Raw genomic sequence first — 60,948 nt, 5'->3', positions numbered from 1 at the left:
TATAAAGTAACACAGATAAACAAAATGAAAAAGATCAAAAAAGGTGCTTTGTTTGCAGAAAAAAACATAATTTACCACTTTATTTACAAAATATTAATCTACAACGCAACAACGTCTGCTCTCACACGCATGCGTCGTGGTGCTCTTGTGAACGCGCGTCTGTTTACGTCTCGTCTCTGTTTACGTATCTCTCTCTCTCTCTCTCTCCCGTCACAAATAGAAAGTGGAAGTAAGTTCTCCTGTCGCCATATTGAGCAGGCAAAATACGAATACGATACGGAAAAAACAGAGCATAAGTGTTTATCAACGTTTAAGAAAGAATTTCCGTGTATCTTTATGATGTTAAAGCTGGAGGATTTGAGATCCTGTATCTTGTAAAAGTTTGATCAAGGTGAGTGTTCATGGTGACTTCCTCATATTTAATATGAATCTCTGAATGGACATTTTAAGTGATTGTTTGAAAAAAAGAAAAAGAAAACTCGAGATATTAAGTCGTTATTTCTACATAATATCTAATTATTTCGACATAATAAGTCGTTATTTCGGTATTAAGTTGTTATTTCGACATAATAAGGGGACATTCTAATCTGCATTAAGCCACATTTAGCGTTCTTATAATGGTTTTCTATAGGAGGAAATTGCTTAACGTGAAATTAAGCACTTGAAGCGTTGCGTTCATATTCTGGACTCAAATGATTTTTTTGTAGAATACTTTATTATGATTTTAGTATTGTAATGATTATTAAATGCACGCACAATTATCCGTGAAATTATGTTTTAGGGCACTATCCACAAACAAATTGCTTTCAACTTATGTTTGCCAAATTCAGAATACAACGAATGTGCAACAATTTGTACAAATAGACATTTTTGTGAATAAAATGTTTGATTTTGTATTAGTGATCCTAATTTGCACATGCAACAAAGAAGATGTAGCCTACAGGTGACACGCATGCATTTATTGACATCTTTTCTGAGTCGATCTTATTTCAGTGTATTCGGCAATGCTTAACGTGTAATTAAATCGCCTAGATAGCCTAGTTTGCTTCCTGTGTTATTAATAATATTAATTTAACTATTATTGTTGTTGTTGCTGCTGTATGGTCCATTCCAAGTGTAGACTATTATGATTTAAGAGGTTTCATAATAGTCTACTCTTAGCATGGACCATAAAGCAGCAACAACAACAATAATTGTTAAATTAATATTATTATTATTATTAATAATAATAATAATAATAATAGCCGTAGTAGTGGTAAGGCAGTGTAAGCCAAATCAAGTAAAACAGAGTTTCTGATCTGGCCAATAATGGCCAAGCACATTGTAATAGATGTGCTAAGTGACGGGTACGTTAAGCCACGCCCAATGTTTTGTACGTGAGTGGTCCGTTTGCTGTACTCAGGAAAGTAAGTGAACTTGCAAAAGCGAGTGTCTGTCGTTCTTCTTCCCGAGTCAGCCTCCTATCAAAATATATTACAGTGGCGACGAGGATTAAAAAGTTTGTTAGAGACTGTTAGTTGTAGAGAAACACTGTTGCACTTGTCGTAAAAGAAACTAAAGAAAAGGAACAAGCCACGAGTGAAACGCTGCTAACAGATAGATCTAACATGGCAGCAATGCAGTTTGGCCGTGTGGATGAATACAAGGAATCGAAGGAGGATTTTGAATCGTACATGGAGCGTTTTGAACAGTGGCTGCTGGTGAATGACATTGCAAATGATAAAAAGGTTAGTGTGTTTCTCTCCGTGATCGGGGCAGAGACATATGGACTGTTAAAGAATCTAGTCACACCGATGAAGCCAAGTGAAATATCCTATAACAAGCTGAAAGCAGCGCTGTTGGGGCATTACAGGCCGCAACCATTAGTGATAGCGGAGCGTTTTAGGTTTCAGAAACGCAACCAAAAGGAGGATGAATCCGTGGCGGATAACGTTGTGGCTTTGAGACAGCTGTCAGTGAACTGTGAATTCGGACAGTATTTGAATGACGCGCTCTGAGATCGATTTGTGAGTGGGCTAAATTCAGAGTCAATGCAATGCAAATTGCTGAATCAGAAGGATCTGACGTTTTATCAGGCTTGCAAAATTTGTCGCATTGGTGGAGTTGGCCTCGAGAAACACGCTGGAAATTGTGGGTAAGACAAAGGATTTACAGTCAGTGAATGCTGTGAAGGAAACAAAACTCTTCCATTGGAGGGGAAAGGGGAAGTTTAAGGGGAGAGAAGATTCTGAAAAAGGAAAATACCAGAAAAGAGACCAGAGACAAGAAGATATCAATAAATGTTACAGATGTGCTGGAAAACATTCAGCTAGAGACTGCAGGTTCAAGAATGAGAAGTGTCATGCGTGTAACAAAATTGGACACATTGCAAGAGCCTGTAGAAATAAGAGAACAGTGGGACAGACACAGTATGTGGAAGCAGAGTGTTCTAATGAAAGAAAAGAGGATGAATCAGAGTTATTTGGTGTGTATACAGTATATACAACCTCAAATAGAAAGAAAGGAATTGTAGTGAATGTGAAATTGGATGGAAAGTGTGTGGACATGCAGTTGGACATGGGGGCAGCGGTGTCGCTAATGTCAGAACTGTCATACAAGGAGTTCCTGTCTCACATACCGTTAAGCAAAACAAGCATGCAGCTAACTACATATTCAGGTGAGCAAATTCCATTGCTGGGATCCATAGATGTGCCAGTGCAGTATAAAAAGCATAAAGTGACACTGCCATTGGTCATCGTCAAAGGGGACAAACCATCCCTGCTGGGCCGAAACTGGCTGAAGAAAATTCAGTTAGATTGGCCAAACATTTTCATTGTTTAGAAAGCTGAAGTGGCCTTTGACCCAGCAGTAAAAACAGTTTTGAGACGACACTCAGAGGTATTTTCTGACAAACCCAGTGCAATTAAAGATTTTAAAGCTACTATCCGAGTCCGTCCTGATGCAACTCCGATCTTTCAGAAAGCGAGACCCGTTCCTTATGCTTTACGAGAAGCGGTGGAAAAGGAACTGGAAAGACTGGAAAAAAAACAGGCATAATATCTAAGATTGAAAGAAGTGAATGGGCAGCGCCAATTGTAGTCATGCCAAAGAGCGATAAGTCCATCTGCATCTGTGGTGACTATAAAGTCACTATAAACCAGAATTTAGATGAAAAAACATATCTGCTGCCCAACACAGACGATTTGTTAGCTAAGTTGGCTGGCAGAACATTGTTTAGAAAACTGGACTTGGAGCATGCATATCAGCAATTAAAATTAGGCCAGCAGTCAGAGAAATACCTCACTATCAATACTCACCGTGGCCTGTACAAGTACCATCGTCTCAGTTATGGAGTGGCCAGTGCTCCTTCTATTTTCCAGGCAATCATGGATCTAATCTTGCAAGGGCTAGATCACGTCACCTGTTTCCTTGATGACATTCTTGTCACTGCTAGCTAAAAAGAGGAGCACATCAGGAGACTGGACGAAGTGCTTTCCAGATTGGAGAGGTATGGACTTTCCAAGTGTCAGTTCATGCAAGGCAGCATTGAGTATTTGGGGCACCGCATCGATAAAGAAGGTCTTCACCCAACTGAGAAAAAGGTTGCAGCGATTGTAAACGCCCCAAAACCAGATAATGTCACTGAGCTACGGCCTTTTTTGGGCCTCCTGAATTATTATGGTCGGTTTTTGCAAAATCTGTCCAGCCGTATTCAGCCTTTACACAATTTGTTAAAACAGAAGCAACCGTGGAGCTGGACTGCTGCTTGTGAGACGGCTTTTGAGGAGGCTAAACAGCTGTTGCTTGGTAGCACAGTGCTGGTGCATTATGATGGTAACAGAGCCCTGAAATTAGCATGCGATGCCTCACCTTATGGGCAGGGCGCTGTAATCTCGCACATTATGGACAATGGAGAAGGGCGCCCCATAGCATTCTAGCATTCTGAACACTGACTGAGACAGAAAAAATGTATGCTCAAATTGAAGCATTGTCCATCATCTATGGGGTTAAAAAGTTCCATAAATATATTTATGGACGGAAGTTCACACTCATAACTGACCACAAGCCTCTGCTGACAATCCTCGGACCAAAGGCAGCGATACCAACCTTGGCAGCTCTTCGAATGCAGCGTTAGGCATTAGTGCAGATGTCTTACATTTATGATATTGAGTACTGCAAATCAGCTGATCACATGAATGCCGATGCAATGTCCAGACTGCCAACCATGGGTAAAGACTGTATTGGGGAAGATGGAAGCGTGTTCGACTTTTCCCAGGTGGATGAGCTTCCTGTGTCTGCAAGGGACATGGCTCACGCAACATGAAAAGATCCGACATTATGCAAAGTTTGGAATTATACACTGAATGGCTGGCCCAACTATGTGTCGGAGGAGGGTCTGAAACCATATTTCACTCGCAGACATGAGCTGTCGGAGGACCAAGGCTGTGTGTTGTGGGGAATGCGTGTCATAATTCCCCCCAAATACAGATTAAGATTACTGGACGAGTTACACCTTGAGCATCCAGGAATCTGCCTGATGAAGTCCCTGGCTCGTAGCTACCTGTGGTGGCCAGGTTTGGATGGCTGCATTGAAGAGAGAGTGCGGACCTGTAGTGCTGTCTGGCAGTTCAAAAGTTGCCAGCTGTGGCACCCCTTCATCCGTGGAGATGGCCTAAGTGGCCATGGCAGAGGATCCACATTGATTTCGCAGAAAAAGATAAGCAGTTTTTCCTAGTAGTGATTGACAGCCATTCGAAATGGTTAGAGGTTGTGCCGATGTCATCAATCACCTCCTCGCTCAAAAGATTCCTAAGAGCCTTTATGGAGGATGAACCGGTAAGAGTTCAAAATTTCAGAGGAGGACAGGAGAAATGGTTGAGCGCATCTGTGATCGAACGAAAGGTTACCTCGTGCAGGAGGGTCAGAGAAGGCGCACTGTGCATGTGGACCATATGTTACAGAGAAATGCTGCAGAAGGATCTCCTTTGCATGGTGTGCTAGATTTCTCCAATCCAGCTGTCACTGATGATTGAAGTGGACCATTGAGCTTTCCTTGGGTCAGAGAAAGTTCTATGCCAATCATTGAGCCTGAGATCACTGGAAACACAGATAACTTCACTGCACAAGATCCAGTGAGTACAACACCCTCAGTGAAAGCTGTTCGCAGATATCCACAGAGAGTTCGTACTGCTCCAAAAAGGCTGGATTTATAAGCATTTACTATTATGGGTTTGGTGCTATTATTTTGATGTTAAAGGAACAGGTTGTTGTAATGTTGTTTTCAAAATCACGGTCACTGTCAATGTCATCATCACCATCACTGTCATCGTCACTGTCATCTGTTAGTCTCCGTCTGCACTACAGATCCCAGCATCCTCCTTGGCCCACACCTGCTCCTCCTCTACCATTACCCGCACCTGCCAGCGATCATCATTATCATCACAGCTGTCTGTCATTGTCTAGTCATCATCTGTGTATTTAAGTTCCTGTTTGTTCTGTCATTCCTTGTCTGGTCTTGAATGTGTTAGGTTGTTTTATGTATCCTAACGGTTTAATAAATTATCTTTTCTTATTTACCTTCATCGTTGTCTTCGCGCCTCCCTCAACATAGCAACCGTTACAGTTGTGAAATATTGTTACCTGAAAATTGGTAACTGTTGTGTTTTTCTCTGTTACACAGATGTGTGAAAAAACTACAATGCGTTCTTTAATTCCCTGTCTTATTCTGCCCTCTAGTGGCATATCGAAATTAATACAAACCTTAACATAAAGAGGCGGAGGGTTGTATTTTAACTATCTGAAACGCAAGTATCAAACGCGAAACGCAAGTAACTTTGAGGGCGGATCTCTTCGGAAAAGGACTCTTGCGCCCAACGCAAATCTAAAATGGGTTGGTCTGAAGTAGCTACAATAGTCATAGGTGTGGTTTGGGCGTAATGTGAAATAAACCAATCAGAGCGTCATCTCACGCCTGATTCACACTGGACGCCGAAGCGGCGCGGAACGGAGGCCGCTTCCTTTCGGCGCCCATGTTAACCTATGGTGTCGTTCACACCAGACGCGGAGCGCCGCGGCAAGCCGCGGCCGGTCCGCGCCGTGAAGCGCCAGTTTCAGCGTCTGGTCTATTTTTTGCGCGACCTCGAGTGATCCGCGTCCATTCCGGCAGGAAGTCACACCAAGAAACACGAGACATCCGGTCAATTGTCAAAATATAAGCAATTTTCAAATTAAAATACAGCGAGTGACAAATGCGATCATTTGTGTATCTAAACAGACTAGAAAGAGGAAAACAAACAAAGAAAAAACACAACAAAATAGATTTAATAAATTTGAAGAGAGGATGTATATTTCAACGGTATATCTACACTAACTGTCTACCATATTCTCTCTCTGGCTGCGTGTGTGTCTCGACAACGGATTAATAAAAGAAGTGTACAAACTTATTGGTTACAGAAACATGGTGTATTCATTTTATGAGGTTATTTACTTACCCATGATGTAAAAAATAGCTCTGAATAAACAACAACTGAGCAGAAGCGCTTGTCGACCGCCGCGGAGAATACGCGTCTGGTGTGAACAGGCAGGCGCCGGACCGAGCGTGATTTTCCGTTCCGCGTCGCTTCGGCGTCCGGTGTGAACCAGGCGTCACATTCCCTTTAAAAGCAGGTGCGCTTGTTCCATGGTGGATTGCTAATATAACGGCAGATTTGCCAGGTGCACACCAGGAGTGGTTCAAAGCCAAGGAGACTGACGTTCTCGTCAGGGCCGTAAAAGACAGAGAAGTGACATTGCCTAATTTACTGATGTGCGTCTGTGGAGGGAAAAGTCTGCTGTGCGTCGGGTGCAAAATAGAAATGATACATGCATCGGTATACAAAGTCAATTGCACTGGGTGCAAGATAGGGCCCGGACAGTGTTATTAACACACCAAACACAGTAAAAATCATACGAATAAAGTATACTATGTACAAATAAATCTGATGAGCCCAGATTATAAACTCACTCAACGCGTTTAATTACACGTTAAGCATTGCCGAATACACTCAAATTGAGATTGAAAGATGTCAATAAATGCACGCGTGTCACCTGTACACCTTCTTTGTTGCATGCGCAAATTAGGATTACTAATACAAAATCAAACATTTTATTCTACAAAAATGTCTCTATTTGTACAAATTGCTGCACATTCGTTGAATTCTGAATTTTGCACACATAGGTTAAAAGCAATTTGTAGTAGCCTAAAACAGATCTGCAACATTTATCAAGTTCACGGATAATTGTGCATGCATTTATTAATCATTACGATACTAAAATCATAATAAAGTATACTACAAAAATCAGATAAGTCCAGAAAATGAACGCAACGCGTTTAATTTCACATTAAGCATTTTCCTCCCATAGAAAATCATTATAAGAAAGCTAAATGTGGCTTAATGCATATAAGAATGTCCCCTTATTATGTCGAAATAACAAGTTATTATGTCGAAATAACAAGATATTATGTTGAAATAACGACTTATGTCAAAATAACGAGATATTATGTTGAAATAACGACTTATGTCGAAATAACGAGATAGTATGTCAAAATAATGAGATAAGTTTTCTTTTTTCTTTTCTTTTTACCTTGCGGTTCTGGGCTTCCGTATTTTTAGGTGTCAGTTATTTTTCATAAAATTCTAAATCCAACAGCCGACTTGTTTGTGTGAGAAAAGGCCCTATGAGCTTGAGTTAAAGCAGTCACATGATCCTTTTTCTCACACACTCAAGATATGTTCAGCTAAATTATGAATGTTGTTTAATTTAATCATTTAATTTAGTGTCTGAATGTTTCTTCATTCAGAGTCAGTGGAGGAGATCAAACTCATCAGATTCTCCTGCAGCTTCATCATGGCTGATTCACAAGGATCCAGAGATGGAGATTTTTCTCCAGGATGCAGGTACTTTCAACAAACACTGTTAAATATTGTGTAACATCACAGAAAAAGATCTCACAGAAACAGTTTACATATTTATTTATTTTTGCCTATTGTTGTTTTTGTTTTAAAACTAACATGAAATATTAAATAAAAAGATCATAAAGTTTCCTCAAAGTGCTTTGTGATGGAAGATGAATGTTTATACTAATATGGTTCCTCTCATAAAGAATGAACACAGTAATCTAAAGGATTAAAGGAACATGTCGACTTTTTGGGACTTTAGCTTATTCACCGTATCCCCCAGAGTTAGATAAGTCCATACATACCCTTTTCATCTCCGTGCGTACCGTAACTCTGTCTGACGCACCCACCGCTAGCCTAGCATGGCACAAATACTAGAGGTAAATGGCTCCAGCTAGCATACTGCTCCCAATAAGTGACAAAATAACGCCAACATTTTCCAATTTAAATGTTGTGATTTGTATAGTCATGGCGTGTACAAATAACAAGGTCACATGAAACACAGCCATCTTCTAACCGTATACATACTGGGAACTATATTCTCAGAAGGCGAAGCACTGCTACTTTTGTGGAATGATTTACTTCAACTCTGAGCGAACTCTCTGCTCCTCGCCACAGGGCTTCTCAGCTGCTGCGAGTGTAACAGTTTTACTCTGGTTGTGTTTGTTCTCTATACAGTGAAGACGACGCTGATGAAAGAGGTCTCAGGATCTTTATTCTGCAGAAAGACAGAGCACAATTAATTGGGATACACGTCTCTCCCCTTCAGTCTGCTCATACAGCACAGAGAAAGCAGCACGCTCGTCAGATAAGCGAGAGAGAGCACACCCGACCCCGTCAGCGGCAAATGTGCTTCTCTAGATCTTAATTTAATCAATTAATACTTACAAAACATAGGGCAAGTAATAAAATAAATTAAATCACAAAATATAGTAAGCCACAAAACACAGTTCACCCTTATGGCATACAAAATAATATACAAGGAAAAAATATAATTTCTTCACCATTTACTTGTATCAGTAAATACATTAGATGGGGGAAAAATGTCAAAAGTTACAAGTTAATTACACAAATAAACTGTCACTTTAAATATGACATCACTTTTGCATACAGACCTCATTCTTTTTTGTATGTATTAAACTCATATAAACTTGATATTAAACATTTCAAACATTTCTCAACATATAACAAACAATTGAACATACCTGCAGAAATACAGAGCACAATTAATTGGGATACACGTCTCTCCCCTTCAGTCTGCTCATACAGCACAGAGAAAGCTAGTAAGCAAAACCAGTCTCAGTAAAACACTCAAAAAGCAATTAAATGCATTCAATTTCATGACATTACAGCTTTTTATTTCACTTAACCATCGTTTATCTCATGAAATAAATCGATTACATTGTTTAATACACATCAAAATGTCCTTACCAGCACGCTCGTCAGATGAGCGAGAGAGAGCACACCCGTCCCCGTCAGCGGCAAATGTGCTTCTAAAGATGGCGCTGTTCGCACATCGCACGAGGTATCATTTGCGTCACCAATATGTGCCCCATATACAACAATATTCTGCATGAATGGTTTCCACTAGAATTATGTACATTGTACTGGATTACAACTCAGAACAACACAAAAAAAAAATAATTAAGTAATTAAGTTCACTAACAACCTTCAATTACATTTTACAATTTTTTTAAACCAGCTACATGAGCAAATCACTCTGCCCAAGTAGCAGTGCTTCGCCTTCTGAGAATATAGTTTCCAGTATACGGTTAGAAGATGGCTGTGTCTCATGTGACCTTGTTATTTGTACACGCTGTGACTATACAATTCACAACATGTAAATAGGAAAATGTTGGCGTTATTTTGTCACTTATTGGGAGCAGTATGCTAGCTGGAGCCATTTACCTCCAGTATTTGTGCTAAGCTAGGCTGGGTGCGTCAGACATGGTGGGTGCGTCAGACAGAGTTACGGCACGCACAGAGATGAAAAGTACTTGTACTTATCTAACTCTGGGGGATATGGTGAATTAGCTAAAGTCCCAAAAAGTTGCCATGTTCCTTTCAACTGAATCTGTTCTCTGTTCCAGTTCAGTCCAGCAGAAGAGCTCAAACCCAGAGTCCAGCTGTGTGTCTATGAAGAGTAACTGGTCTATGCATGAGCCAGAACCTAATCTCAGGTATATTATTGCTATAAAAGTTATGCTTATAGTATTGTTGAATTAGAAGCATAATTTATCAAAGTCAGTCATTTAGTCAGTCTAATACTATCAATGACATCAAGTAAATGTGACCCCTAGGGGGCGCTCCAACACGCACAATTTGAATATCTAACTCTGGGGGATACGGTGAATAAGCTAAAGTCACAAAAAGTTGGCGTGTTCCTTTCAACTGAATCTGTATTCTGTTCCAGTTCAGTCCAGCAGAAGAGCTCAAACCCAGAGTCCAGCTGTGTGTCTATGAAGAGTAACTGGTCTATGCATGAGCCAGAACCTAATCTCAGGTATATTATTGCTATAAAAGTTATGCTTATAGTATTGTTGAATTAGAAGCATAATTTATCAAAGTCAGTCATTTAGTCAGTCTAATACTATCAATGACATCAAGTAAATGTGACCCCTAGGGGGCGCTCCAACGCACACAATTTGAATATCTAAACTAGAAAACCCAAACAGCGCTCCCCTTTAAACTATTTAGGCAGGTTGTATCCAATGAAGGAACAGAAATGGGACTGATGTACTCAAATATAATTTTAATAAACACTAGACGTAATAATATACTAATTGGCAATCGGAGCAGACAAATGTTCCCCGTAGGTAACAGTGAACAATTTTACAATAAATAAATCACAGTGAATAAAAGTCTCATTGTCATGAATTATGTGACTGTTGTTCCTTTTTTTGGCCATGAGAGGTCCTCAGTGTTTTTTATTTATTTATTTTTTTATGCCTGTCACATGTTCTCATTATTGATTTGTTAGTATCACCTGAACCTTGTTAAGCTGCCTATTCAAAACCCTTGTTGTCTTGAGGTCTTTGCTCAGTCTTGAGTTGACACTGGTGCAGTCCTGTTGACTAAACCTGTCTGTGAGTTATTCTCAGAGTTGTTCCCCTGTGTTTGTTGCTTGTTACCGACCTGTACCAGCCTGTTTCTTGGATTACGAGTTTGCCTTCTGCTTCTGGATTATTCACTCATTCTGACTGTTATTGTGGACTTTGCCTGGATTATTACTTTTGATATTGCCTGTTCCTTGTTGGATACTTTTGCCCCACTTTTCAAGTAAAGCCTTGAACTGAGTTATTGTCTCTGTCCCGGGTTCGATTCCCAGTCGGACATAACAGCAAGACTGAGCCATGGAAGAAGACTCAGCAGAGACGCAGCAGACGCAGCAGACACCTTCCTCCAGTTCTTCAACATTGGACCAGATATATGCAGCAGTGGTCAGTCATGATACTACAGTTCTTAGCCATGAGCAGCGACTGCAGACTCATGAGAGTGCCTTTAGCCGCCATGAACAACTTCTCCATGAGATCCACCAGACTCTGACCACCTTAGTTAATCGTCCTTCTACTCCAGCTCCAGCTCCTACTCCACCTCCAGCCCAGCCTGCCTGCGAGCCTCGTCTGCCCACTCCCGAGAGATTTGATGGAGACCCAAGATATTGCAGAGGTTTCTTGACCCAGTGCTCGCTTACCTTCGAGCTCCAGTCCTCCACCTTTCCTACTGATCGTGCTAGGATTGCTTACATCATCACCCTCCTGACAGGAAAGGCCCGAGCTTGGGCCACCGCCATTTGGGAGCAGCAAGGTCCTTCCTGTAACAGCTACCAGAACTTTACTGATGAGATGCGGCGAGTGTTTGACCATCCAGTCGGAGAAAGGGAGGCAGCCAACAGGTTATTCCAGCTGCGTCTGGGCAACTCCAGTGTGGCTGAATACGCTGTGCACTTTTGCACCTTGGCAGCAGAGAGCAGGTGGAATATGGAAGCACTCATTGCCGCTTTCCATCATGGCCTGTCTAATTGCATTAGAGACGAACTGGCGACAAAGGACCCGGCCACAGATCTTGAGTCCCTGATCGACCAGACTATTCGGCTTGACAACCGTACGCGAGAGAGGCGACGAGAACGACAACCGGAGCTTCAATCCACCCACGGAGCCAGTGCCCCAGCCTCGAGTCCACTGCAGTGGTCACAAGAGATCCAGAACTTGTCCCCCTGTCCTGAGGAACCTATGCAGCTAGGAGGCACCCGACTTTCTCAAACAGAACGAAACCGCAGGATGAGGGAGAGATGCTGTCTCTACTGTGGGAAGCCAGGTCACTCGCTCTTCTTGTCCTGAGCTTTTGGGAAAAGTGCAGTCCCGTCCAGGAGGGGGAGTACTGTGACTGGAGCGACTCTTACTCCCACAACTTCTACCAGGTGCCTGCAGATTCCAGTTATGATTTCCTGGGGACATCAACATCACCACACGCTGCAAGCCCTTGTAGACTCTGGTGCTGCTGGGAACTTCATGGATTCCTCCCTAGCTAGTGAACTTCATTTCCCTGTAACCAACCTGGACCACCCTCTCACTGTGACTGCCCTTGATGGTGACTGCCCTGCCCTCAATGTACCATTGACCGTATTACTACTCCTCTTCTTTTGTCTGTGTGTGAAAGGCATCATGAGAATGTCCAGTTCAACCTCATTCAGTCTCCCGAGTTTCCAGTAGTGCTTGGTTTTCCCTGGTTGTCTCACCATAGTCCCCACATCAATTGGTCTTCAGGGACGGTGGTTGAGTGGGGCCCTACTTGCCAAGCTACCTGTCTTCTCTCCAGAGTCTTATCCTCTGCTCCTAAGTCTCTTAGTCCTCTCGAGCTGTCCCGAGTCCCTTCCGAATACCATGACCTGAGTGAGGTTTTCAGTAAGAAGAGAGCCACATCACTGCCTCCTCACAGATCCTACGATTGTGTGATTGACCTCCTTCCAGGTGCTTTTCCCCCACATGGTAGAATCTTCTCCCTGAGTGAGGTTTTCAGTAAGAAGTGTATGTACTTATCTAACTCTGGGGGATATGGTGAATTAGCTAAAGTCCCAAAAAGTTGGCGTGTTCCTTTCAACTGAATCTGTTCTCTGTTCCAGTTCAGTCCAGCAGAAGAGCTCAAACCCAGAGTCCAGCTGTGTGTCTATGAAGAGTAACTGGTCTATGCATGAGCCAGAACCTAATCTAAGGTATATTATTTCTATAAAAGTTATGCTTATAGTATTGTTGAATTAGAAGCATAATTGATCAAAGTCAGTCATTTAGTCAGTCTAATACTATCAATGACATCAAGTAAATGTGACCCCTAGGGGGCGCTCCAACGCTCACAATTTGAATATCTAACTCTGGGGGATACGGTGAATAAGCTAAAGTCCCATAAAGTTGGCGTATTCCATTCAACTGAATCTGTTCTCTGTTCCAGTTCAGTCCAGCAGAAGAGCTCAAACCCAGAGTCCAGCTGTGTGTCTATGAAGAGTAACTGGTCTATGCATGAGCCAGAACCTAATCTCAGGTATATTATTGCTATAAAAGTTATGCTTATAGTATTGTTGAATTAGAAGCATAATTTATCAAAGTCAGTCATTTAGTCAGTCTAATACTATCAATGACATCAAGTAAATGTGACCCCTAGGGGGCGCTCCAACGCACACAATTTGAATATCTAAACTAGAAAACCCAAACAGCGCTCCCCTTTAAACTATTTAGGCAGGTTGTATCCAATGAAGGAACAGAAATGGGACTGATGTACTCAAATATAATTTTAATAAACACTAGACACAATAATATACTAATTGGCAATCAGAGCAGACAAATGTTCCCCGTAGGTAACTGTGAACAATTCTACAATAAATAAATCACAGTGAATAAAAGTCTCATTGTCATGAATTATGTGACTGTTGTTCCTTTTTTTGGCCATGAGAGGTCCTCAGTGTTGTTGTTTTTTTATTTATTTTTTTATTTTATTTTTTTATGCCTGTCACGTTCTCATTATTGATTTGTTAGTATCACCTGAACCTTGTTAAGCTGCCTATTCAAAACCCTTGTTGTCTTGAGGTCTTTGCTCAGTCTTGAGTTGACACTGGTGCAGTCCTGTTGACTAAACCTGTCTGTGAGTTATTCTCAGAGTTTTTCCCCTGTGTTTGTTGCTTGTTACCGACCTGTACCAGCCTGTTTCTTGGATTACGAGTTTGCCTTCTGCTTCTGGATTATTCACTCATTCTGACTGTTATTGTGGACTTTGACCTTTGCCTGGATTATTACTTTTGATATTGCCTGTTCCTTGTTGGATACTTTTGCCCCACTTTTCAAGTAAAGCCTTGAACTGAGTTATTGTCTCTGTCCCGGGTTCGATTCCCAGTCGTACATAACACTCATAGTAAATGAGTTACAGGATATAAAGTCTAACAATACCTAGACTACAGTGAATAAAGCCAAATACATAGATACTGTTCACATACACACACTCCAACACTGCAAGAGACACTTCAAACAAAATCGGCCATGCATACTGTACATACATTAACACAGCATTTCACACTTCACACGAATGAACATTGCAAAATAGACACTGTCCCCAAAGGACAATGCCCATAGACCGAATATTGGAGTAATTGCCAAACAGACAAAAAAAACAAAAAAAAAAACATTTAAATTAACAAGCTACCAACAGGACTCCATCCTAGGCCCACCTAGGTCCAGGTCATCACAGAACGGTGGTAGCAGATCCCCAAGACACACACACAAACACACACACATCCAAAGAAATAAAAAGTAAAACAGAATGATTAAACCCAGGAAAAACAGTGGCTAGTGACAGACGAAGGCAATCCTCCTGTAATCACAAGCATAAGTGGTTTATGATGCGATGTTTGATAGCATTGTGACAATTTAAAACAATATTAAATCTCTGATTGGAAGATTAGGACAAAAAAAGGATCATATAAACTTATGTTTTTCTTTGGACACCAGCCTAGATGAATTAGAGCCATATGCCCCGTAACAATAAAGTTAAATGGTGTGGATAGAAGTGTTGCTTCTATTCATAGGCAATATCAAAAAAAGAAAACGATCAGCGCTAAACATTACACGTTACGCCGAAAAGAAAAAGGGTTAGTAAACTTACGTTGCTGCAAACCCGTGTAGAATCACTACTCGCTATTATGTGAGCAAGTTTCTGTAGACTCATAACTGCTGGTACCATTTACTGGTCACCATACACGCAGACGCCAGACCGAGCTACAAACAAACAGAGCCGTGTTAGGCGCTTCTCAATGAGTTTAGTGTTAAAGACAGATAGGCATGACCTTCCAAAAAGACTCACGTTCTCCCGTTTACACAGCCGATACACCAAGAGGCTCACTCTTCAACTCACACCGCATTAATGTTTTCCTGTCCATGTCTCATGACACATTTAAAGGGACTTACGCCACCTGATCCAAATAATCAGTGCCAGTGAGCAGGCCTTACTGTGCGTTCACACCGCCACCGGCAGTAGCGTGGTGGCCGGAAGTCATTCATTTTCAATGAGAGCCGGCGGCGAGCTCCGGCGAGGGCGGCGTGGCGCGGCGCGTCTTGGGCGGTGAGAGCGGCGAAGAGAGTTGAAGTCAGGTCAACTTTATGGTAATAAGCTATGAGGCGGTTCGGCGGCAACCAATCAGAATGTAGAAGTCCTCCGCCTGAGAGGATTCCAGAGAACGCAATCCTGTAAACATTGGTCTACTTTGATCTACGTCAGAGCATCAGAGCGTCCCCAATTCTTTCTCTGAAGTGTACGTTCACACCGCCGCCGGCGAGAGCGGCAAAATTCGCTCTCGCCGACGGCGGTGTGAACGTACACTTCATAGTTAAAGGTACACTTCCCATCTCAACCACCCTACCCGCTACATAAATGTAAGCTGAAATTTTTTTTACCTTTATATAATGGAGTAGGTGTAAAATGAGCAGATTTTTCTAACCGCTGGTTCAGATTTGTTAAAAGCTTCACAGTGTCTGGTCAGAACAGTGCTGCTTCACAGCAAGAGTACAGTTACAAGAGTACAGTAAGGTGGTTTATCTTTAAAGGTCAGCAAAACATTGGTCTCTTTAGTCGGTTGAGCCTTCGTCCTCCAATGTGCCTTTGAAAAGAGTCATGTGATTGTGGTTGATGTTCATCTAAGTTGAATCATTCTATAATTCTATAGTTGTTTTCAATTTGTTTGTTTTGAATTCATAATTCCTAATAATACCGTTTTATTCAGTCGCTTTGTTAAATTTTTTGAATCATGCTTAACATTTGCAAACCAGTAAGTTAATTGCTCAAAATAATTATAATCAAAGTTTGAAAGACAACAACACTCCTTGGTCTTTCCTAAGACAGAAGATTCCTGTAAAAGTGCACAACATTTATAAGTCTGTCTGCTTTTTATTTGACTTAGTTTGAAAACCAGTTCAGTCCAGCAGAAGAGCTCAAACCCAGAGTCCAGCTGTGTGTCTATGAAGAGTAACCATTCTACATACACTATGGAGAAGCCAGAACCTAATCTCAGGTATATTATTTCTATAAAAGTTATGCTTATAGAATTTGAACCAAACAATTCTAAGTTCAAATCCTGTAAGTTTCAGTCTATTAAGGTCAAATCTTCTGTCCAGACCAGTTAAAAACACAACTGTGTACAAGCCTGCAATTCACATCACACATCACTCAAACACATGATTAATGATTGAAAACATTTTAGAAACCTAATGATGTTCTGTGTCCCATAATACAGCAAACAAATGTTTTGTATCTTATGGCTATTTACTTCTCTGACTTGCGTAATAATGTGGTATTTTAATCTTACAGCCATGACACTAAACCTCCTGAAGTCCTCAACACATTGAGATCAAATCTGAGAAAGAAGTTTGAGTGTTTGTATGAGGGAATATCAAAGCAGGGAAACCCAACACTCCTGAATGAGATCTACACAGAGCTCTACATCACAGAGAGTGAAAGTGGAGTGATCAATAATGAGCATGAGGTGAGACAGATTGAGACACAGTCCAGGAGAGCAGAAACAGAGGACACACCGATCAAATGCAGTGACATCTTTAGACCTTTACCTGGACAAGACAAACCCATCAGAACTGTGCTGACAAAGGGAGTCGCCGGCATTGGAAAAACAGTCTCTGTGCAGAAGTTCATCCTGGACTGGGCTGAAGGGAAAGAGAATCAGGACGTCCAGCTCATATTTCCACTTGCTTTCAGAGAGCTCAACTTGATGAAGGACAAAACACTCAGTCTTTCAGATCTTCTTCATCTCTTTTTCCCTGAAACAAAAGAAATGGAAATATCCAGTGATAAGTATAAAGTTTCATTCATCTTTGATGGTCTGGATGAGTGTCGTCTGTCTCTGGATTTTCAGAGCGATGTGAGGTTGTGTGATGTGACTGAATCAGCCTCAGTGGGCGAGCTGCTGACGAACCTCATTGGGGGGAATCTGCTTCCCTCTGCTCTCATCTGGATCACCTCCAGACCAGCAGCAGCGGATCTCGTCCCCTCTGAGTGTGTCCATCGAGTGACAGAGGTACGAGGCTTCAGTGACACACAGAAGGAGGAATACTTCAGGAAGAGAATCAGTGATCAGAGTCTGGCCGACAGGATCATCTCACACCTGAAGTCATCAAGGAGCCTCTTTATTATGTGCCACATCCCAGTGTTCTGCTGGATCTCAGCCACTGTTCTAGAGAAGATGTTGAGTGAAGCAGAGAGAGGAGAGATTCCCAAGACTCTCACTCAAATGTACACACACTTCCTGATCATTCAGACCAACATCAAACATGAGAAGGACTATGAGAAGAAAGTGAAAGATGAAGACATGATTGTCAAACTGGGGAAACTGGCTTATCAGCAGCTTGTGAAAGGCAACCTGATCTTCTATGAGGAAGACCTGAGAGAGTGTGGCATTGATGTGGCAGAAGCATCAGTTTACTCAGGATTGTGCACTCAGATCTTCAGAGAAGAGTTGGGCTTCTGTCAGGGGAAAGTCTTCTGCTTTGTTCATCTGAGCATTCAGGAACATCTTGCAGCTCTATATGTGCATCTCTCCTTTATCAACAATAACATCAATGTGTTTGACCAGATTACCAAACCAACTAATGGAGACAAAGTTTCCCTATCTGATCTCCATCAGAGAGCTGTGGATGAAGCTTTAGACAGTAAAAATGGGCATCTGGACCTTTTCCTTCGTTTCCTTCTGGGTCTGTCAGTGAAGTCTAATCAGAGTCTCTTACAAGAACTAAAGACACAGACAGCAAACAGCTCTCACAACAATGAGAAAACAGTTGACTATATTAAAGAAAAGATCAGTGAGAATCCCTCTCCAGATAAATACATCAATCTGTTTCACTGTCTGAATGAACTGGGTGATCTTTCACTAGTGAACGAAGCTGAACCTCATATGAGGTCTAGAGGATTACGTGATGTGAAACTCTCCTCATCTCAGTGGTCAGCTTTAGTGTTTGTGTTGTTGTCCTCAGAGGAGGCAATGAAAATGTTTAACCTAAAGAGCTTAATTGGAGCCAGAAATGATCGGTAAGTAACACTGAGTGCAATCATTACAGTTTAAAAAATTATGAACAAAGAGAAACTAAGAGATCAGAGGTGTTTAAATCACGGGGCACAGATTGATTTCTGGGATATTGTACATAATTTGCGGGTGTTTCTCAAACCGTGGCTGTGTCCTAGTAAGGCTGCATATCTTGACTGCCACGTCATCAAGCGCCTCTGAAGGCATTCTCAGACTTCATTTTGTGTTTTTAATTCAGCTCATTTTGAAGGATGCATCAAGTGTATCCTTCGTGTTCTTATCTTTTGTTTTTTTTTTGTTAACACTAAACTGACAATAATGTAAGCCACTGGGAGACATATACGGCTGTCATTCACTGTATTGCATTAAAAAAACTGATGCGCTGCGAGGATAAAAGATTAGATTAGCTTACTTCTCATTTCAAAGACAACTTGTTGTTTAACACAAAATAGTTCTTGATTCATGAAAATATGAATTTTTTTCACTATGGGCCACAAGAGAAGTATTAAGAAAATTAATTTGATTAATGTCTCATCATAATTTTTCTTTATCACCAGTTGCTCGCAAAATGATGGACAATGATTCACATTTCGTTCGCGTCATTTCCTGTGTAAATAAAACTAAGTTATTTAATAAACAAGTAGTTAGATAAACAAGTAACAAGCAAACAAAATTTCAACGAATAATTTGCTGATGCAGGTACAAAAATACTCTTTTCTTGACCCCCCCCCCCCAACTCGGGAGTTAAATGTCTCCATAGTAATAGCCATAGCAACGGACAGGACAAAAAAATCTGATATGTCAAAATAGTGTTGTAGTGTAAATGCAGACTAATAGACCTGCCACAGCAACATTGACAAGAAAAGGAAAAAACAAATCTGTGTTGGCTGAATACGAGGCTTCTAAAGTTAGACACTAAAAAAACTTTTGTTGTCCTTTATCCAAAATGTTCTTTATAAAGCAGTGTTTAATTAACAAATATTTGAGGGTATTTAGGAAGGTATAATGTTTTATTTACTTGTGATATTAATTATTATTATTATTATTATTATTCATAATATTATTAGCATTAATAATGAACTTATTTTTTCATTTTCAATTAGTGTCACACAAAACAATGGAGATGAAGTTCTCCAGAAGCTGCTGCCTGTGGTTACAGCAACTAGATCAGCTGAGTAAGTAACACTGAGAACAAGCATCACTATTAAAACATTATAACATTTCTTACTTAAACATTATAAATTAATGGTCTACAGTCTACTTCGAGAGTATTAAAACAAGCCAATGCACATTGGTATGCGGTAATTGCATCAGCTGCTCTGCTTGCAGCGCGAGCATATAACGAGCAGCAGGTGTGTCGAATATTTGTCTTTCGCTTCAGAGCTGAAGGGGTTCTACCAAGATTGGTTTGCAGTGATCGACCTGAAGGACACATACTTCATGTCTCGATTCTTCCTCGACATAGTGCGTTTCTTCACTTTGCGTTCGAGGGGCGGGCATGTCAGTACAAATGGTTCGCGGAGGCGGCCATTGCTCCCATGTGCAAGCATGGTGTTCGCATCCTCAACTACCTCGACGACTGGCTCATTCTGGCGCAGTCGAGTGAGGAGTTGTGCGAATACAGGGACATGGTGCTCAGTGACCTCAGCCACCTAGGGCTTCGGGTCAACTGGGAAAAGAGCAAACTCACCCCGGGCAGAGGATCTCTTTTCTCGGTATGGAGCTGGACTTGATCAACATGGCAGCGCACCTCACAGATGGCAGATGCACCGGCACACAGCTGGCCCCCGGGGGCTACGCAAATATGCATTTTCCCCAGTGACCCTTCTTGCACAGACTCTGTGCGAAGTCAGGAAGGACGAGGAGCAGGTCTTGCTCATTGCGCCGTATTGGCCCAACCGGATCTGGTTCCCCGAACTAGTGCTCCTCGTGACAGGCCCTCCCTGGCCCATTCCTCTGAGATCTGCTCTCTCAGAGATGGGGCACCGTATGGCACCCGCATCCAGACCTCTGGAAACTCTATGTCTGGTCCCTGGACGGGACTCGGAGGTTCTAGGTGACCTACCCCAGGCAGTAGTTGACACCATCACTTCCGCTAGAGCCCCCTCTATGAGGCACCTCTATGCGTTGAAGTGGAACCTGTTCATTGAGTGGTGTTCTTCTCACCAGGAGAACCCCCGAAATTGCTTGATCAGGGCAGTGCTTTCCTTCCTGCAAGCTGGGTTGAAGCGAAGACTGTCTCCCTCCACCCTTAAAGTGTATGTTGCCGCCATCGACGCACATCATGATGCAGTTGAGGTAAGTCGCTGGGAAAGCACAACCTGATCATCAGGTTACTGAGGGGGGCAAGGAGACTAAATCCGCCTCGCCCGCTCTCGATACCCTCTTGGGCTTGTCTCTGGTCCTTCAGCACTTCAGAGACCACCCTTCGAGCCCTTGCAATCAGCAGAGTTAAAAATTCTGTTCTGTAAGACAGTACTCCTGGTTGCATTGGCTTCCAGCAAGAGGGTAGGGAACCTGCATGCATTTTCGGCCGACGAATTGTGCCTGGAATTCGTGCCTCTAACTCTCATGTGATCTTGAGACCCCAGCCCAGATACATGCCCAAGGTTCCTATCACTGCCTTCCGGGACCAGGTGGTGAACCTGCAAGCGCTGCCTTCGTAGGAGGCAGACCCAGCCCTGGCTTTTCTATCGTTCGCGCTCTGCGCCTATACGTTGACAGAACGCAAAGCCTCATGACCTCAGATCAGCTCTTCGTCTGTTACAGAGGCCAGCAGAAGGGAAAGGCTGTCTCCAAGTAGAGGATGGCCAACTGGAAAGTGGATGCCATCGCCTTGGCTTACGAAGCCCAAGGCATGCCTTGCCCGCTCGGGTTGAGAGCCCACTCCACTAGGAGTGTCGCTTCTTCCTGGGCGCTGGCACACAGCGCCTGGCTGACAGATATCTGTAGAGCTGCGGGCTGGGCGACACCTAACACGTTCGCTAGGTTTTATAGACTACGTGTTGAGCCGGTTCTTCCTGTGTGCTCGCTTCAACCAGCCAGTAACACAGAAGTTCCCGCTCTAGTGTCGGCTTGCTGCGCCACCCCCATCCACATGGAGCGGATACGTGCACTTTTTGCAGAGAGTCCGACGCCAGGCTTAGTGCTCGTATGCTTGTATAACTTGTGCTAGGCTGGTTTCCATATGCTGTGATCCCTGCGGAGATCCCATATGCGTATTCTTCCACGATCAGCTCCCTGCGGTGAGCCCGTGTCTTTCCCTTGGCAGAGTCCGCTCTGCCGTCACTATCCGGTGTAGTCTCCCCCTTCTCAGGCTGGAGCCACCCCAGTAACATTCCATATGTCGTACTGCCCCTAACTGGCCAGTCCATATGTGTATTCTCCACATGTTACCTCCCTTCGGGCAGGATGTGGCTTCCACAGCATCCCTCTCCCCTGGAGCGACTGAAAGGGAAACAAAGATTTCTGTTTTGATCTGAGAGAGTGAAGAGTGTGTCATTGTTCTCTACAGGTTGTATGATTGTGGTGTCACAGATGAAGGTTGTGCTGCTCTGGCTTCAGCTCTGAGATCAAACCCCTCACACCTGAGAGAACTGGAACTGTCATATAATGAACTAGGAGACTCAGCAGTGAAGCTGTTCTCTGCTGTACTGGAGAATCCTCACTGTAAAATGGAGAAACTGTGGTAAGATCATATGTGACTCTCACATGAAACTGTCACTGTGAATTCATAAAGTATAATCAAAATGGAATAATATGCAGAGAAATAACTATTAATACATTAATTTCAAGCAAAGCTACTGAAACAACATAATCAAATTCATCAAATTAATTTCATGTCTGTTCATATGATGTAAGAGGATTAATATTTTTCTGTTTGAAGCGTTTGCTCTATTTCTTTAGTTCATGTGTTTGATCTGTAAATGATTGAACACATGAACTGCTCCTCATTAACCCTCTGGGGTCGACAAACTCGCCCGCGCGTTTTGCTGGATTTTTTTCACATAGCAGCAAGATAAACTTAAATTACTCCGTCATTTATGGTCATACAGAAAAAAGAAATATGAAAAAAAACTTTTTTTTCTTGATCACGTCTATAAACTGAAACAAAACTCAGCGAATACTTGTCACACATTTATGAGCCATATACCTTTATAAACATTTAAGTGTGAACTTTTAAATGATCGGATTCAAACTGAAAACAAATATTCTCTGTTTAAGTAATCTGTATAAAACCAACAAGATGTCCAGTATCTCAAACCCTTGCTCATTAGTTTTAACTTGACCACGCGCGCAAAAGAGATTCACATGCAAATCTCCACATGGAACGCGAACGCGCTCATTACCTCAACAACAAAGCATGAAAAAACTTCACAAGTCTCTGCTTTTCGTCGAGTTTGGAAGACGCGCCTGAGCTTACATTGGATTTACCTCAGAAGAAGAAGAACGCGATTTGAAGACAAGAAAGATGTAAGGTAAGAAATTCTTAATTATTAGTTAGTTATTGTTGCATAAACTTCACATTGCAGTTGAACTGTTGCTAGATATATGGTGAATATTCTAATATTAAGACCCGTGTTTACTGTTACTGTGTTTGTGGATATCTGCTCAAACGTAGATATGGTAACCATAATGTTTCATATTGGAGCGCGATCACGTTTGAAAAGCAAAACGCACCAAACGGCTTCATGTTTTTACTATTATCTCATTTCATATCATCATAACGAATGGAAACATTTGAAGTAACATATGATAATCAATATATTTTTCTCTAGCTTAGTTGCTACTTAAATCTTTTGGAAGATTTATAGGCTGCTATAGGTTATTGTTATTATTATTTTATGCAGCACTGCGCATAGCCTATGCCTACAAGGCACAACAAACCTGGTGTTCATTATATTATATATTGTTGGAAACATTTGTGTGTATGTGTGTGTGTATTCTGTGAATTTTAAAAAGCAATTTTAACCAGAAAAATCTAAAATTTATTCCCAAAATCGTGCAGGCCTTTCTCTTGATATCAGTATGTTCACTTTTTTTTTTTTTCAGGGCCCAGATGCCACTGAGTCCTGCTGACTTCAACATTCACATGAGTCTCTGTACATGAACATGGTAAAGTGAAAATCAAACACCTTGGAAATGAAAGGTATGTACAATGTTTTTAGGAATGGCACAAAGGTCTCTGTCTTTGGATCAGTGTGTTCAATAAGTGCTTTTTTGTCATTTGTTGTGTATCTTTGGATTATGTTGTGTTGTAAATAAATCCAAACAATCAAAAAGCCATTCTTTTTTAAATCTCCTCATTCTTTGTGCAAGGTTGCTCAGAATGACAGGGCCTGATAGCTCCTAATAGGGCCATTAGGGAGGGTCTTTGTCATTCTCAGGTGTGAAAAGGCTTACATATTAATGAGGTGATCACACCTCCCGCATAAAGCTTTCTCACACAAAACACCTCTTAGAAATTTTAAATCAATATATTGTCTTATCTGAATGAGCAGTCAGGGCGATTTTCACATAGTTTTGGAGCAAATATTCTAGGCTACGTGATACAATTTTCAAAAGTCTTGTGAAGAAATAATCAGTATGGGTTTCATGGCCTTATTTCAGTGAGAATTTTTTTTTGTATTTTCACAAACCACACATAAATGTCATTATCTCAAAACTACAAACTTTTACATACATGCTGCTGATATATTATTGTAGCAGAGTTTGTGCTGAATACAGTGTAATCAGACTTTAGCCATGAAAATGTCACAAGTAACAGAAATGAGCACAAATGTCAGAGCATGTCAGAACACCTCCAGGGCCCAGAAAACCCCTCAGACCCCAGAGGGTTAAGGTGATACTGCAGTACTGATGACATCATGATATACATTTAACACCCTTTACTTTAACACATGCACATGCAACAGCGACCATTAATCAAATTCGTACTTCGATCAAACATACTCTTATAACATTTATAACCCAGATTGTTGATCTCTCAGTACAGAAAAGACAACAAATAAACTCATTACATACAGAAAATCCCTATACAACACACAATAAAGCACATTTACACACTTCTCTGAGGAGCATATAAAAACGTACCTCTCGCCACGACATCCAGGGAAAGAGAGAGCGCGCACGCAAATTGCATCAGCATTACCCTCCCGCATGACGGAGCTTACGTAATAGTGCTTCCTTAATTTAGAGCAGAAATATTTATCAAGAGTGAAACCAAAAACAATACAAAAAAAAGAAAAGAAATATACATGTATGAAGAATTGAAAACAACGCAAATTATTAAGTTTATGATCACATGACCATTGACAACTGTGCAACTTCCAAAACAAATGTTTTCAAAATAAAAGTCCCATAAAATAATACTGTTATTGATTAAATTATGTAACAACATACACTTGTCACATCAGCACAGTCAGGATTAACACAGTCCATTCATTTTACTTGTAGGAGAAAACTGGATACTGTAGATATTTTTTTCCAGGTTTAAAATCTACATCATGTCACTGTCACAGATTATGACATGGAGAAACAATATAGTACATCGATGACACGTCAGTGTCTGTATTATTAATGAGACTGCATGTTCTTATCCTATGAGAAGACATTTCTCTTATTCATGACAGCACATGGTGTTTTTCTATGACAGACGTAAAATTCAAACTGTAAAGTCACATAGTAGTTTAGAGAGGCGTTCATGGGTCGCAAGTGTTTGTGTCCATGGTGCAAGAGTTGAGGGTGTTGCAGGCTTCCCCCGTGATGCTGTCAGGGCGAGACTCGCTGCGGGCGTTTATTTGGCCATAAACTACCGACACAATCAAACTGTGTGTGTGTAACAAGCGTTTTTCTGAGGAGAGCTACGAGAATTTCTATTTTCTCTGTTACCATCCATCTTTATTGTCAGTGTCCTGAAGGTATATAGATTTGTGATTTACACAACCGGTTTTTATGACATTTGTATAAGAAAATTATTATCAAATGTATGCATTTATAGTAAATGTACATAAACATTTATACTGTTAAAGGGAAAATACAGATTGTGTTCAATGATTTCATAGGAATTTAACTGTCAGCTATAAAATCCTCCAGTTTCCCCCTGATATGTAGTGAGAGCCGGCATGGGCCGCTGACAGATGACAGTTGCTCGTCCATCTCTCTCTCTCCTGTCTTGCTCTGCCCCACACACTCCCTCTCTTCTTCTTCTCACAGCCGCACACACACATTTAAGATGATTTTTCAGAACGATTGTTTCATGACTCTTTATTGTTCATTACATTAACCTCTTCTGTTACAATTTTTCTATATTTTTTGTGATATACAGTTTTAATTTGTTATATCAGCTTTTATATAAACACTGAAAAAAGTCAGATCAAAGTAAAAAAAAAATGCTTTTTTCTTTATCGATTTACTTTTTCTCAAGTGAGTTTGAACAAATAAAATTTCTATGGTCAGTTTAAACTAAAAAATACTCTTTGAACCAAAGATGTTTTTTTACATGATTAAATCACAAATTATCACAATCTTTTTGGATTAACTTAATTTTTATTTATTTTTTTACATCTTTTTAAATCAAAAATCCAAATAACAATAAACAATGTTGTCACACTGTGGTTTCCTCAGGAACAGACTGAAGACTCAAAGATACAAACTCAAAATGTAATAATAGTACTCTGGAACAAACTGACAGGCAGGGAAAACACACATAAACACCTTTGATCAGACAAAGGAAAACGGGAAGCAATCAAAACACAAACAAAGTCCAAACATGAACTGACACGTGACAAATGTTCCCTCTCAGCTGCGTATAGCTGCTCAGTCCCCTCTCATTACTTTTAATGAATAAAGCGCAGAGGACAGGCATGTAATGTGTGAGGAAATCCATTTGATTGTAGTTTAAATGATTAATAATTGCAGTACTCTGATCAACCACTATAGAGTTAGTATCGATATAGAGTTAGTATCGCTATAGAGTTAGAGTTGCTATAGAGTTAGTGTCGCTATAGAGTTAGTGTAGCTCCAGAGTTAGAGTTGCTATAGAGTTAGGGTCGCTATAGAGTTAGTGTCACTATAGAGTTAGAGTTGCTATAGAGTTAGTGTCGCTATAGAGTTAGTGTAGCTCCAGAGTTAGAGTTGCTATAGAGTTAGTGTCGCTATAGAGTTAGTGTAGCTCCAGAGTTAGAGTTGCTATAGAGTTAGAGTTGCTATAGAGTTAGTGTCGCTATAGATTTAGTGTAGCTCCAGAGTTAGAGTTGCTATAGAGTTAGAGTTGCTATAGAGTTAGTGTCGCTATAGAGTTAGTGTAGCTCCAGAGTTAGAGTTGCTATAGAGTTAGAGTTGCTATAGAGTTAGTGTCGCTATAGAGTTAGTGTAGCTCCAGAGTTAGAGTTGCTATAGAGTTAGGGTCGCTATAGAGTTAGTGTCACTATAGAGTTAGTGTCATTATTAGTGTCGCTATAGAGTTAGTGTCGCTATAGAGTTAGTGTCGCTATAGAGTTAGTATCGCTATAGAGTTAGAGCCACTGATCTATATAGAGAACCTTTATATAGATCTGTGGTTAGAACGGGTGAATGTGGTTTACAGGTTTCATAGAAAGAGAATAATGTGAGTGGCAGTGAGCCAAATCAGTTGTGGTATGAATACGGTCATGTTTGCGGACCAAATAGCTCAATACAATGCAACGCGAAATGCAAAAAAAAAAAAAGCGAAATAAAACGTCATCATGTTTTAAAGAAGAGTGGCTTAAGTGGTAAATAACGAATGATGGGCACAGAACGGTAACAATCCTCTGAGACATTTACAATTACACAACCACCAGAGGCGTGCAAACTCAAAATACATCAATTACATTCATCAGTTTAAATAGATTGTGTGTGTGTGTGTGTGTGTGTGTGTGTGTGTGTGTGTGTGTGTGTGTGTGTGTGTGTGTGTGTTCAGGGATGTTTAGATAACTATAAAATAGTTCACGTTCACTTTTCTTGAAAATATTTAGCTATTATTTCTATTTAAATCCTTCAGTTTGTTTTCATATTATTTTATTATTTTATCATTTTATTAATAAAACAAATTTAAGTTTTTAAGCTGATATAATATATTATATCAATATAGAATATATTACATTATATTAACTGGACAAAAACACTTTATGGTTGTCCCAAAACTTTTTTTCATATTGTACTATTATTAAAAAGAATTGAACTGTCCTGCGGGAGATTTTTAAATGATTTTTAATATAATTTCTTGGTAAAGACTGGTACAGCTAACACAGCATTGTAAAAAAAAAAACTCAGGTAACCTAAAATGTGTGTTAGTGATTTCTGATTTACTTCTGCTTGTTTTCAAAAAGATGATTTAATATCACTAAGTTACATCAAGGGTCAAATAAAATAGAAATGGCACATTAAAGTTAAAAGTTATAACTGCATGATGAAACCATTTTTTTGTTTACGTACGCTCACAGTACGGGTCTGGTATAAAGAATGTTTTTACTCGGGTGGTGAAAAATGTCCACCCAATAGAAAAAGGTTTTGCTCAGAAAAAAAAAAAAAAAGAACATTAGAGGAACATTGGCTACAAATCAATATATTAAACAATTTCTTCACCTTAAGAATGTGATTTTACTTTACTGTGTGAAATGTCACTGAATTACTGCCTGGAAAAAAAATTAAGCTTTTTACACTCTTGAGGGTCACATTTTAGAGTGTTTATTACATCAAGCCTTTGATGTAATAATTTATGTGTCGGTGTGATCTTCAACATAAACTCAATGACACAGATTCCTTTGTTGACATTGCATAGAAATTTGAGGAACAATTCATTTGGATTTACAACAGTGAATAGTGAAAACTGCTTTCAAATTTTGGACAAATTGATTTGCACTGACTTACATAAAAATCATGCAAGTCAAATGCAAGGTCAAAATTGTAAACTTCTTATAGAATGTATTATATAAAAGCAATTTTTCATGAAATTGACAGCAGTGCAAGTGTGTTCGAGTTTCCCCATCTTCATTTGATGTGTCTGTGTCCATTCACAGCAACTGTTAAAGGGAAACTTTATTCAAAAATGAAAATTCTCTGATCATTTACTCATCTTCATGCCATCCCAGATATGTATGACTTACTTTCTTCAGATGAACACAAATCAAAATTTTTAGTATCGGTAACACTTTACAATAAGCTCTCATTTGTTAACAGTAGTTAATGTATTAACTAACACACAGTGAGCAATGTATTTCTTACAACATTAATTAATCTTTGTTAGTGTTAGAGTTGTTCATTGATTGTTCATTTTAGTTCATAGTGTAATAAACTAATGTTAACAAATACATATGTGGCCATTACTTGTGAAAAAAAGAAATGGCTGAATCGTGGTCACTGGACGAAGTGCAGACGTTCCTTTCATTGGTTGCCACAACTATAACGATCCGTCTATAATCCCACCACTTTGAAGCGGTACTAACTGCAGCGGAAAAGCAAACCGAGCTAAAGTGAACCGAGCCATGCCGTGCCGAGCCGAGTCGAGTCGTACCACACAGTGGAAAAGCAAAACGAGCCGAACCGTGCCGAGCCGTACCTAGCTGTACGATGCAGTGGAAAAGCGCCATTTAATGACCCAGTCTAGTCAATCCCAGGAGAGGTCCGCTTTGTGCTTGACAGCAGCATGTCGCCTGTGCAATGCGCTCCACGGAACGTGCCGGTGGCCTTGAAAGCCAGAGTAAAAAAAACATCACAAATGTCACTGAACCTACACCATGGATCAGCAAGAAGGTAGTCATAGCCAAGCCAGACAAAATAAGAATATGTATAGACCCAAAACACCTGAATCAGGCACTGCAAAGATCGCACTACCACATGCCAACACTGGAAGACGTTCTGTATAAACTACCCAAAGCACATCTGTTCACGCTGGTGGACGTTTGCGATGCCTTTCTACACTGCAAACTTGACAATGAAAGCAGCTTAATGACAACTTAATGAGATGGTGCTCATGGGGCAGAATAGATGGTGTAAACTGCCCTTCGGCGTCTCCATAGCACCAGAAATCTATCAACGTAAGCAACACAAGCTGTTGATGGGACTCTGAGGCATAGAGACCATAGCGGATGACATACTGGTTGTTGACTGCGGTGACACGGACGCAGAGGCCAAGTTAGATCACGACAGAAATCTCTGCATTACTGGTGCATTAGTCTGTCTACAACACTAAGCAAAACTCACAAGTCAAGTCTCTGTGGTGGTAATGCACAGAGTTCATGTTCGGGGTTGGGGTTGTTAATTAATGGAGGGGGTTCTTAGTGAAGTGTGGAAACGCTGTAAAGAAAGGGAGATGTTATGGTGAAATGCCATATATGGTATGTATCCTGTTGTGACATTGTTGGTCCCGGTTAGCGGGCAGTTGGCGCTGGAGTATGGAAAATAAAGACGCACCAACTGCATAATTACACCAGCAGTTGTCTGTAATATGATGGTGCAGATAAAAGTAGATGAGACTTAATACATAAATCCATGAAGTACAGCAGATACCAATCTAACTGGCCATAAGAAATACTTAATATCTTAATATACAAGATTGTAAGCACTTACCATTGTCATGTGACTCGATTACATAATTTCCAAACTGTTGTGAAAAGTCATTCAAAAAATGAGCATGCGCACAAGAAGCAAGATGGGTGTTTTTACATAATTTTGTGTGTAAAATTCAAACGCCATTCAAACGCCCATTCAAACGACCATTCAAACGCCACGAAACGGGACTGACAGGCGGCACAAGAAGCCATTGTGTGAGTGCCGATCTGAGTTCTAAAGTGCTTTTAAATCAAGCACACCCCTTCCTTATTGTTCATTTATCTCTGCTTCTTAATCACTCTAAAGTTTCTATAACTTTAAGCATTTCGCCCAAAAGCAGAGCATCCATCATTTACTGAAGGTCTCTGACCAGCCTTTAAAGGAGAACTCCGGTCAATTTTAACATTGAGCTCATTTTTTTTGTAAATTTGGAGTGCTGTCAGTACAGAGAACAACTCCACTCCAAATTTACAAAAAAAATGAGCTCAATGTTAAAATTGACCGGAGTTCTCCTTTAAGAATAAAACAAATACTCGACAAAACACATGCATTAATCTGTATAAATTTTATGTAGTAACAATGTACAAACAAAACAAGATGACCGTCGATCAGCAAATTCTCAAACCAAGCCTTGATGATGTGAGTGGTCACGTGGTTTGCACGGAAGGAAAAATTGTCATTTGGTTTGAAGCAATACGTTTAAATGACACAAACAAAACTTAATTTTACTTCCAGTCAAGTAAACTATTATACATTAGACCAATGACAAGACAGAAATGTATAAACTTGAGTCAGATAAAATATAACAAAGTTCTTTAGAGTAATGTTGAGGCATATACACTTTTTTTCAGTGATCTTTCTCTCTCTGACCTATTCAAATAATTGTTTAAAAAAAAGAGAAATCGCTTAACAGTTTGCATATTTCAAAAGCTATTGGTGTATTCTCCTGTGTTGGCATAGGTTCATAAATGATTGACTTTACAAATCTGAGGAAATGGCACACATTGTGTTCCCAGATGACCGTTATAAGCAACCTAAACTCACAGCACATGCAGAGATGGAGTTTGAGACGGTCCACTCATGTTAATGTGGAGCACAGTTCATGTGGAGCAGCATTTACTGTGAATGGAGCTGCTCTGAGATGATGAGAAATATAGCAGCTCTGAGAAATATTAAACCCGCCGGGCACATACTGTATTTATTTAATTGAATCGCAGCCTTTGTTTGCTCTATACTATTGTTTGGTTTTGAAATGTTTTTAATATATCGTCCAGCCTTAGAAAACAGTCTAATAATGCGGTTTATGGATCTCATCTGTGGAATGAGTCACTTCCAGTATTTTGCCAGTTAGTCGACACAGGTAAATTGCAATCAGAGATTTTTTTTTTTTTAATTGATTACTTGAATTTTATTGAGGAATCATGACAGTCCTAATTACATTGGTAGTCGACATGATTACCATTCATTAATTTTAATATCACATCTGTGTAAATGAAGTGTAAGAAATATTTTTTTTTTCTGTGTTCAAGTATTCAATCTCTCTTTCTTGAGTTGAGGTGATTGATTGATCTGTAAATGATTGAACACATGAGCTGCTCCTCAGTAACCTGATACGATCAACATCTAACACTCTTTACTTTAAACACAATCTCAGCACAGTCAGGACTTTAGTACATGAAGAACAAGATGAATTCATCCTTAATGACCTTCACATCCATCTTTTTCTGTGATCATCTTTACACATTATTTAATTTGATATACATAGTTTATATATGTTTTTATATAAGCTTTCCCTCTCACACAAACACACACAAATAACATGGTGAATCTCACTTACATCAAACATGGTGATTTGTGTTTTTTTTTTGTTTTTTTGTTTTTTTAAATTATGAAGTTTGTTGATTCAATCTGTGTGTCTGATCTGAGAGAGTGAAGAGTGTGTCATTGTTCTCTACAGGTTGAGGGATTGTGGTGTCACAGATGAAGGTTGTGCTGCTCTGGCTTCAGCTCTGAGATCAAACCCCTCACACCTGAGAGAACTGCATCTGTCATATAATAAACTAGGAGACGCAGGAGTGAAGCTGTTCTCTGCTGTACTGGCAAATTCTCTCTGTAAACTGGAGATACTGGGGTAAGATCATCTCTACCATAAAGACTCAGAGTGAATAAGGATTAATATTCACTCTGAGTCTAGTGATAGTAGATAGTGTATACAATATATCTTTGGTGAAAACCACTGGTTTCAGCGACAAATTCCTGCTTGAACCGTCAGATCCTGCCGGCGGTAGAAGGCAGCGGTGAGGAGTCTCCCTGAAGAGGAACATTTACATCTTAATATATTATTATCCCCCAAAAGAAAGTAAAGCTAACAATTAAATAAATCAGACAAACTACAAGCCAGACAACAGATGCAGGATACAGTAATAATAATAATAATAATATGTTTATTTTTTATAGCGCCTTTCAAGAACCCAAGGTCGCTTCACAAAATAATACAAATAGTAGACAGAAAAAAGAAACAAGCAATCTGCTTATTAGGCTATATCAAGCAAACAAACAGAAAAGCAGATGGAAACAAGCAAACACTACAAATAATGAACATAAGTCAAAGATAACATACATATAAGCCTTTTTAGCAACATATAAATTTCGGCAAAGTATGTAAAATAAAATAAAGGTGAGAGAGTGGTAGACAGAGAAATAGAATTGAAGATTGTTTATTGAGCATGGTAAATATATGAGTTTTAAGTTTTGATTTGAAGATCTGGAGGTTGGCCATGGCACAAAGATTAGGGGGCAGTTTATTCCATAGCTTAGGGCCTACAACACTAAAAGCCCTACCACCCACAGTAGATAGTTTAAACCTGGGGACGACAAGCAAATTTTCGTTGCTAGATCTAAGAGTCCGGGCAGGAATGTATGGTTGCACTAACTCAGCAAGGTATTGAGGTGCGGGACTGTGACAGGCTTTATAAACTAAGACTAATAGTTTAAACTGGATGCGATTGACCACAGGAAGCCAGTGAAGTTGATGAAGGATAGAGGTAATATGTGCAGATTTTTTATTATATGTAAGTGCTCGATCAGCAGAGTTTTGTACCATTTGAAGGCGATGTATTGCTTTGGTGGGTAGGCCGCTGTATAAGGAGTTACAGTAGTCCAATCTAGAAGTTATGAAAGCATGAATAACAGTTTCAGCATCTCCAAAGTTAAGAGAAGGGCGTATACGAACAATATTCCGCAGGTGAAAGAAGCATGATTTAACAGTCTGACCGATGTGTGAATGAAAGCATAACATGGGGTCAAACAAAACTCCCAGATTCCGCACAGTTTTTGAAGGCCTAATCTGAACACCATCAATATCAATAAAAATGTCATGTCCGGGTAAACTCTTTGATTTGGGGCCAATTAACAGGATTTCAGTTTTCCCAGCATTAAGCTGTAAGAAGTTATCAGACATCCATGTTTTAAGTTCCTGAAGGCAGGAGATAACATAAGTGAGTGGACAAGCTGAGTTGGGGTTAATCGTGAAATATATTTGAATATCATCAGCGTAACTATGAAAGTTGAGACCATGCCGTCTGATGATCTGGCCTAGTGGCAGCAAATAAATGAGAAATAGAAGAGGACCAAGTACAGAATCTTGAGGTACACCATGAGAAATAGTGACAGTACGGGATCGATTCTCACCTATCCTAACAAATTGCTGTCTATCCGATAGATATGAAGTCATCCACCGAAGAGCCGCACCAGTGATACCTATTGAAGACAGTCAAGAAAGAAGTGTAGAGTGGCACACAGTGTCAAATGCTGCACTGAGGTCAAGAAGAACCAGGATACTATGTGCACCAGAATCAGAAGCCAGAAGGAGATCATTTAGCACTTTTAAAAGAGCTGTTTCTGTGCTGTGATATGGACGGAAACCAGATTGTAGTGGTTCAAATAGATTATGTCTCTCTAAGTGAGACTGCAGTTGTGCCGCAACTACCTTCTCAAGTAGCTTGTCAACGAAAGCGAGGTTCGATATTGGTCTATAGTTGTTCTGAATGGCGTTGTCGAGGCCAGACTTCTCGAGAATTGGAGTGATGGCCGCTACTTTCAGGTTAAGCGGGACATAGGCAGTGGCAAGAGATCTAAGTTTTTAGAAGATATGTTGGAATAGGGTTGAGTGTACAAGAGGTAGAATTAGATTTGATAATCAGTTTTTCGCACACAGATGTATTTGTGAGTAAAAAAGTGTCTAATGGACAACCTATCAAATATGGAGTTGAATGGGGAGTGGCAGTAGAAGAGAAAGATTGATAAATGTTATCAATTTTTTGTAGGAAAAAAGACTGAAAGCTTTCACAGAGATCAGCAGACCCAGCAATAGCTACAGAGGATGGTTTGACTAGTTTGTTTATCTCAGAGAAAAGAGCTTTAGGTTTGCACTTAGCTTTGTTGATAACAGTAGAAAGATAGTTAGAGCATGCAATGTTAAGTGCTGCTTTATATTTCAGTACTGAATCAGAAAAAGCCATGGCATGGACAAGAAGGGAAGATTTTTTGTGAAGTCTTTCAAGACACCTACATTTTGTTTTCAGAACTCTAAGCTCAGTAGTGAACCAAGGAGATGAATGGGTAGACGGGACAGTTCTAGTTATTAATGGAGCAAGATCATCTAAGACATTACCAATAGATTTATCATAGGTTGAAACTATCTCATCAGGACTCAGGAGATTGAGTGCGGAAGGAAGAGCAGAGACAGCAATAGCAGCAGAGAAATTGTCAACAGTTATAGATCTCAGGTTCCGGTAAGAAATGGTAGTTTTAGTTTTTGGTTTTACAAGGGGAAGTGAGAAGTCAAAGACAATTAGTTTATGATCAGAGATGCCCAGATTATGACCCTGAACATGCACATTGTCAATACAAACAGTACAGAGCAAATCAAGAGTATGAGAGTGAGAATGTGTTGGGAAATCAATATGCTGAGATACTTCAAAATAATCCAAAACAGACAAAAATTCTTTTGCAGCAGTACAATCAGAATCAACATGTATATTAAAGTCTCCTAGCATCATGATTCTATCATGCCGGGCGAAAGCGAGAGTGAGAAGTTCAGTCAGATCAGAGCAAAAATTTGGATTATTTCTAGGAGGTCTATAAATCAACAAAATCAGAAGCGGAGTGGGGCCAGCGAGTTGAAGTGATAGACATTCAAAACTGAAGAGGGTTTTTTTTAAAACACAAATGTTTGGTGTAAATCAACTTGCACTGTAATGCTTGTGCAAACAGACCCTTATAAAAGCGTGAGCATTTCCTCAAAATGTGTGTGTGCAGCTGAAAAGAGGGAAGTGGTGTGTGTTTCACCTGAACCAGGACTGTCACCATATCAGATTTATCACTACATGATTATCATGGCCAAAATAACACACGATAACAATATATCGCCATATCTATGGAAATCTTGAAAAAAATAACAATAATACTATCAGTCAAATTCATCTTTGTTTATTTTGTGTTATTTTTGAAAAAGAAGAATCACACCATCACACACAAGGGAACAATTACACTTAATGGCGACCAGTTTGAAATAATGGTAACACTTTATCACAAGTATACAGTAACACAGCGCTTATAAATCAGTTTTTAAATAGTTAATGAATAGTATTTAATAGTATATAAGCTGTAGTTAATATATCAAGAGACTATATACAAATAGTGAGTTCTTCGTTCACTGTCACTGTAATTAACAAAGTATTATTGTTTAACCCTCTGGGGTCTAAGGTGTGTTTGGGGCCCTTGAGATGTTTTGACATGCCCTGACATTTGTGCTTTTTTCAGTTGCTTATATACATATTAATGGCAAAGGTGTAATTACACTCAATTTAGCACTAACAGGGCTACCATAATATGTGAGCAACATGTATGTACATGTTTGTATTTTTGAGATAATAATGTTTATGCATTGTTATTGAAAAAACAAAAAATTAAAGTTTCTGAAATAAGGCCACAAAACACATACTAAATATGTGTCCACAAGACTTTTGACTAATGGATATTGTTGCCTAGAGTTTTTGCTTCAAAATGATCTGAAAATCATCCTGCCCTATCATTCACATAAAACAATACATTGATTTAAACTTTGTAAGACACATTTTGTTTGGAAAGGCAATATGCGAGTGGGCGTGAATGATCATGAATAATGATGTGGTTCACACCTGAGAAGACAATGACCCTGCATAATGAGCCTTTCATTCAAGTGTGTCACTGAGAGTACCACAAGTAAAGAATGTGAGGACCAGTGTTGGGTAAGTTACTTTAAAAAAGTAATTAGTTATAGTTACTAGTTACTTCTCACAAAAAGTAACTGCGTTAGTAACTGAATTACATCATTACAAAAGTAACTAATTACCAGGGAAAGTAACTATTGCGTTACTTAAAAAAGAAAAGTAAAAAAAAAAGAAAAAAGTTTAAATATAAGAAATTTCTTGGATACCCCCAATATGACATGTTAAATTAATTAAATGGACACTAAATAGAACATCTTATTATTATAAAACATTGTACACTAATCTACACTATTTTAATGTTGCTGTGGGACAATGTGAGAGACACCTATTAACTTAAATATTAAAATATTATCACTACTATAGTGGAACAACAAAACACAATCAATGGTTTAGAACTTTTAATATTTATTGCACAGACCACAACTGGCCAACAAAAAAGTCTAAAAATAAATCATGCTTCTTAAGAAATGTACCAAAAATAAATAAATAAATAGTAATAAAAAATATACATACACTAGTGCATATAATTAAAATGATAAAACTCACACACCTTTACAAGTAAGTAACAAGTTTAACAAAAAGTGCTCTCAATATAATACTGAATGTACCTACATAAATAATAACAATAAAATATAATCTTTTGGGGGGTTATTTTTATAACCTACAGAGAACGTCATCATCAGAGGTTATTTTAGCCAAATTCTAGTCATGTTTGCCGCACGTGTATTTGAACGTTCGACTGTGTTTGAATGTTTGAACGTTCCCTGCAGGTTATTTTGGAGTTTATGTTATATAAACTAATTAAAACATTGCATATGATACCAATATGCTACAGAGATTATTCTAATGCTGAAATGTGTAATTTATTTATAAATAAAGTATTTATGCTGGGACACATTCGGTCTCTGTTTCGTGCACTATCTAGCGCGTTCTCGGACACACTCGGTCTCTCTCGCGCACTATCGAGCGTGTTCTCGGACACACTCGGTCTCTCGCGCACTGTCGAGCGCGCTCATGGCATTCGCCTCGCTTACCGTAAATCCTCTAATAGTGGCCTGTATTCCATTAGTGGCCGGGTCTCTAACATTGGCCGGTCTCGCTGTTGGCTGAGGTAAATAAAGGCCGGTCTCTAATAATGGCCGGGGCTATTATTAGAACCAACGTTTTTCTGGGCAAGCCACAACATTATGCTTGTGATAGTAACATGCAAATACCACAGGGGGGCAATGTTTGCTAATGAATCCAAGCCATAGCTATGGTAGCCTGGTCATGTCAATCACTTCGCTCTTGACTCGCACGTGAGAATTCAGTCACCGGTAGGCTAATGTTGTTTACCATGGCAGCTGCGGAGCCAAAGAGGATTTTTGGCGAAAATCTATTTTTTAACCCCCTGGGATCGACAATCGCACTGGCGCGATAGGCTCGCTTTTTTTCTTAAGTGCAAACGAGTTTCAAAATACTCTGTTGACTTTGATCTCTTAATTACGGAGAGCGCGCGTTATTCAAACGCAAATAATCTGAGGCGATCCACGCAAACCTGAACACCCACAATCAGCTGGATAACACACATCTATCTAAGTAATAATAATCCTGGAAAATTTACCTCAGAAGTGCTTGGAAGTATTATTTCGAGGAGCAACGGATCCAGCTGAGAAATAGGTCAGTTCTATTTGCTTTGTTCTAATCGCAATAGTGTCTGTAAGTTACACGCAAAAAGACACGCGTTTCTAGTGTGTGAATGAATGAATGAAATCAATGAATGCACAGATGCGTGCTGTTGTGGAGCTAACGTTACTACTGCTGGAACAAATACTGTTTCAAAATGAATCATTGCTTTTCACAAAAAATATTATTTATATTATATTTATTTGTTGTTAATGTTCTGTATGCATACCATAATGTTATATGGTAACTAACTGTACGTTTTCAATAAATTAACCTAGTATTTTATAGGTTAAAATAGACACAAAATCTTGTTTTTATTCATTTTACTGGTAGTCCGTTTTGCTCAAATACAAATAAAGGCCTGTCTCTAATTATGGCCTCCTTCCAATAAAGGCCTGGGCCGCGATGCGCTTGAGTAAAATAAAGGCCCGGGCCTATATTAGAGGATTTACGGTATGTCCAGTCCGGCGCCTCATAAACACACACACCAGAGAAAAAACTTTGCAGCTCATATGGCTGAGAGAGAGCCTACTCGGATGAAAACCACTTCAGTTATCTCAATTATAGTAACGGCGCATTTTTATTGACAGTAACGGTAACGGCGTTGTAACGGAGGAAATAGTAATTAGTTTGATTACTCGTTACTGAAAAGAAATAAAACGCCGTTAGTAACGCTGTTTATTTATAACGCCGTTATTCCCATCACTGGTGAGGACTTATTTTGAATGCATGCAAATTGTATCATATCCAAGGTAAACATTTCTAGTAACTATATGCAATTAATTCTCAAACTGTATTTTCAGAAAGTTTTAGAATATATCCTCTCCCTAAATGTGTCATAAATATAAAACAATAATAAATAATTTAATGAGAAGGTTTATATTGACCTATTAAGATGTTGCTTACATCTACCTTGTAAATATATGTTTTGCTATTTTATTAAACAGTTTTCACATATAAATCAACATCAGTTACAATTTTAACAATATTTCAAGTGTAATCTTTCTTTTTAAAAAGTATGCATTTTATCATACGTATTTCAAAGTTAAGGATTCATTAGTTTGAATATTGGAACAAACACTATAATAACATCTTAGTTGATAATTCAATATACCTACTTTATTTTTTACAAAACATCACTATATATTTAACATATGAGCAGAAATTGGTGAACAAAAGTTTATTTGATGTGACAGTAGTCTTTTTTACAGTTTATAATCTATACAAAACTAATCAACAAAATCTTGTCTAAACATTCATATTTCGTCTGTTTTTCTCATCTCAGTATAGCAATATAGTTTGGTAAAAGCTAAACTAGTATATGTGTTCATGTAAAAATAACATGTTTACTAATGTAAGTGCAAGTGTGAATGAACAGCACAGATGCGCGCTGTTGTTTACTACAGCTGTAGTAAACATCTGTGCTTTCATTCATTCACACGCAGACTCGCAATTCATATTTAAACAGTATTTTTGCAGTTTACAGACACTATTGCATATCGCGATTAGAACAAAGCACTTAAGAATAAAGAACTTACTACAATCCTCATCTGGATCCGTTGCTCCTCGAAATGAAACTAAACCACACTTCTGAGGTATATTTCCCAGGATTATTACAATAGTATTATTCCTCACAGCGAAGCAAGACGACGTAAAGTGCACAAGACTGATTAAACTTGATGTGTTTTATCCAGCTGATGTGGGCGTTGACACGTTTGCATGGATCGCCTCAGATCATCTGTGTTTGAATAGTGCACGCTCTCCGTGGCCGTGGTCACATTAACACTTAATGAGATGAAATGAGAACGACTGACAACTCTCTCTTTTCATACAGATTACATAAACTGAGAATATTTGTTTTTTATTTAAATTATTTCATTTAAAAGAAGATAATTCAAGCTATATGCCGGTGTGTCTGTATGCCTATGGGACTGAGTATTCGCTGAGTTACAGTTCATTTTTGAACGCATTTCAGATTGGACTTCATTGACTGTTACGAACTGCGACACGAAGGTTGAGATCCAAATGCAGCTTTAATTAAAGGGCAATCCAGACACGTAATCCAATATACAGGCAATAGGTCAAAACACAGGTAGGCCGTCCAAACAAACAAATAAACAAACAAACAAACAAAACAGGCAGGGGTCAGAGGCAAAAAAGTAATCCACGGAACAGGCAAGAAATCCAAAAACCAAGAGACATGAAACCAGGGAAAACGCTCGGAAATGCAGTGCAACAACATACAAAACTTTGCAGTGAGTGAATGAGTGAACATGGTATAAATAGGCTGAGACTAACAGGGTAATGAGACACAGGTGAATGCAATCAGTGATGATAAGTCCGGGCAGTGAGTTATGGGAAATGTAGTTTGTGAGGGAGTGATAATAGTCTGGTGTGGAGTGCCCTCTGGTGGCTCTTAAGGGCACTCCAGCTGGTGACCGTTACACTGACAGAGAGAAGGCAGAACTCGCATCATATTTATTTTTCTTTATTTGGCAAAAAGCACAACACTTTGTTTTTATTGTGAGTATACACAAAAAAATAGACACTTAAAGGGGTCATATAATGGTACATGCACTTTTACAAGTTGATTGCACTGAAATGTCTGTTGGCAGTGCCTGTACACAACCATCCTATCATGATTAAAATCCATCCAGTGGTTTTGTTTTAATCTCCTTATATGTTTGACCATCTATGAAATCAAGCCGTTCGATATTGTGACGTCATAAGATCGTACGCCCCTCCCGCGATTGTGATTGACAGCTGTGTTGCAACACAAGACCCGCCCTGAGTGAGCTGTGACAGCCGTCATAGTAGTCCGCCATTGTTGATATGCTGGAGTAGAATGGCGTCTACGCGATTGTGGTGTTCTCTTCTTAGATGTAATAAGGAACACAGCAGTCATTTGGATGTTCCTAAATCTGAGCCGTTATAGATGCAGTGGCTGAGTTTTGTTTTTGAAGCGATATGCCCAAAGGATTGACGCGGGGATTCCCTCACGGGGATTCCCCACGATCGTCCATGCTTTCATGTTTACGCGAATCATTTCACACCAGACAGCTTCACAAACGAGAAAAAACGGATCGGTACCAACGTGTTACTGCTGAACCTCCAGAAGATGTGAGTGTAATGTTTTATTAACCTTTATATTAGTATTTATATTAATGTTTGCGAAATTTGCAAACCTTGCTGCAGGCTTCACGATGAATGCATCTAAGGTTTACACTCAGGGTACATTACAGCATGTTTTCTATGTACGACGTTCTCATTCATAATCCCACGTTTATAATGAACAACGCGTGGTTATTGTGTTACAAACGGTGTACGCACAGAACAGAGGGGCGGGGTCAGCAAAGCTCATCATCATTTAAAGACACATGCACTGAAACGGCGTGCTGAAAACAGAGCTGTTTTTGACCAGGTAAAATTTGTGTTTTCTTACAATACTAATGAGAATTTTTAATTAAAGTATATTACAAACTTTTAATTTAGACCCTAAAGAATCATATTAGCTTGTACAAAAATGGCATTATATGACCCCTTTAACAGGATCGAATGATGTATAACACTTATATATAAGATCAAAATCGACACTTATATATAAGATCAAAATCGACAGAGTATTTTGAGTCTCTTTTGCACTGATAAGAAAAAAAGCGAGCAGATCATGCCGGCGTGATTGCCGACCCCAGGGGGTTAATTGGCTCTTATGTAAAGAGTTAGATAATGCTTTGTTAACAACGTATTAACCATAAATAGTTCTCACTTTAGATTAGGTCATGGAAAATCAGAAAATGTCCTTAAGTGCTTTAATACAGCCTTTATTGGACATTAATTACATTAATATTAAAGGGTTAGTTCACCCAAAAAAGAAAATTATGTCATTAATGACTCACCCTCATGTCGTTCCAAGCCCGTAAGACCTCCGTTAATCTTCGGAACACAGTTTAAGATATTTTAGATTTAGTCCTAGAGCTTTCTGTCCCTCCATTGAAAATGTATGGACGGTATACTGTCCATGTCCAGAAAGCTAATACAGACATCATCAAAGTAGTCCAAGTGACTACAGTGGCTCAGTCTTAAGTTTATAAAGCGACGAGAATACTTTTTGTGCGCAAAAAAACAACAAAAATAACGACTTTATTCCACTATTCATTTCCTTCTCTCTGGGCCTCGAGTTTTTTCAAGTAGTATAACTGGGTAGCGCATCTGTGTTGTACGTCACACGTAGGCTCACTATTGGCCGACGCTGGTCATGTGTGTGATGCGTCTTACGGACATCCCAGAAGCGCTACGCAGTTATAGTAGGTGAACTAACTCGAGGCCCAGAGAAAAGGAAATGAATAGTGGAATAAAGTCGTTATTTCTGTTGTTTTTTGCGCACAAAAAGTATTCTCGTCGCTTTATAAACTTAAGATTGAGCCACTGTAGTCACTTGGACTACTTTGATGATGTCTGTATTAGCTGTCTGGACATGGACAGTATACCGTCCATACATTTTCAATGGAGGGACAGAAAGCTCTCGGACTAAATCTAAAATATCTTAAACTGTGTTCCGAAGATGAACAGAGGTCTTACGGGCTTGGAACGACATGAGGGTGAGTCATTAATGACATAATTTTCATTTTTGGGTGAACTAACCATTTAAGAGTTCCTTAAAATGTTTACAAATACAGTAAGCATACACTCTCTCTCTCTCTCTCTCTCTCTCTCTCAAACTCACACACACTCTCTCACACACACACACACATACACTAGGGCTGGGACGATGCACTTATCTCCCGATTCAAAACTATTACAATACTTGTGTGCCGATACGATACGTATTGTGATTTTTAAGAATTGCGATTCTACAATATTGCGATTCGATGTTGCAATACATTGCTATTTTTTGTTTTTAACACTAGACTATGGGGAAAAGTTAATTCATACACTTATACAGACTGTACCTTATGTATAAGATGAGTCATATTTACAAAACCAATTCATCACATCTTTCTGAGTTTTATTTCAGAAGCTTCATACAGTACTACATTCACTTGAATAAATAATTAAATAAAACAATTTTAAAAATTTAACAGCCACTTGTTGCCACCTAGTGGCGAAACAATGTAATCGATAAATGTGTTATTTTAAGCGGCAAGTTTCTATCAAAAGCTGATTTAAAAAAAAATCCATTTTAAAATCGTAAACAAAAAAATTGCGATAGTTTGGTGAATCTCTTTTTTTCTCCTAGCCCTAACACACACACACACACATACGTTCCTTAAAGGGGTGGTTGATTATGATTTCACTTTTTTAACTTTAGTTAGTGTGTAATGTTGCTGTTTGAGCATAAACAACGTCTGCAAAGTTACGAAGCTCAAAGTTTAAAGCAAAGGGAGATTTTTGCTTTTAAAGAAATCGTTTTTTAAGGACTACAATAAACGGCTGGTAGAGACTACACGACATTCCTCCTGGGTTAGTGACATCACCAACCATATAATTTACATAAACCCCGCCCCCGGACAACGATTTATAGATTATCATGACAGAATATGCTAATCAATGACTAGAAGATAACTACACATAAGCTACATAAATTCATCAACTAACCATTCAGAAACGTCCTGTTGCATTCTACATGTTGTCACTTCTTCTTGAGTCTCTCCATCATTGTCTGAATCCGGTTTGAACATAAAAGGCTAAAAGTTTTTGAAATTTTCAGTGCATGTCTGTGTGAGTGCAAGCTGTTGAAGCTCCGCCCTCTGTGCCGGGAGCAGCAGCTCATTTGCCTTTAAAGGAACAGACAAAAAACGGTGCGTTTTTGCTCCCCCTCAGATATTGACAATTTTAACATGCTATATAAAAATATCTATGGGGTATTTTGAGCTAAAACTTCACATACACACTCAAATACTTATTTTACATCTTGTGAAAAGGGCATTATACCACCCCTTTAAAATGTTTTTAAATACGTTAAGCACACACACACACACACACACACACACACACACGTTAGCTTTTCCATGTTTTATGGGGACTTTCCATAGAAATAATGATTTTTATACTGTACAAACTACAGGCTTAATGTGTGTCATTGTTCTCTACAGGTTGGAGGATTGTGGTGTCACAGATGAAGGTTGTGCTGCTCTGGCTTCATCTCTGAGATCAAACCCCTCACACCTGAGACAACTTTATCTGTCTAAGAATAAACTAGGAGACTCAGGAGTGAAGCTGTTGAAGGATCTGAAGGATGATCCACATTATAAACTGGAGACACTAGAGTAAGAATAGTTTTTAACGATTTTCATCATCATATTTTCATTTAAAGTTCAAATGGCAGGTTTCAGTTGTACCAGGTTCAGTAACACCACGTGTGTGTGTGTGTGTGTGTGTGTGTGTGTGTGTGTGTGTGTGTGTGTGTGTGTGTGTGTGTGTGTGTGTGTGTGTGTGTGTGTGTGTGTGTGTGTGTGTGTGTGAATATTTTGTCTGAGATCATCAGATAATGAGTCTTAAATTCAGCTTCATTTTCTGTAGGTCTCTGAACTTTAAAATGTATAATATTAATTTTTTTTTCATTTCATTTCATTTATTAAGATCCCCATTAGCGCCTGAAATCTCAGTTGCTATTCTTCCTGGGGTCTCCTCTTCATTACATCACAAATTTACATAATTCATTATTTTGTACATTATTCACACACACACCCACTCACACCCATCCACAAACTGGACATCATCTACAATAGCCCAATGCAATTAAATAAATAAACAAAACAAACAAAAAAATGCTATACATTTGAACATATAATCCATAAATAGCTCTCCAATACAAAAAACATCTTTCCATATTACCATACTCTTCCAGCATCATGACTCTTGTGTGAACAGAAACAATTTTAATTTCTTTCGAAAACAATTTCTGTTATTTTCCAACAACAAAAATCCTGGTAATCCATTCCATGCAACCATGGCCCGATAAAAACTGCTCTCTGAAACTGATTAGTTCTTACTTGAGGCAGAACACATCGCATTCCAATGGTTTGTCTTGTGCAGTAATTATGTTGATCAGCAAAAAATGTAAAATTTCTATAAATTATTTCAGGAGTTTTTGTTTCAATGATATTATGAATAAATGATAAAAGAAAATATTTCAATCTATATTTTACAGTTAACCATGCCAAATTATTGTGCATTGTGATTATATTAGTTGTATACGGACAACCCAAAACGATACGTGCCACTTTATTCTGTGCGACTTGCAATTTGTATAAATTATTTTCATTGGTATTTGACCAAACAACTGACTCGTAGTCTAAATGAGCTAATACTAAAGATTGGGCTAATCGTTTGGTCAGCCATTTGGGAATACATTTCTTACAATATCTGATTATTCCCATACTTCGACCCATTCTTTGCAATATTTTATTTATTTGGCTATTCCAAGACAGTGAGCTATCCACAATTACACCCAATAGATGAATTTCTTCTACTTGCTGAATCACATTTCCTCCTATATCTAAGTGCAATTTTAATGATGGCTTAAGAAAATATTTTGACCCAAGTATCATACATTTTGTTTTACCTGCATTAATAAGTAATTTATTGTCAGTAATCCATTGTATGACCAAGTCTAACTCCATATTTAACATAATATTCAGTTGATCTATATCTCTTGCTGATTGACACAATGTTGTGTCATCTGCATACATAGCCATGGTTGCATGTTTAATTACAAGTGGAAAATCATTTGTGAAAACGGAAAATAGAAGGGGTCCTAAACAACTACCCTGGGGCACCCCACAACTCATTTCTTCCACCTCAGAGTAGCTACCATTAAAGTAAACTGTGTACTCACGTTTTCTAAGATAGCTTCCAATCCATCTAACAGCAGTTGGTTCAAATCCATAACAAAATAACTTTTTTAATAAAATATTATGGTCTAGAACATCAAAGGCTGCGCTTAGATCTAAAAATACTGTGCCCACTAAATTCCTATTATCAATTTCCTGTAGCCAATAGTCAGTTAACTGAGTGAGTGCTGTTGTTGTGGAATGACCCATTTTATAAGCATGCTGATACATTGTGTTTAACCCATTTACTTCCAAATACTCTTGTATTTGATCATACACAACTTTTTCCATCACTTTGCTTACTGCCGGTAATAAACTTATTGGTCTGCTGTTCTGACCTGAAAACTGTTCTTTGTTATTTTTTATTAAAGGTAAAATTTTTGCTTTTTTCCATTGTGAGGGAAAAACACCTGCTGTTAAACTCAAATTAATAATATGAGAAATGGGCAAAGCAATGACATCTACCACCATCTTCAACAGTTTAACATCTAAGTGATCTATTCCACAGGGTTTATCTTTACTTGCTTGTAATATTTTCTTCACATTGTCCTCTGTTACAGTGTTAAATTTAAATGTGCAATCTTTTGTTTTCATTATCCTATTTGATATTAGATCATATGAGATATTTTCATCTTGTCCCAAATCCATGGCTTGTCTAATTTTTTGTATTTTATGCTTAAAAAAATGGCTCAAATAATTTGCAATCTCTTTTGGTCTAGTAAGACAAATCCCATCAACCTCTAATGATGTTGTATTATGTTTTGTTTTCCTTCCCAGTAATTCATTAAGTGTTTTCCATACCTTTGCACTGTCCATTCCAGCATCTTTTAACTTATTTCGATAATATATTTGTTTTTTACGTTTGTTCATTTTAGTCACCTGATTTCTCAATTTACGATACTTATTCCACTGAATCACGTCATTCTGTTTAATAGCTTCTGCTTTAGCTTCATTCCTATGCCTCATATATTCTTTGAGCTCTTGATCCAGCCATGGAGTTGAGACATTTCTTACAGTTTGTTTCCTTAAAGGAGCATGTTTGTCTATTACTCTGGTTATCAAATTATCAAAAATGGCCACAGCTCTAGCAGGATTCTGCTGCTGTGTAACCTCCAACCAGTCTACACACCTCATTTCTTCTACAAAATCATTCTCTTTAAACTTTTTATATGTCCTTTTATGAATAAAATTTTGACCAGATTTAGATACTTTTGTAATTCTTTTCACAGCTATTAAATTATGGTCACTACAACCGACTGGAATAGAGACTGCCTCCGAACATAAATCTTTTGCATTTGTAAAAATTAAATCAATAAGAGTTGCTGAATATGTGCCATCGGCTTTCAAATTTACTTGTGTATAATCCTTAACTATTTGAGACAAATTACAAGTATTAGCTAAAGAAAGTAATTTACCCTTTGATGTACAATTCGTAGACTTCCAATCTATATTAAAATCTCCTAAGAAGTAGATTTCATCTCCCATTTCACATGCTTTATCCAACAATTCACATATTTGATCCAAATACATTACAGTAGCATTTGGTGGTCTATAACAGCATCCGATAAGAACAGGCTTTACATAAGGTAATTGTAACTGTACCCATATTACTTCAACTCCTGGTATATTAAGATCTCCTCTAACTTTGACTGGAATATTATTTTTAACATAACAAGCTACTCCTCCATACAAATTTCTGTCCTGCCTATATAAATTATAGCCATCTATATTCAAAAGAGGACTATTAATAGTTGAATCTAAATGTGTTTCTGAAATGGCTAATATGTGGAAATTATAATTCTGTAATATTTCTGAGATATCATTTATTTTATTCCTTAAACTACAGATATTCAAATGAGCTATTTCAAACATCCCTTTTTGTACCAAAAAATATTTTTCAACCATCTAACACGTGTTTGTCCATCAATGCTCATGCCTTTAGTATTACATTGAGCTCTCATTAATGCAAATATGACATTCAACCACTCACACATCACATACATACACACACACACAAATATCTTCAGCATTGTAATGAAATAAACAAAATACATCAGTAGAGCAACGCTTGCTCATGACAAATTATTCATTTTCCTAAACTAAATGTTAGCAATGTGGTCTTAAATTCAAGAAGAAGAACTTATAATATCAAGCTTTCCAAAATGTTAAATTCATTTTCTATTTACCTTGCCCACATCATAATTAGCTTAACAGAAAAATTACTCTTAAATTCAGTGTTGTAACTTATAGTCCATTTTATCTGTTATCACATGACCTTATTGTTTATCCAATCTAATCCCTAACATTCAAACCAGTATCGATTATGGTCTTTACATACACTTCTGCTGCACTGCGTTCTGTGAACTTCTTAGTCTCTCCTTTAAATGTTATTATCAGCGTCGCTGGATGAATTATACCATGTCTCACCCCTGCGTCCTTCAATTTACTCCTTATTTCATGAAATCCTGCACGTTTCTTTGCCATTTCTGTCGTGAGATCTGGAAAAATCCTTAACTTCATCCCTCGTACTTGTAGCACTCCCTCTTTCTTGGCGATTTTTATGATCTCTTCTCTCGTTGTGAGTTTGTGAAGACGTACAATCATCACTCGAGCTGCACCTTTCCCAACCGGTCCAACCCTGCGGGCCATCTCCACCTGTGGCTCCCCCCGTAGTTTATCTTGGAATAAATCCTCAAACAAAGCAGACATGTAGCTGGTCGGATTCCCTTTTTCGATGTCATTCGTCAGGCCAAATACACGCACGTTGTATTTGCGACTGTACATTTCAAGTCGCTCGGCTTTACTTTTCAACTCCTCATTGGCCTTAATAAGTCCATCACACACAGTCTCCAGCTTTGTCACACGTGAATCCAAGTTCGACATTGTCACATCAACTTCACCAAGCCTTTGTGTACAGAAAGATATATCTTTCGCGAGGTTATTTAGTTTATCCACCACCACGTTCAACTCCTCTCGCATTATATTACGTATGAGGGCTGGAAGCTCCAGCACGTTACACTCCTCACCAGCCATGTTACTTGCTCCCACTTGCTGAGACGCTTCTTCACCTTGTTTCGGCTGTACTTTAGACTTCTTAGGAGACATAACACAGCATAGAGTATTTATTGGTGGCAAACTTATATTTTGGTCACTCTTGCCGTAAGTTAAGCACCACACTGCACGATATTTAGACTATATTGTCAGAGCTCAGCGTCCTCACCGTCTACTCAACTCCGCGCATGCGCGATGATTGCCCATCATCCAACCTGAATTTGAAATTTAATTTTGCTCATAGTGTTGTGACTGATTGTGAAAATTATATTAATGTTATTTTCAGCTTTTCCCCTTTAACTTTCTTACTGTGTGTGATAATATGAGATTTGGGTTGTTTTTTTATTAACTAATATTACATTTGTATTGAGTGTAATGATCATTTCTGCTGGTTCTGTATCAGCTGTCCGTTGAGTGAAAGTGACCTTTCATGTCCTTTTGATTTTGTAGGTTGATTTTCAAAACCTTTTGATTTTGTAAAGTGATTTTGAGCATCAGATATAAGCTATATTATCATGTTTGAAAATTAATTGATATAGATTATCTAGTTAGTTTTCTTATGAAAAGATGTGACAAACTTAATATCTCATACTGCATATGTGACTGTTTGTGTGTTTATTTTAGGTATTAGATGACAGTCTTATCTTCTGATGATCATCTGATGGTGAATAAGGATCCACTACAGAGACTCACAGTCAGCAGAATCACCAGTGACTTCACTGTTATAAATTAAGACTTCATTTAGATTTCAACGATACAGACCTAATGAGGCAGCAGTGAAACACCTTTTATTTCACAGCAGCAATTCTCATTCATATATTAACCTTTTTATTTGTATAAACACACAGTATAAACTCAAAAAGGTTGCAGTTTTGTCACAGAGAAAATATAGAGCCTGAATGTGCTTGTGTTTGTGTTGTACCAGCAGAGGGGGAAAAGATTCATTTTTCATAATTAAAGCCATTCAAGCTCACTTTAGGAAAACAAATAATGGAAGTTTGAGTGTATACATCATGTTTTTAATAATAATTGTATTTCATTTGTATTAATGTATTAAAGGGGTCATATGATCCGTTTTCATGTTTTCTTTTTCTTTAGTGTGTTATGTAGCTGTTTGTGTATGTATAAGATCTGCAAACTTACAAAGCTCAAAGTCTCCTACAAAAAGATTTATTCTATCTAATGTATCTATAATCTATATGAGTGAGGTCTGAGGATGTCCTAAAATGTTCATGTTTAACCTCTTATGGTTAATTGAGTTGATTAACTGAATGTGCTCCTCCTGTGTTAATTAGGTTAATTATCTGAATGTGCTTCTCCCGAACTTTGTTAATAAAACATCATCTGTTGGCATTGAAGTTGTCATGGCGTGATCAAGTCAGATTATGTCAGTTTGTTTGGGCCGTGTGAATTAGCCTTTACTGAACTCAGAATTGTGGGATAAAAAGAGACAGCCCTAGTGTGGTCTGAATGTATTTTCTCATTATGTTGAAAATGTCATAACATTGTAATTTATCATCACAAAATACTAGTAATTTTATAATCATCTTTGCCTTGTAAAATTTGCAAACATGTGCTTATATTCTTCATCATCAGAGGAAAGTATGAGAGACATGAGGATACAAAGAGCCATAAGTGTGCAAAAAAGTGGTCAGTGTTTTTTCTTCTCATGGAAAAGAAAGGAGAACGAGCAGCTACTCAAGAGGAGCTCAAGCTGCCAAAGCACAGGTTGATCACAGAATCTCCACCAGTTCAGGGTCTCGCCATGCAATGAAAGCACGAGTGCTAGAGCAGGAGAAGGCCATTGCTAAAGTTTATCAGCTGATAAAAAACAAGGCACTTGCTCCTCATGGCAGGACATTGATGTCCTGGAGTCTGTTTGCAATAAGGCTCTAACTCTAAGGCTGCGTTTACACTTGGCATTAACATGTGACCTGTATCCGGATGTTGTCCACATACACATTGAAAAGACCAGTGTAAACGCGCTTCTGATTGGAATGTTATTATAAGATCAACTCAACAACACAGCCCAGAGTTCAGCCTCCTGGAAAATATTACTTGTGTATTCCTGCCACCAGCTCACCCTCAGAGCGGCTTTTAGCACAGCTGGCAATATTGTGTCCTGCAACAGGCCAGCTTTAAACACACACACTGTTGACGGACCACACACACCTGTAATAGTGTTACACATTATGTCCACAGAAGTTATAGCATAGTTCTGTTATGTGGACATTTTGCACATTTATTCTATACCTCTTAAAGACACAGACTAGTATTTCTGGCAACACATTTTGTAAAAGTGTTACAAATTATGTGCATTTGCTTGAAGTTGTATAGTTTTGTGTAGGGGATCTACAAATTTGTGATTAAAATTGTGAAGACTTTTATTTTGACGTTTGACACGGGCGCCGCCATTTTGGGTTATGACGAGTCGCACGTGGAAACAGTGGAGAAGAGCAGCGGCAAGCTGAAAAATGAATGTCGATCTCGGGTAGTCAGTCACGATAAAAAGTCGAGTTTAGACCCGCGACATATATAAGAGCTGTATGACGTTGCCTCAGAGTGTTTGTTTATGTGAACAAGGTTGTTGAAGTGAGTGTTAAAACAAGTTTTCTGCCGTTTTCGTGCGTGAAGCTGGGCAAAAGACCTGTTAGTTTCAGTAAGTTTCAGTCGCGTATGAGTTAAATACTCCCGTGTTTTATTTGTTTAAAACAGTTTTTGTTTCATTTGTTCAAACGAACTTGAAACAGTGAATGCTGCTGATCGTGTGAAGAGAAACGTTTGCTGAGTCGTCGGATAGGGTCGTGTGTTGTTCGTCTTCTCATTGCGTCTCAATCAGCTGGGATTGCGGCCTCGTTGAATCAAGCTGCCGTCGTCAGGATCGCGAGGACAATCGCTGAGGGTCAATGAGTGAAGAAACAGTACCCTGCCATCCATTGGTCATCATTCAGCGCCTCATCCACGAACCAAGAGTGGTGATATACATTATTTTCCTCTTTTCTTACTGAACACTGGTAAGCAAACTATAATTTTCTGTCAGTGAGTCATCGGAACTGAACTGTTCAATCATGCAGTTATTTTTGCTGGAACTGTGATCAGTGAATTTTGCTGAAAAGGGATTCATAGACTTTCTTGTTCACGTAAACTGAACCTTTTGGCCGTGAACTCATAAATGGACTGAGTATAACTTTTTCCTTTATTTTCCTGGATTTTTGAATTGGATCTTGGAACCGAATTGAAGTGAACTTAAAGTGAATCAAGTCAACTTTATTTGAAAGGTTGAGTAACTGAAGTTAACGTCTGTGAAACGTTTCAGTCTACTTACTAAATGTGAAACTAATTGTTATTTTGTTAAGATTGACCTGAAACCGACACAAATTTGTTGATTTTTTCCTTTTTATTATTTTCCACATTTTTATTTCACTTTGATTGGTCTGAAATTGTTTTACACTTCCTGTGAAAACAAAGAAAACAGAATAATTTCAATTCATGCAGTAAAAATAAATGTTATTTTTGTTTATTAAGCTAAAACTGTTAATGCTAATTTTGAGTCACTTATGCTAAGGAGTGGGGGCGTCTTACCTATCCTGTTAGATCCGGGGAGGGTGGGTTTTGCAATCAATTTAGGTTTAATTCCTGAGTTGTCTACATACACACACTTCAGGTGGCTGCCGTGTATTAAGTAAATCCTGAAGCCCACCTCGCCTATTCTTGAGCATTACACATTGCAACACGATAGGCACCACACACAACAAGACTAACAACAGTTGTACAAAGACTAAAAGCATTGGGTGGGGGGACTAGGATCCTGTTGCTCACTCAGTCTTCCTTAGCATAGTGCTGAATATTTCCCCCCACAAGGCGGTGGCATATTTCCCTCCGCCACATTTGTTTAGATTTTTCACATTTACTCTGCCTCTTAAAGACATGGCGTTAAAAATTATGTTTACAATAGTTTTATGTTTTTACATTTTGCATATTTATTCTTGTTTACCTTGTCACAACTTTTAAGTTTTAATTTATTTTAGTAAGCTGTCTTAATTTTTTTGTTAAGTCCAAATGTGTTATGTTTGCAAACTTCGCACAGTTTCGTTATGTTTGCACAGTTAAAAAGTTAACATTTGTTAGTCTGTTTTTGTTAAACTATATTTTAAAATGTAATTAATGAACCCTCTGGTTTCTTTTGGATTCAGTCATTGTTGGGATAATCTCAAAGCTGGCAGCATTTACTAATTATATATCATAAGAAATAACGCAATCAACATGGGGAGATTGCATTTTGCAATGTTAACAACATGCTAGCGAAATGCTAACAGCATGCTAATCATGCTAGCAATATGTGAATCGTGGTTACAACGTGCTAAAAATGCTAGCAAATTGTTAAATCATGATAGCAAAATGCTAGCAACAAGCTAATCATGTTAACAACATGCTATCAACATGCTAATCATACTATCAACATATTAACCACATGTTAATCATGGTAATCTTAATAGCAACACACTATCAACATGTTAGCAAAACATGCTAATCATGCTAGCAACATGTTAATTGTGTTAGCAAACATGTTAAAGATTTGTTTAATAATGCTTGCAAAATGTTAAAAAAATGCTAGCAATGTGTTAAATCATGTTAGCAATATGTTAGAAAAATGCTAGCAATATGTTTACAACATACTAATCATGTTAATAAAATGTTAATCATGTTAGCAACATGTTCACAACATGCTCATCATGCTAACAACACACTAGCTAAATGCTAACAACAGGCTAAACAATGCAAGCAACATGTTAATTGTGTTAACAACAAACATGCTAGCAAATTGTTAAATCAGGTGTGAATGGTGAGAAGATGACAACATGATTGCAACATTTTATTAATGGGAAAAAAAATGCTAGCAAAGTGTTAAATCATGCTCCTATGAGTGAACCATCTTTGTGTATCTAAAGTCTTTGGTATAAACCAGGATTAAGAAAAGTATATCATAGTTAAAGCTGATAGTTAAAGCTGCAGTCCGTAGTTTTTGAATCCAATGTGTTGAGTAAGGGTGTCACGATTCTCCAAATCCTCGATTCGATTACATTTTCGATTCTAAAGTCACGGTTCGATTCGATTCTCAATTTGTTTGATTGTAAAAAAAATTGCATCACAATAAGTGTATTGTGATTGTCACTAACATTTTAGTAACTAAACTGAATTTTATTAGGTTTAGTGACAACATGTTACAATGTTTACATGGTACAATTTCTTGTAAGCTACACATTTGTATTATTTCAATTCAATTAAATTATTGTGATTTGATTTAATATTGACTCATTTGGATAAATATTAGGTAGGCTACACAAGATAGGCGTTAATTTGTCTCAAAAAAAAAAAAAAAACTCACCTAATGCTGTAAACATACAGAGAGCCCTATCAGCTGGTAGTAGGCTATTATTTAAGGTTAAAAATAATTAAATATAATGCGTTTTTTTATTATAATAACAACTTTATTTAATGATATAAGTAAAAAATATAATATGTAATATAGAACACATATTTAGCAAAATACTCTCTATAGCTATTTTTTTTTTCTTGCCAACTACGTGCTATAGCCTATATTATGGTCATTAACCCTCTGGAGTCTGAGGTGTTTTTGGGGCCCTTGAGATGTTTTGACATGACCTGACATTTGTGCTTATTTCAGCTACTTACAACATACTATTGGCCAACATGTAATTTTGTTGTATTCAGCACAAACTCTGCTACAATAATATGTGAGCAAAATGGATGTACATGTTTGCATTTTATAGAAAAAAAATATTATGCGTGGTTAGTATGTTTTGGGAAAAACATTGTCACTGCAATAAGGCCATTTAACACATACTGAATAGTTTTCCATAAGACTTTGGAATTACTATTCTTGTAGGCTAGAATTTTTTCTACAAAATGAGGTGAAAATCATTCTGACCACTCTTTCACAAACAACAATATAACGATTTTAATTTTGCATGTCAGTTTTTGTGTCAGCACTGCTGTATGCGTGGGCCATGAATATTAATGTGATTCACACAAGGGGTGTGACTAAAGACACTCCCCCCATGGCTAATGGGCCATCAAGGTGCTGTGAGGCAGCCTGAACAAAGAATGATGACCTAAGAATGATTCACTGATGAATAAAAAGTTAAAAAGAACAGCATTTATTCAAAATAGAAATCTTTTCTAACAATGGAAAGACTTAAAGTTATTACTATCACTTACATTCTTTCCAAAAAAGAAAGAAAAAAAGACCAAACTTTTGTTTTTTTATAAAAAAATATTTTTATTCAAAGAATCCTGAAAAAACTATTACAGGTTATAAAAAATATATATTAAGCAGCACAACGGTTTCCAACACTGATTTAAAACTCATTGCCGTTTTCTGTGACACACCACAGAGCTCTGTTATAAGTTGCTCCATAAACTCTTTATGGGACAAGTTACCATGTAGCTCTTTGTGCACAATGAAAGAGTTGGTGGAAGCAATGTCCAAGAAGTGTAGAAAAATCTTACTGTACCACTTCATGGTTATGTGCTGTGTTGTGTAGTACTGTATCAGCTGATCAGACAGGTCAACACCCCCCATGAGTTTGTTTGTCACAGGTGCAGGACATGGAAATGTCTTTGTCCTCCATGTATCTTGTGTTTTCACCCTCATCTGCGCAGTGTCTCCTGTATAAGCAGAATGGATGGTTTTTGTCATTTCACACAAGAATAGGTAGGCTACTTTTATACTATGACGATGTAAACACAATTAGGCTACATTTCATCTGTAAAATATTACGTCTATGCACTTACTCGGTATGATTTCTCGATCGCACTGAGAACTGAAGGTTCACATTCCTAAAAAACAACATCAAAATAAAACTTTTAGCATACATTATACAAAGTAAACTGCTGAGCAAGTGATGGTTATGGACAAACAATGTATAGTTGATGGGCCATAGAACGGAGAAATATCTATTTATGGGCCATAGACCGCGTCACCGCGAGTATCTGTTGATGGGTATCCGCACGCATTTAGTGACACACGCAATGAACGGATCGTTCGCGAACGACACACATCACTACATTTCAAACATTTACACCTGTATTCACAAACATCTGTGCATAAGGCAGTATTGAAGCGTGTCTTAGGCTAACCAAAATCGAGCATTTATATAAAAATATAATGTAGACAGTAGGCTATATCACATATTTTACCGGAGGCTGAAACATATTTGCACTAAATCACATTAGTAGATATTCGCAAACAAGCTACATTACGCATAAAGAAGTATTTTAGCATTATTTCAGTGTCATAAGCTAATCAAAACTGAGTGAAATATATATGAAGTATATAAATTTAGCACTGAAAGGTTGCCTACCAGTCTAGTTCACATTTTAACATGTTTCTGTCTATTTATAGATACATATACATGTACGATATTAGGCTTAGTTCATGTTTTTACTCCAAACTCATTTCATAACATACATTTTAATCTGGCACGACCAGTTTAACATGTCTTACCTTAAAAATCGCGTTCTTCTGAGGTAAATCCCAAGGTAAACAGCACAGCACAGCACATCTTCAAACTCGATGAAAAGCAGAGAGGAGTAAGTTACCGAAGTCTCTTATTCTTTGTTTTGAGGTGATGAGGGCGTTTACAGGTCTGCGTTCTGCCGCGTGGATCATTTGCATGTCAATCGCTCGTGCGCGCGTGGGTGTGGTCACATTATAGTTAATTAGGATGTGTTTGAGAAACTGTACATGTCGCTGCTTTCTTACGGATTACTTAAACAGAGAATATTTGTTTTTTATATAATTTACATATTTTAAAAATAGAGACTCCAAGCGTTGTATAGACATGTGTTTTAAGTCTGTGTGACAAACATTCGCTGAGTTACAGGTCATTTTCTGTCGCGTTTCAGAATGAGTTTCACATTGAGAGAGACGGCAGAACGCGCATCATGTTTATTTTTCTTTATTTGGCGAAAAGCACAACACTTTGTTTTTATTATGAGTATGCACAAAAAAAATACACACTTAACAGGATCGATTGATGTACAACACAAGCATATAAGATAAAAATTAATATTAGAATTTTGATTTTGTTTGCACTGATAAGGAAAAAAAACAAGCCTATCGCGCCGGCGCGACAGCCGACCTCAGGGGGTTAAACGGCTTTCCTGAGGTAAATGTGACATAATTGTTCTCCAGCTATGTTATTGACCTCTTCACGCTGATGAAAAACACTGATTGATCGATATTATGTATGAGGAATATACATTTCGGTAAGTTGTAGTTGTAGTATCTTTCAACAGTGTTCGTGTTTTTTTTTTACTATTAGCTAGTATAGATGATCGGTTCACGTGCGCTAGGGATCTATCACTAACATTTACAAGCGCCAAAACGGTATTTATTGTATGAATTTCGTAATAAAATTGACAGAATCTGAGAGCTGAGATTTTTTTATATCATAAAGTAACCTACTCTAGTCTGTCGGTCTCCGTGTCCTCTTTGCTTCGCGATTTTTCTGTGCGTGAGAGCGTGTGAAAAGTGTCAATTGCCTGTGTCTCACGGTGAATGCGCGTTTTTTTTTTTTTTTTTTTTTTGCTTGGCAAGCCGAGCTGACGTGACGGGGCATCGACAATCGACAGCATCGACGATTCCATTTTTTGATTCGATAATCGAGATTGAGCATTAATTTCGTGACGCCCTTAGTGTTGAGGAGAATGTGCGGCAGTCAGTCGGATCGCCGATGTGGATACTGTCATTCGCAATCTTTTTTTCTGTAGAAGTCTTTTGTTTTTTACATCGGGTGAATCTCCAGTTGACACTGGTGATTGTCGTTTGAACCTTTCTGGATCCGCCATCAAATTGATACATTTAATTATATCAAGTGCTGCGAGAAAAGGCTGTAAATCTCCACCTCCAACATCCTCACACTCATAGCCTACTAGCCGAGACTCCTCCTTTATGTGGACAGATGTGACGTAATGACGCAAAGACATGCTCAAATTTCCTGCGGATATCCACCAGTACCACTGTAAGTAAAAACATTATTATAAGCTTACCGTTTTGAATCGAGCTATGGCAAGCAGAGAGTTTTGAACACTGGCTGGTTATGTACTTGCTCAAAAATTTATTTTGGATAATTTTTAACCCAAAAAAGTTACGGAATGCAGCTTTAATCATATCATAATTAAGAAGAATTATGTCTGTAAAGAATTAACTACTGAACAATATAACATTTCACAGATATATGAGCTTTTCAACTCCTCGTTCAGCTCTGAAATCAGCATGAAAATGAATATAAATGTGTAAATGTGATGTATGTGGTCCTGCACATAAAGCACAGCTGCCATCAAATAACAACATGCCCGATGTTCAGTCAGCATATGTGTGAGTGTTTGGCGTGTGGAGGAGCACAAGCACTGAGAGAACACACTCCTGATAGACGTCTGAAGCACAGATGAAGGTCTGTGATGTCCAGCTGCTGTTTCCCTCCATCAGAACTGATTGTGCCGTTCACACTGTCCCAGGGTTTAGTGTGGCATCAGTAGCAGCTGAGAGTTCAGTGCAGGTGTGATGGAGAGATGCTCTTCTCATCTGTGTTCTGCTTCATCAATCCTCACATACAAACAGAAAGAGACCAGCACATCATTCATGTCTGGAGACCTTCTTCACGTTTAACAGCAACTCTTTCAGAATGTGTGATTCTTCAAACTCTGAGGCTTTACCTGCATGACTGAACTGAAGAAACGCGTGTTGTCCAGATTACTGAGAGCCCTGACAGACACGACACCAGCGCTTCATGTGGAGCGCTTTCTTCTTTGCTTCTTCTACTCTGCTAGTTATCATTGCAATATGTTGCAATACAATTGTAACCCCTTTAAATTTAGGTAGTTAACAGACTCGTAATTTGAAGGAAAAATGTAGTAACTACTATTCTTCACTAGAGGGTTTCTCTGTGACGAGTGAAATAATTGAAAAAAAAAAAAACATTTTACAATCGAGAGAGAGAGTGGAGGAAAAAGACGATTCAGAGTGTAAATATTTTAAAAGAGAGTAATAAAGAGTGAAGAAAAAAAGTTTTAAGTTCTTTTCCAGTGAAATCCAGGGGAAGAAACATCTTTTCATACTTTTATTTCAAGGAACTCTGGTGAGTGTTTTGTTACTCCGTTGTTGCTCTGTAATCAGTCATATGTGTTCAATGAATGATTTACAGAAGAAATATGATTGATAACTAACTGATGATGAGTAAAAAATGTAAATAATCATGTTGTGATGAAGACATAAAGGATAGTTTTGTAATTTAAAACAATCGGAGTTGAATCCAATGGAACCTGGCCAGTTCCCGTATCATTAAGTCACTCAAACAGCACAGTCTCAACCGAGTGGTGGAGGCATCTGCAGCAGCTCAAACAACACCGGCTCCCACACACACCAACCAACAGCGCGTGGCCACATTTAAAGGAAACTGCGTCAAATCTCGCGATACTAGCACGAAGTCTTGTGATAACGTGAACATAGTGTGGAGCCATGAGAAGGGGAAATAAGGCAGAGAAAATACCTGGGTTACAATAATCTTTACAAAGAGTAAAGAGCAAGCGCCTAACAAGGTCTATGCACGTTAATTTGAATAGCTTGTTTTCTTCCACAGCATAAATGGATATGGTGTTTTTGTGGGCATTTCCTGTAATGCCGACCAAGTCTATAGTCCAGAGGAAAATTAAAAGTAGCGTGAACATCTTACTCCAGGGGGCTACTTCTGGCCAAGATGCCGTACCCAACCAACATTTTTATGTGGGGCCCATATGGGTATGAAATGGCCTGAAAAATGGGCCCCATGTAGGATTGTCTGCGGATTCCATTATAGCCCCATGTTAATTGCCCAGATGGATTTTATGTAGGATTGCACTAGGTACTAGGTGGGACCCAAGTGAGCAACATGCACAAGTCCCATCTCGGTGTCAGCTAGCAGCAATAATTTAACCACCAGCAAAGCCTCAAAGTTTTTTTTTCCCATATTTTTAGACTTTTCCCAAACTGTTTGCTAGCGGTTGCTGGCCAAGATTGCTCCTGGTGTGCCCTGGGAAAAGGAAGAGGCGGTTGACACGGTTCATTGTATTGGCAGAAGAGAAGGAAATCGCACGCGCCAGATCATAATTCAGTTTTCAAAGTGAATCTACTGAGACCAAATCTGGACACTGACAAAAGGATCAACCGTGTGCAAGGAGGCAGGTATTCATTTCATGAGGACTTAAACAAAGAGGACAGAGAGGCTAGGGGAATACTTTGGCTACGCATTAAACAAGCGTGAGCTGAAGGGAAAGTGGCTCATCGATTGCTCCTGTCTGCCTCGCTGCCTGCTGTGAGTGTGTTTGCTTCGGTGCTGTAAGCTCTGTCCTAGTCTCGTATTTCCTTGTTTTGAACCATAATTTACTACAATTTCTAGTTGTTTATACTACTACTAAATACAGCTTACCCAACATCTCAGATTAACCTGACATCGCTAGCTTCCGTTACTACTAGCACAACACGCTAGTAATTCGCTAGCCTGTTAACGCGCCACCCGTGCGCTCAGCTATTTTTATTTATTTATTTTTCTCGCGCGCGCTCGCGCCTTTGAGTTCATAAAAGCTCAGGTGAGTAAGAATCACTCAACAAACACGGTGAGTAATGTTTTGTCCTGTTATTGTCACCTACACTTCATGTCACATGTTCAGCATAGCCTTCTCTGTTGGCAATATAGGATTTATATGTGATAAATGCAAGGAGACAGTTAGGCTGACAGAGAAGATTTCAGAACTAGAAACACGCATCCAAACTTTAATTGAGGATAGTAAGAGTGCTAGAGCTTCAGATACTATTTTGGATGCGCCTAGCATAGTGAACTCTTTACATGATGCGGTTCCAGCTGAATTAGTGCCTGCGCAGCCGGGCAAATGGGTGACAGTGAGGGATCGCTCTAGTCGCGGATCTAAAAACCACTCTTCCGTTCCGATTACCATAACAAATCGATTTGCCCCGCTCAGTGAAACACCCACTGAGAATGATTGTGCCCTAGTTA

At 38.7% G+C, this 60,948-nt stretch overlaps 1 protein-coding gene across 11 annotated transcripts; it reads left to right on the top strand.

The window, feature by feature from the left end:
- Nucleotides 1–202: 202 nt before the first annotated feature.
- LOC308694113 (NACHT, LRR and PYD domains-containing protein 3-like) lies at nt 203–50,515 on the top strand. Of its 11 annotated transcripts, none has more exons than XR_014030557.1 (13): nt 207–391; nt 7,820–7,916; nt 10,007–10,096; nt 10,330–10,419; nt 13,039–13,128; nt 13,362–13,451; nt 16,354–16,464; nt 16,761–18,488; nt 19,587–19,658; nt 21,998–22,171; nt 32,119–32,185; nt 44,084–44,257; nt 49,499–50,332. XR_014030557.1 is itself a non-coding variant. In XM_081371432.1 (13 exons), exons 2-13 carry the CDS (start codon nt 7,867–7,869, stop codon nt 49,503–49,505), a joined length of 2,850 nt encoding a protein of 949 aa, XP_081227558.1. In that variant the 5' UTR covers nt 207–391; nt 7,820–7,866; the 3' UTR covers nt 49,506–50,229. The 11 variants fall into 11 exon arrangements, 10 of the variants coding, with proteins under 10 accessions (XP_081227562.1, XP_081227558.1, XP_081227563.1 ...); XM_081371432.1 differs by having other exon boundaries at nt 32,012–32,185; nt 49,499–50,229; XM_081371436.1 differs by lacking the exon at nt 32,119–32,185 and having other exon boundaries at nt 203–391; nt 49,499–50,515.
- The last annotated feature ends 10,433 nt before the right edge of the window (nt 50,516–60,948 follow it).

The sequence above is a fragment of the Scardinius erythrophthalmus genome (assembly GCF_964197995.2).
Source record: "Scardinius erythrophthalmus genome assembly, chromosome: 7".
Classification (NCBI taxonomy): Eukaryota; Metazoa; Chordata; class Actinopteri; order Cypriniformes; family Leuciscidae; genus Scardinius; species Scardinius erythrophthalmus.
The sequence above is the reverse complement of the archived record's forward strand: the minus strand, read 5'-3'. Positions and strand labels throughout refer to the sequence as shown.

Excerpts from the sequence above, each read along its gene's own strand:
- LOC308694113 (XM_081371432.1), top strand. The coding sequence starts at position 7,867 with ATGGCTGATTCACAAGGATCCAGAGATGGAGATTTTTCTCCAGGATGC. Across the intron at positions 7,917-10,006 it reads GATTTTTCTCCAGGATGCAG|TTCAGTCCAGCAGAAGAGCT; the intron begins GTACTTTCAACA and ends TCTCTGTTCCAG. Across the intron at positions 22,172-32,011 it reads TGTAAAATGGAGAAACTGTG|GTTGAGGGATTGTGGTGTCA; the intron begins GTAAGATCATAT and ends TGTTCTCTACAG.